The sequence below is a fragment of the Pipistrellus kuhlii genome, unplaced genomic scaffold (genome assembly GCF_014108245.1).
Source record: "Pipistrellus kuhlii isolate mPipKuh1 unplaced genomic scaffold, mPipKuh1.p scaffold_m20_p_7, whole genome shotgun sequence".
NCBI lineage: Eukaryota > Metazoa > Chordata > Mammalia > Chiroptera > Vespertilionidae > Pipistrellus > Pipistrellus kuhlii.
Genome location: NW_023425573.1, coordinates 61,481,607 through 61,553,695, shown reverse-complemented (window position 1 = coordinate 61,553,695; position 72,089 = coordinate 61,481,607).

The window sequence follows — 72,089 nt, the reverse complement described above, 5'->3', positions numbered from 1 at the left end:
AAGGAGGGTAACATTCACTTCTGTCGGTAGGGTAGCAGGTTCTTTTGGAGGGTCAGTGTTTTAGAACAGAAAGTAAATATATATTGCAATTTAACTTAATGCTTTTTCAAGTACTACCTGAAGGTTCAGTCCAAATTTAGAGGTGCAAATTCAAAGAGGCTTTGTGGTAAAGCAGTGGGAATAAAGAGGTAATTTCAAAATAGACACAGAAAAATGTGTATATTTTTGTAAAAAAATGAACCTGGACAATATGATAGGCAATTTAAAATTGGGACGGATAAAAAGGGTCTGTGGTTCCTTGGAAAATCTTCACTTGATCCATAGGAAGCAATGACACTTTGAAACAAAAAAGCAACATGTAGCAACTTAAAAGTTATAGCAAAATAAACAAACAAGCCGAGCAGAAATAGACTCATAGATACAGAGAACAGTTTGACTTGGTGGTTGCCAGAGAGAAAGCGGCTGAAGGAATGAGTCAAATGGGTACTGGATTTATCAAGGTGGTCATTTCATAAGTTGTATAACTATCTAAGGACAAATATGTACACCTGTAACTAAAACAATATTGTATATCCATTGTAATTTTCTTAAAGCTAACTTCCTACTACACTCAAATGAATTTAAATCATGTGTTGACATCTCAAGCACTGGTATTAAAGGCAAGTAGAATGACTGAGAGGTGCCCAACAAATGACAGGAATCTGCTGAAGACTATCAGGAGAGGGCTTATTATTACACAAACAATAAAGTTTCAGATAGTTGTAAGGGCTGCGGGTGTTCTTTTGTTGCAGATGTTATAAAGACTATGAAGGATGAGTTGGAGGGGAAAACAATTTTCAGAGAAAAAATTTAAAAAACACAAAGAAAATGAAGAAGAAGGGGGTGGGGGAGGGAGAGGAGGAGGAGGAGAAGAAGGAGAAGGAGGAGAAGGAGAAGGAGAAGGAGAAGGAGAAGGAGAAGGAGAAGGAGGAGGAGGAGGAGGAGGAGGAGGAGGAGGAGGAGGAGGAGGAGGAGGAGGAGGAGGAGGAGGAGGAGGAGGAGGAGGAGGAGAAGGAGAAGGAGAAGGAGAAGGAGAAGGAGAAGGAGAAGGAGAAGGAGAAGGAGAAGGAGAAGGAGAAGGAGAAGGAGAAGGAGAAGGAGAAGGAGAAGGAGAAGGAGAAGGAGAAGGAGAAGGAGAAGGAGAAGGAAGGAGAAGGAAGAGAAGGAGAAGGAGAAATGTTCAAGAAACTGTTCTTATGTGTCAGGAAAAAAATAGCTTAGCAAAATAATTGCACTTTATTTTTCACAGTGCAGCCCAAATAAGAAATTAGGAAAACAAAACTAGAATTATAGATTTCCAGGTATACAAATATAAAATGTATTGATACTTAGGGGATTAGAGCTCAAATCTGGAATCAAACCCCTGACCTTTAGGTATATGGGATATCAGCTCAACCAACTGAGCCACACAGGCCAAGGGGAGGTACATGAGTAATTTTAAGCTTTATGTAAGCTTATTTTTTGGATAAGATTCAAAGAAAAAAGAGAGAAGTAATAATGTGGTAGTGTACTACTGTCCCATGGAGAAAAGGGTATTGGTGTGTGTGTGTTTTTGTTTGTTTGGTGTTTTTTTTTTTGTTATTTTAGCTTTTTGTTTGTTTTTCTAATATAATTTACAGAATTAGTTCAGTATAATAGTGGTGGTTCACAACAAAGAGATGTAAAGAATGTTTTAGTTCTCTAAATACAAATTTCTATGAAGCCTTAAATTGCCTGGAATTTGCCTGCTGACTAAAATTTAACCCACAAATTGACACTCATGACACCCCCCCAGTTATTTGAAGATATGTATATGTACAAAGAGGTGAGAAATATGACTCCTCAACATGCATTTTCCCAGATAAGATAAACAAGGAGACATTTAGCTATCTTGTTTCAGCTTTCAGACTATAAATAAGTGTACTTCTTGTGGTGATTTGATGTTCTGTTTTTTTGCATTTTTGTGCTTTTTGTTGAGGAAGTTGTTTAAAATTGTTCCCAAATAGGGTGTTGAAGTGTTGTCTACTGTTCCTAATTACAGAAGCCGCTGATGGGCCTTACTAAAAAAAACAACAACCTAAAACGTGTTAGATAAGCTTTGTTCAGGCGTGAGCAGTAGTGCTATTGACTTTGAGTTCAATGTTAATGAATCCACAATATGGATTGAGTGTCTTTAAACAAAACACTCATAAAACAAGGTTATATGTACAGAACTGTGGCCAAGGGTTGCAGGAATCTAACCCTGTATTTCTTCAAGCTGCAATGATTCAGTGTTTGTTAATTCAGTGTTTGCAGCCACTCCATGGAACATAATCACAGTGGACAATGAGAATCAAAGGTCTATATTTTTTCTCGAGTAAGTGTTATTTCAAAGATGTATCTGTTATTCATAAAGCTGGTTAGTTTTACCTTTTCTGTTTTCAGAAAATACAGTTAATCCGAGATTAAATCACCTCAGGTTTGTAGGTATCTAATGACTGAAGTTCCTGGGGTTAATTGTAAGCTCTACTGGTTTGTTACATTCCAAATGACATGCTGTGCCTTTGCATTAACTCTAATTTGAGTGTTTGCCTCCATCTGTATAAGTAACTGAATCATGATTGGTACAGTCACTATGGAAAACAGTATGGAGCTTCCTCAAAAAATTAAAAATGGAACTTCTGTTTGACCCAGAGATCACACGTCTGGGCACATATCCTAAAAGCTCCAAAACACCAAACAAAGAATATATGCACCCCTATGTTCATAGTGGAGTTATTTACAATAGTTAACATTTGGAAACGGCCCAAGTGCCCATCAGTAGATGAATGGATACAAAAGCTGTGGGACATTTACACTATGGAATACTATGTAGCTATAAAAAAAAAAAAATAGATCCCTCTTGGGACAACATGGATGGACCTGAAAAACATTATGCTAATTTAAATAAGTCAATCTGAGAAAGCCATATACACATGATCTCATTTGTTTGGGGAGTCTAAGGAACAAAATGAATTGACCAACAAAATAAGCCAAAGCAGGGAGGCATGGAACAGACGGACATACCTCGATGTGGGGTAGGGGGACAAGAAGAGATAAAACCAAATGACTTACATACTTATATCCATTGTCCATGGACATGGGCAATAGGGTAGTGAAGTCCTGGGGGTGAGGGGAATAAGGTCTGGGAGAAGGTTAAAGATGGGAGATATCTGTTATACTATCAGCAATAAAAATATATTTAAAAAAAACAAAAGAGCTAATGTGAAAAAAAAAATTTCTTAAACTAAAATGCTGAACAAATAATTATCATTTGATTACATCAATTTTATCTTTTGAGGCAAATTGAACTTACTTAAATAATTACAACTAATATGAACATTTTAGATATTGTTAAAAAAAATTGACTCACAACTACTAGATATTTAGGAAGTCATCATATTTAGCAGTGTGAGCATGGAAAATGTAAAAACTATACTCAAAAAAGTTTACAGTTTAGGTAAATAAATTTGGCATTCATATTAAAAAATAGTATAAGGTATTAAATAATAAAGACACAAATTTCTATTAGGGCACTAAGAAGGGTTAAATCATAAACAAAACTTCTCTTGAAGAGATAACATGATACACAGTTCCCTCACATGAAAACAGGAAGAAGAGAAAAACTTTATGTTTTTGTCATTTTATTTTCCTTGATTTAAAACAATTATATAAAATACAGAAAAAATATTCCTTTGTGCAATAGTTATTTTAATTATAGCTATGAAGTACAATATGTTTGCTGTCACATTTGTTCTTAAATGTGATTTTGGAATTCATCTAATGCATTTTTTTCTATAAAAAAATATTTTTCTAGACTTGTTATGTACTTTATGTTTGTTAGTTGTGACATGATCTCTATTTACACTAATTAATAAGTGCTGCAGCTATATAAATCATGCTTACCCACACTAATTTAGTGGAGATATATATATATATATATATATATATATATATATATATATACATACATACATATATATTTTATTTTTTTTTTTTTGCCTGCAACAGGAGAGAGGATGAGGTGCTGAAATTTATTGCATAAAGAGGATAAAACAACAACAACAACACAGTGACATCTTGAGTTTTGACAGCGAGGTGGGGCATGGGAGGTGAGGCAGGTATTGTTTACTTATGCTGAGTGGATCTCCTGCCTCTAAAGAGCTTTCTTATGTTTTAATCACAAGTGTGAAACCCACACAAATTGGGGATCTAAGAAGGAATTATCTTCCTGGGTAATGGAGCAATCCATTCCAGATACAATTTCTTTGTAACAAGATTCTATGTACCTGTTGCATCCTCTACTTGTCTAAAACAGCATTTTCAGTATTGCTAAGCATATTAATAAATCAGCAGCTAATGGTTATAAGAAGCACCTGAAAACACCCAGTCTGAAAGGCAAGTTCTTTTTTTTTTTTTTATGAGAACTGATTAATGTTTGATTAAATATGTTTTTCTTTGAAGCTTACTTGTTCTAGACTGTAGTTCCCCTTGGGATCTGGGTCTCTGTCTCTTAGTGCTCCACAGTGTTCTTCCCCATTGCTATTCACATTTCCCTATTTCCTGGTTAGTGCTGGATAGAGTTAAGGACAGAATATTTCTCCTCTTGATAACATCTTCTCAATATTGGTATTAAAGGCAAAACATTTAAATGTTCTAGGGCTGACCAGTAGACCCTGAGCAATGGATGAATAATTACTCTGATACATTTGCTGTGAAAGAGAGGACTAAGGGACTGCCTGGATAAAGGAACCAGACAGCATTGATTGCTTGCCTTTTTATGCTTTTATTGTAGCAGCAGTTTGAGATAAAGATATCTTTTAGATTCAATCAGTAGGGTAAGTAATCTTGGGAGGACACAGGTGTTTGTAGTGTCCTTGAAGCAAGAACACCCAAAGATTAAGCATGAGGATTCCCAGTAAGCACCCAGGGGTCTGCTTTTGCCAAAACTTGTTTGGAAAGGTCTGAAATAATTAAGGGCGCCACCTTTGGCACTCCCCTAAGTCAGACTTCTGATAAACAGGGTGGGTAGCCTTCTGCACACGTCCCTTTTCTCAGAATGTCCTCCTTACAAACTTTCCAGCCAAGAATCATGCTCCACCACATAAGTGTACTAGTAATTCTAAATATTAAAAAGTTCTAGAAGCCAAAGAGGGTTCCACAGCTTGATTTGATGGTTGATTTCAAGAAAGCAGAAAAGTGTTTTTTAAAGAAACGGGTTAGAAACTACAGAATAAGTGGGAAGACATGGAGAATTGTGGAATAGGGGGTAAGTGACCCATTAGGGGTTTTTAAAAATCAACTTCTCTTATTCTATCTCTTTTTATATAAAGCCTATACTTATATTTTAAGAATCAATTCGAGTTATTTTTCCACCAAAAGGTTTTTCTGACCTCCCCAACTTTATGCTCACTTCCCTCTAACTGTTTACTGTTTTCTTGGCATCTTTACATAAATCATATAGTAAAGATATTAAGGATAAAGACCTCACCTTTTAAATTCTGTATTCCTGACACAAAACACATCTTTTGTTGTTTTTTTGCTTAATAAATGTGTCCCTGGAACAAAAAGATAGTGCAGTGGTCGGCAAACTGCAGCTCGCAAGCCACATGCGGCTCTTTGGCCCCTTGAGTCTGGCTCTTCCACAAAATACCATGTGTGGGCAAGTCTCTTTTTGAAGAAGTGGCATTAAAAGAAGTTTAAGTTTAAAAAATTTGGCTCTCAAAAGAAATTTCAATTGTTCTACTGTTGATATTTGGCTTTGTTGACTAATGAGTTTGTCGATCACTGAGATAGTGTATTATCAGCTAATATTGTTGTATATATTTTAGGTTATATACTATATTCTAAATTATTTTTGGTAATTATTTATTTGTGAAGTTATAGGATATGCCTGGGTATCATTGCAATGCTGTAAGCAAATTGAGACTTACATTTGTAACTATTGGTCAACGCAACACTGAAGAAATCTTTTGGTGCAAATGCATGTCTCTTCTTTGTATAAAATAGTCTCTGAACACTGACTTTAAGGTCAGAATGGTGGTTTTCTCCTCACATCTTTATATTTACTCTAGTTAAATTATTAGAAATAAGTGATGTTTATCTGTGCATAAATTAAGGATAAAAATCAAATTCCAAGGGGAATGGATTCATTGATAAAAACAGGAGTCAAAAAGAGAGCAGAATAACTTGGTTTATTGTTTTAGACTGCTTAGGTTTTACATGAGTGTAGGTCAAGATAATTTTCAGGAATATAGTCTTATTAATATTATTGAGTTTTAAATCACAGCTTAAGCAATATAGATCTTTTAAAAATCAATCACTCTATAAATTATCTGTCATATGAGGAATATAACTAAAAATAATGTAGGAAACCAATTCAATGTGCAGTTGTTAGGATACAATAATACAAAAAAAAGAGAAATTAATTTTGTGTGTTTTTCTTACCATGTAGGAAGGGGAGCCAATAACACCAACTTAAGGAAGTAATTATAGTGTATCTAAGACTTTTGCTCCAAGAAATCCAATATGTCGGTATTTAGTCTTCAAAGTAGAGCAGGATTAAGTAATTTTCCTTTTTAATTATTATCTGTGTTTGTTTTAATCATACCAAGCATTTTAAAATGTGTATTTTTTTCATAGTAACTGTGAGATGGAGATATTTATTTCATATTGTGAACACTACTTTGTGGAAAACAAACATTTCAAGATAGTTAAACAGGCATCTCAAATACAACATGATCACACAATCAAAAATTCTAAACTGTTTGAGAAAAACCAACCATATGAAAGAAAGGCAGACAATTTTTAAGAATAGAACTAACATCTGAGGAAATAGAATAATAGGGCAAGCAGAATAATATTTTAGATTGTCATTACTGCCAGAGATATATCAGCAGTAGTGATTATAGAAATAATTCTATCATGAAAAACAAAACTCTCAAAATTTATGCTTAATAGTATAATTGACTATAGTAGTAAGAAAAATTCTTTAACAGCGAAACAATTCCACAAGATAATACAAAAAGAAAGAAAGAAAACACAAAGAAGAGACTAACCAGTCATGTATTTTTAAACTATCTTACAGAAGATTTGAAGAGATACTAGTAAAATAAAGGGCCAAATATTTGTTTTTTAAATAAGATTACCTAGAATTGAATAATGATAGTACTACTAAATAAGTAAATAAACATCTTGCCAAGTATCGAGTGGCAGAAATTTAACACACACATACACACACACACACACACACACACACACACACACATCCCTAGACACATCTTTTTGGTAAATTTTGGAACCTCTAAAATTAAAAAGAAATTAACACTTAAAACAGAAGTTAAATGACATGGAAATAAGCTCCTTATTGGTACTATTTGTTGTAAAATGATTGTAGAAATATATTTTCAGAATTCTTAGCAACAAGTGATTGTGAACAAAATAATCCTACATGAATCAAATTATAATTTAAGGGAGAAGACATGTAAAAATCTATCTTTTGTTTTTAAAAGTACCCAACTTACAAGAATTAGAATATACTCAAAAGTGTAAACACAAAGAAACAATTCAGCACAAAGAAATCAATCAAGTTTACATTAAATACAAAGAGTGTGGTATGTTTTATTAATAAGCCTATTAATGAAATTTCAGGATTACTTACTAAATAGAAAGTTATGGTTCAGGGAAGGACAAGGGACAGTGTTAAAAATTAGTATTTTTTAATTTTTATTTTACTTTATTATCTACATTAAAAATCTAAGGCTAATACTTTTAAAATATATATGCAAATATCTCACAAGTCATTATATGACCAATAATGAAACAAAGAAAACTAAATAATCTAAACAAAGTCAGAAAAGGAGAGTGATGAAAAACCTGGAAAATTCCAAAGAAAGCTGAATAAAGGACAGCGATAATTGCAAATATGTTATTATTAAAAATGGGTCTCAATTCACATTTAAAAGACATAGCCTCATTTTTTAATGAAATCTGTTTTCAGAAGCATAATGAAAAATACAAAGCTACTATGAATAAAGGCATAGTAATATATAAACCCTAAAATAATACTAAAAAGAGAAAATAGTATAGAAATCTTAATATCAGCCTTAATATAATTATTGATGCAAAAAGAAGCAAAAACCATTTATATTGATAAATATATAAAACTAGAGGCCCAGTGTGTGTCCCTCAGCTCAGCCTGCACCCTCTCCAATCTGACATCCTTCTCACAATCCAGGATTGCTGGCTCCCAACTGCTTGCCTGCCTGCCTTCCTGATTGCCCCTGACCTCTTCTGCCTGACAGCCCAATCACCTCCTAACCACTCCCCTGCCAGCCTGATAGACTTCAACTTCCCTCCTCTGTCAGCCTGGTCACCCCTAATTGCCTTCCCTTGCAGGCTTGATCACCCCCAACTGCCCTTCTCTGCAGGCCCAGTCGCCCCCAACTTCCCTCCTCTTCTGGCCATCTTATGGTGGTTATCTTGTATCCACATGGCGACAGCAATCTTTGACCACTTGGGGGCAGCAGTCTTGTGTGTTGGAGTGACAGTCAATTTGCATATTACTCTTTTATTAGATAGATTGGTTATATTAGTCAAAGTAGGTATACTGCAATACATGTTTTCAGTCAGGTAGGAAAACTGATACTATATAATAAAAGCCTAATATGCTAAGTGTCTGATGACTGGTTGACTGTTCAGCCAATCAAAGCGTAATATGCTAATAATATGCCAAGGACTGCTCAATCATTCCCTAGGATGTGCACTGACCACAAGGGGGCAGACAGTTGACCAGTCAAGCAGTTGCTATGACATGCACTGACCACCAGGGTTGAGACACTTTAACTGGTAGGTTAGCTTGCTCCTGGGGTCTGGTCTATGAGGACTGAGTGAGATGAGCCAGACAGGACCTGGAGTCCTTCTGCAGTCCCTCCCCAAATGGCCAACCTACCTCATCCCTCCCTGGCCAGCTGGCACTGATAGGCCCTGATTAGGACTGGGTGAAATGGGGCTGGACACACCCTGGAACCCTCCCACAGTCCCTCCCTGACCCGTATTGTGTGCCAGTGGGGTGCCTTGGCCTGGTCTGCACACTCTCACATCCCAAGACCTCTCAGGGATGTCAGAGAGCCGGTTTTGTCCCCATCCCACAGGTGATCTCTGCCTTCTTGTTGTGACTCTTAAACATGGTCTTTCTGCAGTCTATTCAGTGCCATATATATATATTTTTTTTTTTTTTCTGGTTGTTTTGCTGTTTATAATGCCCCCTAGCCAAAACAGGTTTAGCTCAGTGGATAGAGCATCGGTCTGCATACTGAAAGGTCCCAGGTTTGATTCTGGTCAAGGGCATGTACATTGGTTGCGGGTATATCCCCAGTAGGGGGAGTACAGGAGGCAGTTGGTCAATGTTTCTCTCTCATCGATGTTTCTGGCTTTCTATCTCTCTCCCTTCCTCTCTGTAGAAAATCAATAAAATATATTTAAAAAATGACCCCTATAATTAGTCATTAAATTCACCTAGCCATTTGCCTTGCTTAGATTCCATGAGTAATTAAGAACCTTAATAACTTGTTTTCCAAGGCAGATCCTACTATGCAGAAAAAAACACCGTGACCAGCTGACTAAAGCATCCCAGGCCTCTACTTGTTATTAATTCAACATCCTGGATCTATTAACTTCATATAAGTTTGTTTAGCATGAGTCTGTCCTTGAGGATCAGCTACACTCTGATATCTTTGGACAATTGCAAGCTTAAAGTATGGCCTCATCTTTAACTGACTAAAAAATATTTATAGTCTTTAGAAGAAGTAGCTTAATAAGTTGTCAAATGTTTCCCAACTATTGTTAGAAATAAACAACAAAATCTTTCAGGTTTAATTTGACTGTATTTTTATTCAGGTGAGGGAAGTTGAATGAATGAAATATTTTACCATTAAGTCTTCTGGCAAGCATTCTCACTCAAGGCAAAGGAAATGAGATGTTATTACCTAATATTTCACCTCTGCATTGTGGTAGAGAAAGCTCAGACAGACATTGTACTTATCAAACACAACTCTCATAGTTCATGTGTCCTCATGCATGAGTTCTTTGATGAAAGGACAAAAGTTGAATATCTTTGCATTTCTAGAACTTGGCATAGTACCTAAACATAGTGGATTTGGGATTAGTTTGTTTGTGGAATTTTATAGGAGGAGAGGTGGCAAGGCCAAGAACAGGGTAAATTTTTACAAAACAAGAAAAATGATCTGTTCACTTCACCTTTCCCTCTAAACACACTCATTCTTGCTAGAACACCTGACACTTGACTTTTAAATTATAGTGGCCATATATCATCTCACATTAGTTAAATCTTTATTTCTACACATGGGAATATCATTGTCCATGTCAACCATGGAAGTGTGTCAATTTGTATGTTAATTGCTAGTGCAGAGACCAAGAACTGCTGATTAAAAAAATAATAAAAGGTGTATTTGAAAGCATTATTCTTATCTTTTTTATTACAAATCTCTGTGCATATATTTCCTAATAAAATGATGAACTTCCTGACAGAGAGATGACATTTTCTAGTCTACCTTTAGCTTCCTCCCATATGTAGTAAAATATTAAAGAATCTAAGTATTCACATTGGTGATTCAGTAAGCTGACCTCTAGCAAAATGTGGATTGCTGGAGTTTAGTCAGCATCCTGTGCAGGCTTGCCCATGATTTATATGTTCTACAGTGAAATCTGCTTTCCAATCTTCTTGTCACCAATTTTACTTTCTCTGATCAGTCTTTTCTGTCACTCTCTCTGGAGTCTCATTTCAATCTGTCTCATAAAAAATATATTAGTTATTATCCTAAAAGACTCCACTTCTGTTTCTGTGCTCATGTACATGCAGACTGCTCTAGTAGGCATCACCATTTCTGTTTTCTAGTTTACTAGGGTCCGGGATTATTATTCAAGGTAACTTCTCTGAGCCTCAGTGATCCCTTGACCTTTTTCTAATGGCTTTTTCTCCTAAAGTTGTAAGTAATGGCTGCCCAAATTCCTGTTTTAATTGCTTCAAAATGAGGTAATCTGGTATTCTTGCAGAGCCATAAATAATTCTTTGAGTGAAACCACTTACAGAACTGCCCTATGGAGACCTTTTTGGGAGCTTGATGGTGAAAATTGTGTGATGCCAAGTAAACCAGATCACAGTTATAGGAGGGGGTTTGCTGAAGGAAGTCTCTCCCCAGTTCTTCCCTTTTACTATAGATATGGAAGCCACCTTCATTCATTCATAGTATTTAAGCAGTGATGTTAGGACTCCACACACTATGTGCAGAGACAGTGTAAAGTTAGGGCTTTATGAAAACGGAAATGGAGCTTCTTCTATGCTGAGGTCAGAGTCATCTTGCTGATTTCCTTAGCCATATTGATAAAGCTGCATTCTGTCAATACTTCAATTTATTTTTCAAAATGACCCAAGACTGTACCTCAATAATCTATACTTGCAATTAGGAGAGTAAATAGGATATAACAGAATGACAAAGAGTTCTTGACTAAAAATTCAATTTTAGTATCATATACTAAATATGATGTAGTTGACCCCTTATGAGAAATTGAATCCGAGGAACAAGGAGGTTAATGTTAGCCAAACCTCAATATTTATAATTAGCCTGTATATTTATTATTATGTGCTCATATATATAGTCTATGAAGCACAATAAATACTCAAAATATTTATTGAACACATGAATTAATAAATATTATTTTTAGTATCATCTCTAGTTCCTATGATTAAAAACAACAATATTGCATATCGTTTTATAGCTCATGCACCTAGAAATAATTTGACTTTCATGCAGAAATCAAATTTCTGCAATCTTTGACATCTGGAAAGACGTAAAAAATCCTACAAGTTCACATAAGAGTATTGTACAGCTCTTGATGTTCACAAATGGGTAACTCTTAGGAAAGTGAGAAAATATGCAAATTACAACTGCTTAAAAGTTTAGAGCATGAATAAAAGGATATGTTTCAATCTTTTGGAATATTTATTTTTACTAAAATTTTATATCATTATATACCTAAATGATTTTTTTTTCAAGAGAACCTTGATGAGCAGGAGATTCTGTAGCAGACAAAGAGTATGTAAAATATGTCATGATTCATCATTCTTAAAATGTAGATGATGACTGGATTACTCAAAAGGCCAGGCACACTAAGGGCTAATCAGTGAAAATAGAAAGTAGCTGATTCGGCATTTTTAGAGGAGTGAGAAGCACATTATTACAAAAACACAGAGCTTGGAAAAACTCTGTAATCCTGTTCAGCCTTATTCTCCCAGAGAACTTATTTAAAAATTTATAGAATAAAAATCCCCCCCCCATATTAAAAGATTTCTAGAGGGGGGGGGGGGAACAGCATTGTCAGAATTTACTAACTTACATTATTTCTTAACAATCTCTAGTCTCAGAAAACTCTTCTTAATATCTGATCCAAAAGTTTTCTAGGTAATAAGTTGATAAAATGATACATGCAATTATTTAAATATTTAACAACCAGTTTTTAACTTTGTACTTCTTTTCATGGTTCTCTATTCAAAGTTTACAAAGTTTTCTGAGGCAAATTTTTCTACATTCTCTGTATCAACTAATAAGAATTTCAGAGCTTCCTGGAAACATTATCTTAATCTAGAGTCTGCTGAATATGAAAAGGTAATTATTATTTTTCACTTCACATATAGATGAAACAAAATTATGTATGCTCTGCCTCATACAACAGGAAAAATTAATGAAACATTAGGAACAATATATTTTTCTGATATTGGGCAACAGGAAGCACAGGATGGGAATGCCTACATGAAGAGGAGCAGTGAGGTAAGCCCTCTGATTGCTTTGTCCTGCAGAGAGGCAGTTTGGGGACTGCAGTGCAGGAAGAGAAAACATGAAGAGAACATACTGATCACTAATGGAAGACAGAGATGGCCGAAACCAGTTTGGCTCAGTGGATAGAGCATTGGCCTGCAGACTGAAAGGTCCCCAGTTCAATTCCGGTCAAGGGCATGTACCTTGATTGTGGGCATATCCCCAGTAGGGAGTGTGCAGGAGGCAGCTGATTGATGTTTCTCTCTCATAGATGTTTCTAGCTCTCTATCTCTCTCCCTTCCTCTTTGTAAAAAATTGATAAAAAAAAAAAGAAATAGGAAGGTTGAAGAAGAAGAAGAAGAAGAAGAAGAAGAAGAAGAAGAAGAAGAAGAAGAAGAAGAAGAAGAAGAAGACAGAGATGAAAGCTTAAGGAAGCCAAGGTGGCTGTAATTTTGGCACCATAATGGCAAAAGGTAGTGGTACAGAGAGAAGGGTAGAGATCTGCAGAGGGCCCCTCACCTCTTCATCTGGGTACTAATTGATGCCCTTGTCAAAGCAAGCTACACAAAGCTGGGGAACGACTTGCTAATAACCTCCAAGCCTCACGCATATTTGGGAATACTTCAGATTACTGATAGCCAAAATGGAAAATGTTCATAAGTTAGGCATCAGGCAAGTTCCCAGAAAATATCACCTTAGTAACAGAGCTGAACGATCCCTAGATTAAAGACTGTTCTACATGGACCTAACAAAACTCAAAAACAAACCACAAAAGTATTTAAAAAATTCCAAGCAACATAGTGCATGCCAAAAAAAATGTCCAATATTATCTAAATAAATGCAATAATACCAAGAACCCCAAATGTAAGATCCATGCTATCCAGCATCCAAATTGCCAGACATGGTAAGAAGCAGAAAAATATGACCTATAACCAAAATAAAATTAAATTAATGCAGACCCAAAAATTATATCAATGAAGTAATTTTAAAAATGTAACTTTTAATTAAAATTTTATTGTTAAACAAATATCCAGAAAACAAAACCTGAAAAGAGTAATGATACCAAAAAACACACAACTGTAAATTCTAGGGAAATAACATTTAATACTGGAGGTGAAAAAATATATAATATTGACAATTATATATTGAAGAAGAAATCAATAGACTTACAGACCTAGCTTTAGAAATGATCCAAAATGAAGCACAGCGAAGAAGATAAAGCAACAACAAGGATCAGTGGCCTGACGAACAATCTCATGAGTGTTATGATGTTCATAATTTAATTCTTAGGAGAAGAGAGAATAGTAAACATAGGGGAAAATATATTTGAAAAAAAATAAAAGGCTGAATTTTTTCAAAATTTGATAAAACTCATGAGCTTGGAGATACCACAAACTCTACGTACCCAAAGCAGAATAAATATAAAGAAAACCACACCGAGGCATATTAAAATGAAACTGCTAAAGCCAGTAATAAATAGAGAATCTAAAAGGAGTCAGAAAAAATAGATCAATACAGACAAAGATTAAAATTATGGAGTGACATGTTTCAAGTACTGAAAGAAATAACCGCCTACCCAGGATTCCATATCCAAATATTTTTATTTCAGAAAATGAAAGCAGAATAAAGACTGCTCAGATAAATGAAAGGTGAGACAATATCACCAGCAGACCTGCACCACAAGATATGTTTAAAAACCTATTGTGCAGAAGCAAAATTTTGAACACCAAAAAAATGGTAATTATGTGGTTAACAGCAAAAAACAAAATTCTTACTTAAAAAATTTTAAAAAAATGTTTAACTGCCTCTCTATAGCAAAAATAATAACAATGTACTGCAATCTTTAAAGCATGTACTAATGAAATATATGACACTAATAATACATAGGAAGGGAAGAGGAACATAGAAGTGGACTAAAATAAACCCCATCCATAATTACATCAAATGCTGTTTTTAAAGCTGTTCATTAGAAATATAATGCAAATCACATGTGTAATTTTAAATTTTGTAGTAGCCATATTTAAAAACAAAAGACAGGCAAACAAATTTTAATAATAATTTTATGTAACCCAATTATGCAAAATATGATTTCAACATGTAACAAATCCAAAAGTTATTCATGAGTATGTTACATTCTTCTTTTTTTTATTTGTCTACGAATACTATTGAGGGATTCATTTTTTCTATTGACAAACATCTGGAATGGTTTGAGTCTTTGGCTACTGTAAAGAAAGTCATTAAGACATTCTTGTTTACAACTTTTTGTGGACATATAAAAGTATTTGTCTTATTCACTAGCAGTGAAATTGCTATGTCAGAGATATTGTATGTCATATGCATGTTAATGTTTATAAGAAAATGCCAAATAGTCTTACAAAATGGTTTTACTTTATACGTCACCAAGCAATGCATGGGAATTGCATTTGCTCCCCTTTCTTGTCAATATTTAGTATGATTTTTAGTTATTCCAAGTAAGTTTATAGTGGTATCTCTTTGTGATTTTAATGTTCATTTTCTGGATGAAAGATGATATTGAACACCTTTTCATATGTGTACTGACCAAGCAAGTATTTTTTTTAGTAAAATGCCTGTTTAGTTTTTTTGCCCATTTTAATTTGGGAATATCTATATTTTTATTTTCAATTTATAGAAGTCCTCTCTGATCACAGAAATGCCTGTATCCTAATATTTATCTTTATGGTAGAACATCTTAGGTTTGTTTTCACATTACTTGTCTAATTTTTAGAGTTTAGATTTCTGCTTTTCTAATTATAATGCAGATATTAATTCTCCATTATTTTTTTCTCTTGAAAGAAATTTAATTTATCCAGCTCACTTTCCCTCAGTCATTATTATTGTTGAGGGAAAGTGAGCTGGATAAATTAAATTTTACATTAATTTTATCACCTCACCTTTTATCTCTTATTTGATAAAATAGATCATTAATAGAATATATTGTATTTAAAAGGGATAAAACAGACAATTTCTGACTTTTAATGTTTCCCTTAGCAAAATATTGTTCAAAATGATGCTTTTTTTTCATCTTGAGCCCAAACAAATTAATTAAGCAGGTTATTTTTATGATGCTGTGTATTTTTCCCCATTTTAGGCTGACGGGTGCCTCTCAAAGCCTTGGTGGCTAATAGTTATTGGTTTCGCTCAACCTCTTGCATTTTGGACACATTGAGGGAAGCAACAGAATGTAATGTCTCTTGACATAATGAAACTCTGCTCCCGTCTCTAAGCAACGCTGATCTGATCATGGAAAGGAGAATTTTTTTTTTCTGGTCCCCCTTTGCTAATACTGTGCTTGAAATGATGCCACAGAGAATATAGTATTCTCTTGATTTTCATCTGTGTTTGCACTTTTTTTTTTTTTTTTTTTTTTTTACTGACTTCACTTCCCAATCTACAATTTTCCTCTTTTATTCTGCACCTGATATTTTTTTCATTATTAGGATATGTGGGCACCAATTTGATAAAAAGCTCAAGATGAGAGGTTATTCATCTGGCTATTTCAGAAAGCAGCTCATGGTCAAAAGGTAAAGTGGCTGCTGACTGCTTATTACCTCGAATGGCTCCTATAATACTTATCACATCATATTATATTTAGCTTTTTTTTTTTTTAACTGACTGCTGGCTGAACTCAGAGCTTATTCATTGGCTGTAATAACTATCAGAGCACTTTTTGCCAAGGCTTGTATTAAGCATTTCACAAGCAATATATATATATATATATATATATTTTTTAATTCTAAGGTAACTTTTGAGATAAATACTATTATTACCTCCATTTTACAGATGAGAAAACTGCTGATTAAAGGTGTTAAGTACTTTGCTCAAAGTCACACAACAAAGTGCAAATAAATAAAAGGAAAAGTCTCAGTAGGGCTGTTGGGGAGTATGAAGAGGATATTGGCACAATCTCTCCATTTACATCGTGCTCTTGCAAGCTCTACTCAATATTCATATTGTTCAAGAAGGTTGCCTGAATAACACTTTCTTATGGTGATTAATTTTTATTCCATACTCCCCCCGGCACTGAGATTCTGAGAGTAACAATAAATTATCATGGACAGAGAGGAGCACACAGATGGTGAGACAGAACTCAGATCTTCCCTGTTCTTCCACAACTCTAATTTCCACTTTTAAAATTGGTGAAACTATGTAATCGTATTACTTGTGATGCCCTTTAAAATTCCAAAATAATAATGTAAATTCACATATAATTAACTTTTCCTACAATACAAAAGAAACTAATAAAAATATCTACTCTGTGAAGTGAATTTTCTCCCACCTTTAAAACTACTTGCAATGCAATGATATCTATAATAATAAAAGGGTAATGTGCTAATTAGACCAGATGTCTTCCAGACGTCATTTTGGATGTCCTTCCTGACCATGTTGGAGCCCGAGGGAAGCCAGCTCTGGTCCTGGGTGTCTCCGAGCAGCTGGAGGAGGGAAGCCTAAGTCCCAGGTGCAGGAGGGAAGCTGGTGCTGGCAGCCAGGGGAAGGAAGGCCTACTCTTGCAATAATTTTCATGCATAGGGCCTCTAGTAAGTATATAAAATTAATTTTTTGTTTAAGATATATGGGAAAATTAGAATAATCATAAGCCTTTCTATCTCAGAACATTTATACAAGTAAAATTCAATTGCACTTATTAAGCTGAGCAGATACCGCATTTTCTGGTGTATAAGACGACTTTTGAAACAAAAAAAGTTAACCGAAAATTGGGTGTCGTCTTATACACCTCGTATATCCCGAAAAAATGTCTCGATATGCCGCTAAACGAATTTTCCAACTCGATTCCGCACCAATCACTGCAAGGCTGCTCGGACCGCCTCTCTAACTCAGCCAGTCCAAGCAGGCTTTTTATGTATGCAAATTATACATGTTCTGTACCCGAAGCTACACTGTGTTCTAGTAAAAAAGCCTACTCAGATTGGCCAGAGTCAGAGAGGCGGTCTATTAAAAAAAGAATTGGTGTTGCCTCGGAAGTGGGGGGTAGTCTTATACAGCGAATATAGGCCTAAACCTATGTTTTAACTGTAAAATTAGGGGGTCGTCTTAGACGCCGGAAAATACGGTATAACAAAAATATAAGTTTGAAAAGGTATCCTGAAATCTCAGAACCATGCAATTCTATCTTACTATTATTTATTTATTTATTTATTTATTTATTTATTTATTTATTTATGTAAAGACATGACAGAAAGGGCAAAAACAAAATATGTCCAAATATTTTGGTTGTGGTGTGTGGGTGGGAAGAGAAAGGCAATTCATTCAACTACTAAATAGATTCCAATGTGTTTTAATGAAACATTACAATGTACTCTAATGTTAGAAGTTTTATGGCATCAAACACCTTTAACTTTCAGTAAGTGCTTATTTATATTCAAGCTGGTCTTTCTTGGCAGTTCACAAAAAGTTTAGAATCCTGCTCCGGTTGGTGTGGCTCAGTTGATTGAAGCATTGTCAAGTACATTGCAAGTTTGTGCGTTTAATTTCAGTCAGGGCACATGTCCAGGTTGCAGGTTTGATCCACTGACGGGGTTTGTAAGGAAGGCAACCAATAGATGTTTTTTTCTTACTTTAATGTTTCTCACATTGATGTTTTGCTGTCTCTCTCTCTCTCTCTCTCTCTCTCTCTCTCTCTCTCTCTCTCTCTCTCTCTCTCTCTCTCTCTCCCTTACTCTCTCTTTCTCAAATCAATAAAAAAACATATTCTTGGTGAGGATTTTAAAGAAGAAAAGTTTACGCCGAAACCAGTTTGGCTCAGTGGTAGACCGTCAGTCTGCGGACTGAAAGGTCCTGGGTTCGATTCAGGTCAAGGGCATGTACATTGGTTGCGGGTACATCCCCGGTAGGGGGTGTACAAGAGGCAGCTGGTCAATGTTTCTCTCTCATCGACATTTCTAGCTCTCTATCTCTCTCCCTTCCTCTCTGTAAAAAATCAATAAAATATATTAAAAAAATAAATAAACAAAAGAAGAAAATTTTAGGATCCTGTCAGATGATAGACCCTGGTAAATGTGAATATTTCAGAGTATATAAGGACCCTACTAATACCATTGCTCAGGGGTTGACAAACATTTTCTGTGATCAGCCTGATAGTAAATAACCTAGGCTCTGCTCTGTGGATCATACAGTCTCTGCCACAACTCCAGGAAGTTGGTGCTTTGCACAGTAGGTAGAAAACGATCAACACCTTTGTATGTTAAAAGCATGCAAAGCAATCTTTATTAATGGGTAAAATTATGATTTTTTCATAGCCTTTAATTTTTTGTCAAAACATTAAATGGTCACAGTCAATGTACAGGTAAATGAAGGAAATAGTAAAACTAATACTTCTTTAGTATGCCATGACTTCAAACATTAAAATCATTGGAAATGAAAATGATTTATTTCTTTGTATAAGATTAGTTTGGAAAGATACTATCATTGCGTAAAGGGCATGTGAGATCTCTCTGCATTATTTCTTAACAAGGCCTGTGGATTTACACTTATCTGAAAAGAAGAAAAAAGATTGGTGAAAAAAATAGGAGTAGTTTTAACAATGCTGGCTTCCTTCTAGATGTTGTACAATTAAATATATGGAGTGGGCATCTTTTCTGTACCTTGGGGAGTTGCCATGTTTCTTTTAATTTTGTATCATTTTCCAATGTTTTATTCTTTGCTCTTTCAATGTCATGAAATTTCTCCAAGAGTTTCCGATTGGGGAGTTTTTGCCAGCATCACTTCCTCTGAGACATATTTATCTTTTTCATCACAACCACTTTACTTACAATATCAATAGGTTCTCCTTCATCATATTCCTCTGGCTGTACATTCAGAGTTTCTTTACCAGTAGCAGTGTGAACATTTTCACAGTCAGCTATGGCTTCTCTAACTCTACTTATGTTATACTCAAATTTCACTTCTAGCATTATTACTTTTTATTTATTGGGTGCACCTTCACCTTTTTTGATCAAGTCTTTTGTTGTTGTTGACTATCCATTTTTAAAATACCCCATGAATTTGTCACCAGAAAACAGGGAGGCAACACAATAACATACATGTCTGCCCCTGTGTGACCTGAATAGTTAATGCTCAGCTATCAGCTATCAGTTCACACACACAGGTGGTGATCTGTCACTGATCATAAAACGCATAGTGATTTGGGTACTGAAGAGCTAGCAGCAAAGTTTATACTTGTTCTAATTATTGCTAAAAATCCATGATAACTAAAACTTGAACCATGTGCTTGGTTTTATATAACTAATTCTTGCTGTGAGAAAATCAGCTACCATGTTGGAATCTGGATACCCCAAGGATACCAAGTTTGAAAGTCAGCATGCACTGCTGCAGAGGACAGCCTCATCCAAGCTCTTAGCCAAGAGCCAGCATTAGCTGCTCTCCAGATGAGTGAGCCATCTCGGATAGCTATCTAATTCAACTAAGAATTCAGATTACTGCAGCCTCAGCCAACATTTGGCCGCACCAGCATGAGAAGTCCTAAACCCAGAATCCCTGACCCACAAAACATGAGAAAAATAAAATGTTTGTTTTAAGCCACTAAACTTTTGGATAATTGTTCCATACAGTAGTGACCAGAACAGAGAGAGGATTATACTAACAAGTGAAATATGTATCTTGATTATATATGTTTGGGGACTTGGGAAATTACAACTGGAGCCAGAGTGGTACGAACCTGGGCCAGGTTCATTTATTATTCGTTCATTTTCTCCACTTATTATCTTACTGCCACATTCTCCCAGGGCACAATTACTGCGTAAATATTCATAGATTCTTCAGAGCAGCAATTTTCAACCTTTTTCATCTCACAGCACAAAGAAACGAATGTCTAAAATTCTGTGACACACCAAAAAATATTTCTTTGCCGACCTGAGAAAAAATAGGCATAATTTTGACTCATTCACAAGGAGAATCTATTGTTGGGTTGGCTGTTGTCATGTTTTTATTTGACAATCAAAGGGAAAAGAGGTCAATGCCCTGGACTAAGCAGTCAGATATTGCATGTTTAAATATATTGCCGTACACTGGTTGAAAATCGCTGCTTTAGGGGAAAACCTGGAGGAGTTATTGCTTTACATATTCACTATGATGTTACAGGGTGCTGGAGACCTAGTCTCCCATTCGGTCTGTGTTTACTTAGTCTATAAACGCTCTCGAATATGGAAACTGGGTTTTTATTGGGGTTGCTTCTCTAGATTTCCTGATCAACCACTATGGAGTCTCTGTTACATTTTATTTTACTTTATTATTTTTTGTTTTGTTTTATAAATCAAGCAGCATCATTGTTGGCTGCCCATATAGCTTTTCCTCCGAAGCATTGTGTTCTACTCAATCACCATGGTGATGGTTGGTCTGGTATCTGGCTTCCACTCTGACTTTGACACTTATTTTAATAATTCCACTCATATTTCTCCTGACAATTAAGCCCTGCCACCTGGCCTCTATTAATTTGACACTCCATCACCTTCCTTTCAATAAAATAGCATCATCTTTTAAAATCATTCCTAGCCTTACAGAGTTTGGCTATGACCGGTATTTACCATGCTGGTGTGCCCCTCATTAACACATTCCTGGCCAAATGAATTGTATTCAGGGTTGCTACAGGAGTAAAAGAATTATGTGCTATTTTCATTCTTTCTGCCCATGATTGTGAGCATTTTGTCTGCCTCCTGTTGTTTGCCAGCAATCTCTGCATTTCTCTTTATTTAGGGAAGGCAAACCTCCACTAGTACATTGGTCCCATCTTCCAATGTCTTCATAAAATTATTAAATTCTATGTCATGGGGCATATTCCCATATTAAGAAACTCTCTTTTATATCACATTATAGTCTGCCCTCCTTGATCCAGCACCCTCAGATCCAATGTCATATAGACTTCCCAAGGTATCTGCCTATAAAATCTTTGCCAGGTCCTACAGTTTCTTTGGCACACTAGCAGTCCCAGAGTTCTCACAGCCAAATTATCCTTTAATTTGACTTTAGTTAATAGAGTCTCCGGGGAAAGAGCAAAAGTGGGAGTATAGCCTAAGAAAAACTTGTGTTGTCTTGCAAGCAGAAGTGCCTACATCATCAGTAAGCCTGGATAAAATCGTAGTCCTTAAAAAGGAAGTAGCGGGAGACTTATGAAAGCCCAGAGAATTTTAGGTGATCTCAGATGTCAAGGTTCCTAAGATTGTTGGCCCAGATATCAACATCCTTAATATCTTTTCCTACCAAAGCCAAGACCACAGCATAAATGAGTTGTTGGGTCTCATCTCCTCTTCTAATTCAGTCCTAAGCCTGATTTTCACATTTGTCTGCACAGTTGCATCAGAAAATAAGAATCTCTATATGTGCCAACGAGACATTGTGATTTTCATACACTGCCTTAAAACAATGATCAATCATACTCTTTTTTTTGTCTTTTTCCATTGCATTGATGGTATCCAAAAAGAGTCCTCTGATCCCATACATTATAATGACTACTTTCCTTTCATTTCTGAAAAGCCTGCACTGTTGTACCACCCAAGGCATTCCTTTCCATTTGTTCACTACTGATAAAAGTTCAATAATTTCATTCGTCTAGCATGCCAGAGCTTATCAATATTCCTCCTCCTATCAATAAGATTCACAATAGAGGCCCGTCAACAGTTGATCCATTTCCAATATCCCATTTTATAGTTTGCTTTTGCTTTTTAGGATCACTATTTGCACCAATTGACTTAGACTGGGGTCTTCAGAAACACCTTCTAAGATTGAAATTCGCATGCAGGATCTGTACCCATATAGACATATACCAAAACCACCCATAAGAAAATTAAGTAAGCAGGGCTGGACAGAGGGAGAAGTTACACTGTGATTCAGATGCAACAGATGAGGCCTCAGCCAGCCCCACAGCATTCATAGGAAAGGTTGGCTCCTCAGAATTTTCCCAAATCAAAGTAACAGAGCCAGGCCTTCAGAGACTTACATGCACCAGTCATTGCAGGTGAGCTGACCCCAGCAGTGAGCATGACCTTGGGAGGGGCAGCTTCCGTAGGCTGAGGGTAATGTCTTAGCGGATACTCATAATTCCTGGAAAATGGATGTCTCTATCCTGAAAGATGGATCTGAAAGGCACACAGCAAGATGCACTACAATTGCTAATATGTAAAGAAGGGTGTTTAATGGCAATACACATGTTCATTAGTAATACATGTTTTCAGCAAGGAACTCTAAGTTGCAAATGACTGTGTCATAGAGCTATTCACCAGAGAATATCTTCTGGTAACTGTGTCAGGATGAAAGTGTGTAGTAAATAGAGTAAATAGATAATATGTTAAAATCACAGAGAGGGAACATTCTGACAGCTATTCTTAATAACAAGTAAAGTGAACAACTAAGATTTTGAAGTTTATGTTATAAAACAGAAGTTCTGTACTTAAAGGATGTGATGTGGAGCAAATGCAAATGTAAAAACCAAAGTTGTCCTCCAGTAGCAATAAGGCTCCTATGTGACATAATAGAGCTGGAGCATTTCTGAGAGAAAAGGTTGTCTAACCAAAGCTTCACAGAATGTGAGATCGCTCATATAATTTGTGAAACAGAAATCAGCACCTCAGTGAAGGGCATATCCCAAGGGAAATGTTTACAGTTTTCTCCTACCCTTAGAATTTGGGCAGATGTAATTATGAAAACATATAGTCCATACTGAATAATCTGCAAGTTAGCCAGTGCCTGTAGAATTCTTATGTTTAGCAACTTAGGGTAGGCCAACTCTGCCCCACTGTGATAGACAGTGTTCTGTGGTCCAGAACAGACAAAATCAAGTAGCCTCCACAGGTAGCTGTAGCTTTCTAAGGGAGCCTTAGGCTTGATGCTGTCTAGATTAAATATCTATAAAAACCATTGCCATGATAACAAGAATTTTGATATATTTAAACCGTTCAAAAGATTTAAAAGTGAATGTGCAATTAAATTATATAATACTCACCTGAAGATATGCTTATATTGATTTGAGAGAGACAGAGAGAGAGAGAGAGAGAGAGAGAGAGAGAGAGAGAGAGAGAGAAACATCAATCGATTGGTTGCCTTCCGTATGCCAACAACCTTTTGATGTACTGGGTGATGCTCCAACCAACTGAGCCACTTGGTCAGGGCTCCAATGAAATGGTTTATTAATAAATTAAACTACACTGAGAGAATCAGGATTACTTTAGTAATATAAACATTTATAAAACAATTTTATTGGCAATAAGCAGGAAAGCAGGAACACCAAAATATTTCTGTGTCTCAAGATGATAAGCAACCCGGGGACAGGATTTGCCTGTGCCACATTACATCTTGCTTCAGTGTTCGCCTCTGTCCTCAGTTCAGCTAAGGCTTTTCACCATACTGCATTGATCTTCAAACCCATGCAGCTGAGTCCTTTTCCTTCTCTACTGACTGAAGGCAGAAGGGCAAAAATTCCACCCTGTCAGCTCTTCACTATCATTCATAGATTTCAATTGCTTATAACTTTAGATGTCTAAATTTGAAGTCATCCTCTCAACTCTGAAATTCAAAACATGTAAGTGAATGCCCAGAGCCATTTAACCAGTGTAGATAATTCATTAAGGAATTTCAACTTGATAACATCTTAGGATTTTCAATAAATGTATAGTCATTTGTCAGTAATTAGAAGGTTTTTATTCCAGTATTTTATATGCTTTCCAGTATTTTTAATATCACACGAAACTAGATTCAAACATTTTTTTAAAAAATTCTTTATTATTTAAAGTATTACATAAGTCCCCCTCATTGACCTCTCTCTAGGCTTTTTCTCCTTTTGATCATCCCAGGTAAATTCTGTTGTGGCTTAGTATTTTGAAGGAGGAGCAGGGAGAGAGAAGATCTGACAGGATCACTACGTACACACACTCCTTTTTCTGTGCTGGTTATTCTGGTTGGATGGAGGAATAGAGAAGGGGAATGAGAATGTTTTTTGACAGAGAGAGACTTCAGTCTGGTTAAGGTGATTGTTAAGTGTGGGTTTTTGTTAGTGTGACTGTTTTTTGTGGAAAACTGAAAACTGGCTTCTCTCTCTCTCTCTCTCTCTCTCTCTCTCTCTCTCTCTCTCTCTATTTATTTTATTATTATTATTTTTTATGTAGCAATAACCTAAATGCTGGCTTTTTGTGATAGCATACCTATTGGATATTAAGAATTCCTTCCAAATGGTAGCTAATGGCACAATTTCCTAATGTCAGAGATGACTAGAACTGCTCCTCCTATCTTCCTAGCATTAACCTTTCCCAGGGCCTCTTATTGATAAAAAACAAACAAACAAACAAACAAACAAACAAACAAAAAAACCACCTTTCTGTCTGCCCAGCAGACATTGCCCAATGGTGAAGAGACAAGAGCTCTACTCAGCTCTCTCTTAGTTCTCCCATTTCCTTCTCATTCTCTCTGTCTGCCTGGGTGGTGCAGGAGTGCAATGTCAGGTTTGCTGCACAAGAGAAAGCCATCGTAGAACCTAATTCTCTCTCCGTTGCTTTTGGGCACTCTTAAGAAGTGATCCTCTTATTGGAAAAGGGGGACACTTTTCTCTAATAACACTCACAACCTTCCCCAGAGCTTGTCTCATTTATAATTTTTTAAATTATTATTATATTGTTACCTCTGCTTGGGTCACACTTTTGGGAAAATGGAAAAAATCCTATTCAGTCTCACTTGATATTAGTAAGAAGTACACCAACACTATGAGTGTCTGCACCTTCTGTCGAGGGAAACATGGTGGAGAAGACCCAACAGGGAAGGACCAGAAGGATTTGACCTGTGCTAGACTGATAAGTCTTTTCAAGTCAATCAAATCAGGAAGACTGGCTGAGAGCTATAGAAGTCTGGCCAGAGGGCAGTCAAAGCAAGAAGAGATAGATAGTGGGAGACAATTATTAAAATTTGGACCAGGGTAAGCTGATTCCTATGAAATGTCAAAAGGAAATTCGTTGCTTAGGAATACCATATATAGAGCAATTTAAAAAGAAATAAAAACTCATCAATTTATGTTTGAGTAAATCCAGATGTTCATATATAAAAAATATTTCTTAGACCACAACAAATTAAATCTGATACATTTGAGGTATGGAAGGCAGAAAAACAAGAAACCTAAGAGCATGAAACAAGGGAAACTTTTTGACATGCCCTAACAACTGGAATTTCCACACACAGGCTATTCTAAATATTTTACATGTGAAGATGCAGCTTTTTGGGAATTCTTGCATGAGATGATATGGACCACAGGCCTGGATTTGTACCACTTGCAGTTAAGTGTACATGTCATGTTTTGGTACAGCCCCTTGTGCTACAAACCTTTCCCACCATATTCAGTGGTAAGAATACTGTGCTGCTCTGCCATGATTTCTGGGGACATTTTTCCACCATGGATATGAATATATATATATATATATATATATATATATATATATATATATATATGAATGATATCTACCCAGCAAGAATGTAATAATTCCAGAGGGTTGGGGGAAGAGAGAGAGAGAGAGAGAGAGAGAGAGAGAGAGAGAGAGAGAGAGAGAGAGAGAATCTCTACCTAGGAGTTCCTATTATCAAGAGGTATTAAACCTTAGGTGGGGTGAGAAGGGTGGAATGAGGAAGATTTTCATGGTGTGGGGCTATTCATCTCAAGTACTAGTAGTTGGAGCAAAAGTGAAGAGAAACGTGTACTCACATGAGCTGGGAAACTGTATCCTACTTGCAAGGTGTTGGAGCTCAAGTGGAGTAAGAAAAGCGCCTGTGAATGAAGAAGATGGTGACAATCTTGGAGATCAGCTACACAGAGGAGTATTGGTCACATAAATAAATATGTCAGGTAGAAATAACTGGATCTGGATTTCCTCAATGGAGGAAATTATAAGTATGGGAAAAATACTAGTATGAAATTCTATGGTATTGTACTGAAATTAAAGGTATTGGTGCCTGGCTAGCGTGGCTCAATGGTTGACCATCAACCTGTGAACCAGGATATCACTGTTTGATTCCCTGCATAAGCACATGCCTAGGTTGTGGACTCAATCCCTAGTAGGGGGTGTGCAGAAAGCAGCTGATCAATGATTCTCATAATTGATTCTTTTTCTCTCTACTTTTCCCTTCCTCTCTGAAATCAATAAAAATATATTTTAAAAAGGGTATTGGTGAATTTGTGGCTTTCAATAAAATATAAATATATGACTAAATAAAGATGTAAATGTGTATTTATATACGTTTTGTAGCTTTTCCCAATGAGAAAGCCAGAAAGTAGGAACATCCTAATAGTAATAAAGCATAACTTGAACCCAGATCTTGGTTTTTAAAAATTCTATTCTCATCTAAAATAAGTAGGGCTTCTTGGAGAAAAGTCTAATTCCAGACATAGTCCAGGCAAGAACAGCATGAGCCCCAAACAATAAAAGTCTCAAACAGTGAAAGTCATGGCAAAAGAATATAGAAGACAGCTTTAACACATTAAGTGCCCAGTCAGTCACCAGTGATTGACACTATACTTTCCGTCCGGAATACAAAACAGGCTGGGCAGTTAATGTATTAAGGACTTTGACTGGTCAAATCTGGGACAATTAGGTATCAAAATAAATAATGATGTTAATGGATTTCAGCCCACTGAATATAAGAAGAAACCTTGATTTATAATGATATATAAAAATAAGTCTGCATACTGGAAAAGTATGATAGACCCCACTTTAACCAGAGATCAATGTTAATATTCTTAGTAATAGGACAAATTAAAATCTTAGGCAATCAAATGCTATATAATAAAGAGGTAATAGACAAATTAACCCTCATGCCATCACAAGATGGCTGTGCCCCCAGCAGAGGTAGGGTTATCACAATACAAGATTGCTGTATCCACAATGCAGGTGGGGTTCCCATAACAAGCGATTAGCAGGGACCAGAGGCTTTGTGGTGCTGGGCTGGGGTGGGAGACCTGAGTTTACACCCCCTGCCCAGTGGGGCTTGACTGGGAACCTCAGGCTAAACCCCCTGCCCTGATTCTGGGCCAGGAGACCTCAGGCCATGCCCTTCACCCCGGGCTGGGGGATTTGAGCCTATGCCCCCCGCCCAGCATGACTTGAAGGGGTGGGGGGCTGGCCTGGTCTAGATCTCTCCCAATGGGGTTGGGGTTGGCCAGGTTTGGATCTCGCATGATTTCGAAGTGCGTTCGGGTGGGCAGGGATTTGAATCTGGGTCCCACAGTGCGTCCCAGATTCTGACAGGAGGAAGGTTTTCATATACATTTTATTAATTTTCTTTCATCTCTGATACTTCTGTTATAGATAAAGGGCCAATAGCAATATTAAAATACTTTCTCTAATTAATTCCCTTTCAATATGCATGAATTTTGAGAATGGGGCCACTAGTAAAATATATATAAAGAACATAATATCTACTAGGGACCCAGTGCACAAAATTCATGCATGGGGGATGTGCCCCTCAGCCCAGCCTGCACCCTCTTCAGTCGGGACCCTTCAAGGGATATCTGACTGCCCTTTCACAATCCAGGACTGCTGGCTCCCAATTGCTCATCTGTCTGCCTGCCTGATTGCCCTTAACTTCTGCCTGCCAGACTGATCAACCCCTAACCACTCACCTGCCAGCCTGATTGATACCTAACTGCTCGCTTGCCAGCCTGTTTCCCCCTAACTGCTGTCCCCTGCAGGCCTGGTCCCCCCCAACTGCTCTCCCCTGCAGGCCTGGGTCCCACCCCCCAACTGCCCTTTTTGCAGGCCCGGTTGCACCCACCTTCCCTCCTCTGCTGGCCTGGTCACCCCTAACTGCCCTCTTCTGCAGGCTTGATTGCCCCAACTGCCCTGCCTTACAGGCCTGGTCCCTCACAATTGCCCTCCCTTGCAGGCCATCTTATGACAGCCATCTTGTGTCTACACGGGGGCAGTCATCTTTGACCACAAAAGGGCAGCCATCGTGTGTGTTGAAGTGATGGTCAATCTGCATATTACTCTTTTATTAAATAGGATTATTAGACGGGATTAGATAGAATAGAGGCCTGTTGCACAGGTGGGGACTGGTTGTTTTGCTCTGAAGGGTGTTCCGGATCATTCTACTTTGTTGTGTTAAAGGTAGTAATATGTCAATGTTAATTGTTCAATTTTGATGATTGCATTGTTGCTCTATAGTAAACTGACATTTTTTTTTAACAACTACACATTAAAGTATTTGAAGTTTGTAGAACACAATGTAAACAACTCAAAATGGTAAAGGAAAAAATGTGCTTGTTTATACTTAGAATTTGTCTGTAACTTTAATATTGTTTCAAAAAATTAAAGAATCAAGTTTCATTTTTTAAAATAAAAACAAGACATTATGAACATATGCTGAGGTAACTGAAAAAAGAGAAATTTTGTATTATTTCCATTCTTCATATATTTGACAGTGTAATAGAAAGAAGGCTACACAATAGAAAAATTACTAAATTTCAGGCCAATAGCTTCAGAAACTACTGTTCCTCTAATTCTTACATGTGAATTGGAAAAATTTACTTTAGGTCTCAGTATTCTTCATGTAGCATGTAACACCAAAGCTTGCATTTTTTTTTTTTACATCGGTTCTTATATTTGAGCTAGGAGGCTCAAAGGGGTTGTTTGTGAAAACATTTTGTGAACTCTAAAATGTCATAGAAAAGTCAGCTATTAGGTGGTAACATGATCAAGACAGGCTCAACCCATACTATCTGAGTTTATTGCAAAATTCCTGGTGTGTTTGTTCCAAGTCAATTCTGATTTGATTGCCCCTTCTGTTGGTCTGACATAGATCAAAGTCCAGAGCTGTGTGATAAAGGCTCAAAGGAGTGTGTAAGTTTGAATCTATGGTATTCCTTCCAGCTCCATTCAACAAACTTCTCTGAAGCTGCCTAACTCTTACTCTCAGACATTTTTGCACACACTCAGCCTTGCAGAGCTATTTTCTACAACTCTCTTTGCTTCAAGATTGGTGAGCTGGCTAAGGTCAAAACTTTTTCCTGGCAAATCCATCTTAACTTTGATGTTAAGAACACTCATATTTGATTTTAATAAAGGTCAGGCAATATACCTTTTTTTTTTCTTGTTATTTCTCAGTTCAGTTACCTTTTGACGTAAATACAGTAGAATTCTTGTTTGGATTTTTTATTTGTTTGCAGTGTACTATTTTTAATCATTTAAAATGATTAGAAAATTAAGATCCAGAAAGACCATTGGTTTATTTTAAGAACATCTTAGTCAGACAAGAATCTATAACCTTTCTAATGATTGTATGAACTATATATACAACAGTCTTACTGTGAACATTGACTCTGATGTGAAATTTGTTTCTACCTTGATACCACAAAGGAAGTTTTGCCAAAAGGATGTGATAACTCTCCTAACTGAGCAACAAATATGCATTTAAAATGGGGCTTTCACCTGAAGTCTGTTGGTACAGTTCATTATATATGTGTGTATGAGTCAAACTGTAACTCTCAACCAGATTCAGCCACAGCATCATCCTGATTCATATCAGGAATGGAGGAAAAATAAGTATTACTGATGGTGTTTTTACTTAAACTTATGATATATGGCCCATCATAGATCTTTGCATTACTTTTTATTTTTTATAAATATTGCATTAAAATATATTTATCTTGATTACTGAAATTTTGGGTGCCTTTGCAACTCTTGAGCTGAGGCCTTCCTTGCTTTACCCTAGCTCTGGCTCAGACCCCTAGACTAGGGTTGGTTACATAATAAATAGTGATTGTTGCTATTGGTAGTATTACATGAAGTCTAGATATGTAAAACTATAATATTGGTGAGACATGGATGCCCTCTGATACCATGGCCTCTGTGGCTGCTGAAGCCAGTGTGTACATGAGCATGTACTTCTGTGTAGATTCCTCTGCAGAAACTGAAGGAATGTAAGGAAATGTTTCTAGTCTCACCTGAGCATCCATCATAGAAATTAAACTGCATGCAAGATGCCTGAAAAATTACTTCCCTTAAGAAATCATCTTTTTCTGTCAAACTAGAATAGTCCTCCACTGGTCCTAAGTTTCCCATTCCTCAAGGCAATTCCAAAGAGAAGGAGTTTGTAGCAAGGTACCGGTTTAGATTTATAATCTAGTATTTTCTCAATTATATTTTTCTCCTTGCTTTGAGGCTTAAAGAACTTCATTTATCCATCCATCTTTTCATCCATTCATTCATCCATTTTTTTTTTCTCATTCAACCAGCATTTTCTGAACACCCACAGAGCTCATAGAAGGAGCTCAGGAAAAACTTTTAAGAAGACATTTGAACAGAATATTTAGAAAACAAATAGGTGGCCCTGGAAAAAGTAAAAACAGGAACATAATTCAACGCAGAAAAAGAAGGCATGTGAGACCATAAAGTTTACTGGAAAATTCTAGTTGCACAAAAAAGTTAGACAGTAGTTTGTGTTGTTGTGACAAAATGTGAGTCTAGAGAGGAAATCAAAAGTCAGTTTATGAGTAAATGTAGAGAAAACAATAAAAAAATTAACAGCATTTTTTTTTGTCACATGGACTGTAGACTATTTAAACCATTTGATTACGATACATCTTGGAGTGATTTTCTTTACATTCTTTACTTGTACTTTGATAATTTTTTAAAATGCCTATTATTCTACTATTTTTTTTCTCTCTCTCTTCCTACCCCATTTAATTCTCTTTTTTAATACTCTGTCTTGCAATTTCACCTGCCTTGGCCTCCTTGAAATCTAAAATGTATCTTTCATCTCATGTTTTTAAAAATGCTCTTTACATAGTATCCTGGAGCTGTTAAAAAGCTCACTTATTTTGTTTTTTGTCTCTCAAAGGTTGTCATCCTGCTATTCATGTGGTCCAGTGTCCATAATTATATAATTGTTCGAAGTGAAAGAGTAAATCTGGTCTATGTTATTCTGTTATGGAAATTACTTGATATATAAACATAATTTTTTTTTCTTTCATTCATACTAATGTAAAGAAAGATCTTAGATAAGATTAATCACTGATACTTTTTTGTTTACACTTTCTTTCAATCAATTTGATGTCTATTTCTTGCTTCAGACACCTAAAAGATAAATATTTCCATTATGGGTGTGTGTGTGTGTGTGTGTGTGTGTGTGTGTGTGTTTCCAACTAGGATTCTAAGTTGGAAATAGGAATGTGCAGATTTTGCCATGGAGGAGAAGAGTAGAAAGATAGGTACCTTGTTTGTTTTAGGTGATTCTCAATCTTCTTCATGCATCACTATCTCTATCCATATTCCTAAAAATATTGGGTTGAAAATAACTGATTTTATATCTATTATATGAACTCTGCTTGTATAGGTGAATTAGAAAACAGCACACTTTACCCTTTGAGTTTAACACTGAAATTCCCTTTGTTAATTTATAGTAATGGATGTGAATATATGCTGCTAAATTATAATTATGGTTTTTTTGACACATGAAGAAGGTGGTTGAAATTATTTTGCATGAATCTGCACTATATGTAATCTGATTATATTTTCTGATGCATTTGGAATAGACTCAATAATCAAATTAATATATATGATGTTAGGTAATAGTAAGGCTCAAATTATTTTTGATAAACAATAAACAATTCACATTTAAAGATAAAATAGAAAAATAACTTCTATACATAAAGTGATTCTAGAAAAAATATAATTACTTTGAGAAAATCAATTGTATTTTTTTGTTTTACAATATTTTCTAGTTTGCAGGGTTTTTCAGTTTGTTTATTTGTTGTTGTTGTTGTTGTTGTGTGTGTGTGTGTGTGTGTGTGTAAAATAAGCCTAATATTGCCTTCTAATTTTATTGACTAACTTCTAAGGCAGCTTTAATTTTTGTCAATAATTATAAAGATGCATTTCTCTTTGTCTCAAAATTGTTTGTCATCTAAAAGGTAAAAAAGAGGATACTGTAGGAAGCTAACTATGTAAACTTTAATGGATTATTAATTAGTCTGCCAAGTTTAATTTTGGTCAAGAAAGAAAGGTAATTCTTGAGCACATTTTAATGAACCAATTTTAAATTTCTCTGCCACTGCCAGTGAAGATCTTCAAGAAGAGATTCCACAAGTGATGATTCCCCCCCCCCCACATCTTTCCAAAGACAAAATCATCTGGATGATTGTGGTGATGTCATTAGATAAGGAAAAGCTCTTCACTCCCCATTTTTTACTCGCTTGAGTCCATATTAAGAACTGCACACTGCATCTCACTCACCCGAAAATCTGCACTGTCACTTGCAATATTTCAGAAAGTTTCATGCTTCTGCTATGCCATCCAACAACATTTTACAAAACAACATGCTTTCACTCACAGTGTTTTCCAAAATTTATCTTACAAGTGCCAGCAACTGAGCACAACCTGAAACATCTGTGGAGTTGTCCGTTTATGGGGCAAAGTAATCACTTCCCAAACTCCTTAAAACCAGCTGTTCGCAGGCGTTAATTGGCATGTCACTTACACACTTTAGAAGAGCAGCATTTGATAATGGTGCACATGTTAATTTATTTACCACATCTGTTTGTTTCAGAGAATATCATCTTCATGGCAGATGGTAGTGGAGAGCTGTTGCGATTATATACTTTAAAAGGGCTCTGAATTGTGTTGGATGCTGCCTACATTTAAGTGACTAAATTTTTAAGTTAAAATCCATATGTAAATTTCTTTAAGTAGCTGGCTAAAGAGTTTCATTATCTAGGTTTTATTTAATTTTAGGAATATATTATACATGTTGAGTCTACCATGAGAAAATAATTTTAAACACTACTTTCATATATCAGATCTTCAAATTATATGTCAGTCTCAAAAGAGCTGAACAGCCAAAACCGGTTTGGCTCAATGGATAGAGCATTGGCTTGGGGACTGAAGGGACCCAGGTTTGATTCCAGTCAAGTGCATGTACCTTGGTTGCGGGCATATCCCCAGTAGGGGGTGTGCAAGAAGCAGCTGATCGATGACTCTCTCTCTCATCAATGTTTCTATCTCTCTATCTCTCTCCCTTCCTCTCTGTACAAAATCAATAAAATATATTAAAAAAAAAAAAAAAAAGAGCTGAACATGTTGGTGTCTTTTCTTCCTTAAGTGATCCAAAAGCATCAAAGCTCACTGGTAGAAAGAGTGATTAAACATCGCCAGTTTCTAGCACCCAGGGCTCTTTGAACTGTCACTTTTATAGGATTTATTTAGAAACAGTGGAAGGCCAAGGTAGTCTGAGGAGAAAAACTCTACATGGTTCTTTTTTCTGATTCTTATTGTTTTCTCTTGAGTTTGCTTACACGCGCGCGTGCACACACAGACACACACACACTTACCATGACAATCCAATTAGACTGAGGGAAAAGATTGACACAAAAATTATATCAAATATTTAGGAAATTCATCTGGAATTCATTCTCCAGTAGCTTTTGTCCCTTGTTCTTACCTTGACTTCTTAAAACGATTTTACATTCTGGATGCTTGATTTTTGAAGTCTCATATGTCTTACTCTATGTAGTTGATGATGAATTCTCAGACTTTGTTAATTTTTCTTCTTATTCTACCCTTTAAATGTTAAGGCTCCCAGAAACAACATTAACATATAAATACTGAGAATAACATTTTCAAAATTTATGGTGAAGGACTAATTTATATATATATATATATATATATATATATATATATATATATATATATTCATGAACTATATAAAATGCCATAACCTCTGTCACATGAAAAAAAAAGAAAAAGAAAATTCTCTTTCATGATTTCACATCCCCGTGCTACTGTCATGGCATTTCTCTTCAGAGAAAATGTATAGTTGCTTATTTTGCCATTTCCATTTTTTCTTAATATTTCTCCTGAGCTCCCATAATACTCTACCAATTTGTCAGCTCTCTTCAAAGCGGCCAATGTCACTTAACTTGCTAAATCTGACGGTGGCTTTGAGTTCTCACTTTTCATAAGTTATAGATAGCATTTGACATATTAATTCACTTTTCTTTTTTCAGATTCCCTCCCTCCCCCCTTTCCTCCTAAGATACCACTGTCTGTAGATTCTCTTCTCCCACACAACCCTCCTTATTCCTTTTTCAGGTCTGTCTTCAACTCCAGGATTTCTCCTCTTTGGAGTGTCTGAGAGCTCAGTCCTCTCTACTTTTCTACTTTTCTGTGGACCCTCACTTCCTAGATCATCTCATCCTGGCTCACATGACAGCGTACTATCTATATACTGTTGACTTCACAAGTTGTATCTGCGGTCAACAGTTTTCACTTTGTATATAAACAAAAGTTTTCACACTTATATATAAAACTGCTTATTGGAAATCTTCATTTCTATTTGGAATTCCAAAAGTGAATGGATGCTTCAATAAAGAGTTCAATTATGAAACCTAAAGAAGATGTTTTAAATGTAACATAAAACCCCATCCTATCTTCAAACTTGCAGCTCCTATAGTGCTTCTCATTTCAGGAATTTTGTTATTTTATTTGCTTTGGTCAAGAAAGTTGCAAATACTCTCATCTCCTCTCTTGATCTGATGTTTCACAAACAACCCAGCAGCAAATTAGGTCATCTCTGCCTTCAAAATACATTCAGAAGCTCACTCACTTCTATTTTTTACTTTCTCCATCATCTCAGGCTTGTACATGGCAATGACCTCTTAACTGGTTTTCCTGTCCCCTCCCACCACAGGCTATTTGAAACACAGCAGACAGATCCTTTGAAAGTAGAAATCAGATCATATAACTTCTTTTTGCAAAACCCTTTAGTAACTTCCCAGCCCTCTCAAAGTAAAAGCCAAAGTCTCTTGATAGTATGCAATACTTTCTTTTTATCTGCGGACCTCAACTCTGGCTGTGTACTAAATTTTTGGACAAGCTTCCAAGTGATGTGATATTTTTGGTCCTTACCCCATAGATTCTGATTTAATTGGTATAGAATGAAACCTAGCTACTGGTATGTTTAAAAAATATGTTTGTTATTGATTTTACAGAGAAAAGAAAGGAGAAGGAGAGAGAGATGAAACACTGATGAGAGAAAAACATCAACATTGATTGGCTGCCTCCTGCACACCCCCTGCTGGGGATTGAGCCCACAACCCAGGCATGTGCCCTGACCCAGAATTGAACCAGCAACCTTTTGGTGCATGGAGCAATGCTCAACCACTGATCTACACTGGCCTGGCTTTATTGATATTTTTTAAAGCTTATGCAGCCAAAGTTGAGAACAATTGTCCCATGGTCCAGCCCATTACTACTGCTTTGGCCATCTTTTCAGCCACTTTTCATGTTGCATGCGCCACTAAAGCATGTTGGCCTCTTGCTGTTGCCGACATATGACATACTGCCTCTAAGCTATTTCACTTGTTGTGATGCTCTCCCTGTAATCACCTTCTCCCAGTTACCTCTATGCCTCTTCCTTACTTCCTTCAAGTCTGTGCTCAAATGCTGTCTAATTGGTGCAGGTATACAGTTTCACCGAAAATAAGACAGTGTCTTATATTAATTTTTGCTCCCAAATATGCGCTAGCTCTTATTTTCAGGGGATGTCTTATTTTTCCATGAAGAAGAATATGGTACACATTTATTGTTAAATGAAAATAAAAGAAATTTATTACCTGTATAAGGTACAGTAGTACGGTAGTTGTCAACACAAACCAGACAAACTGTGAATCCTACAGTATCAAGAATTTACTCATTTATTCAATGACAATCATGTCATCATCTTCTGGAACATCATCATAATAATCTAATTCCTGAATTTCCTGGTGAATTTCTTGTGACTCCATTTCTTTCAGAATCAGTGGACCAAATCTCTCATGTTTAGCCTAGGGGGGGGGGGGGCTTGTTTTGGGGGGATGCCTTATATTTCATTCAGAAGGAAACCTGTAAGTAGGTCTTATTTTTGGAGGATGTCTTATTTTTGGGGAAACACAATAGCTAACCACGCTTTATAAAACAGCAGCTCCATCAACTCTGGCCATTCTTTATCCTCCTCTTGTATTTATTTATTTTTCTTTCTGCCCTTCTTTCTCATTAAACATAAGCTCAAATGGTCTAGATTTACAGAGGCAATAGACACCAGAATAAATCCTGACCCCAGCAAGTGCTGAATAAATATTAGTATAAGTGAATAAATATAGAAAATAGTTATTTAAAAAGTTTATATCTGAAGTTTTATATTTTCAAGGAATACACATGAACAAGTGTGTTAGTCAAGGTCAATTAAAATAATCAAAGTATGACAATACAAAAGATTTCTTTATGAGGTGTACTGTACCAATAGGTATTGGGAAACCGTATGGCATAGGGGCAGAAGCCCAGGTTTAGTGAAATTTCAGTTAGTGCAATTTCTAGGCCCCAAGGGACTGAAACTGAAATGATTGCCAGAACCTGGATGTGAGGGCTTGGTTGCCCTGAGGGGAGCTGTGACCTTCAGTCTAGCTCTGACCCAACACTTTTCTGCTCCTAGTCCTTCTTGCTCTCCCTTCCCTGGCTCCCAGATGTACATGACGGGATCCATTTGTGAGAGACACTCTTGACAGAGATGATCCCTCTGTTTGCGTTCACGTGACCCTTTTCCTGGTGTCATTCTGCAGGGGGAAAATGGAACATTAGGGAAGCCAGCACTTCTTTCTGGCCTCAGGCTTATATTATCTCAGCAAGTGACTAAAGATTTGGCTGTTGTTTTCAGTTTGGCTGATTGTCCTAATTGACCAGCTGGCAGCTCTTTTTCCGACAATCCCTTTGATGTAATCTATATATGTTAGCATCTCTGGACAGATAGCAAGGTAGAAAAAAATAAGACATGGATCTGGAGGATAAAACAAAAGATATTCAGTACATTTTAGATCTTTTGCCTCTCAGTCTTCTCTCCTGTCTTACACTGTAACTTTGTCCTTCATCCAAGTAAACTTTGAGTCCCTGATATGGGGAATGTATGAAATTCCATTAATTACAGTATCTTTGCAAAATGTTGCCAATTTAATCATATTCTAAAAGCTAAACGAAACATAGAGAAAATAAACTAATTCTATTAAACACAGTTGCTGAGGCAACTGCCTCATATTTAATTAGAAGGTTTGCATTAAATAACATAACTTATTCCTGGTCCTCTTACCTTCTGCCCTCAGCTTATCTAAATGAATTCTTTACCTGTTGGATGACACAAATCTTTTTTCTTATAAGAATTTAATCCTTGATGATCTTGTCTTTATCAGGTTGCTGCTGTTTTTATCGACCAAAACTATTTGGCAAGGGATTATTGAAATATACTTTAAATCAATCCCTTGAGTTTCAAACATAGTCCTCTTGTAAAAATGTAATGTCAGGAACTCATTTCCTTTAGCGATCAGGATCAACAGTCCTAGCCAGTAGGATACTTCTATCCCCAGTGGTTCAAATTCATGAAAGGTTATTCTTTCTGGAGACAACAGCAACTTGCTCTTTATGGAAAGCATGGCCATGGCACCTTGTGAAAACATTACTTCCTTGGGTATAAGCACTCCCAAATCCAATGAACCAAAAGTCATGAGGAAGGGGAACAAAGTAAGCTATTCTCATCTCTACCATTTGCTTCCTGGTCTTTACATCTTGGTTAGAGAATATGGTAAAAAAAAAAAAAAAAAATGTTGATCAATAGTTTGGGAGATGCACTCTATTTAGTAGAACTACACTCCAAAGTTGCTGGGTGGGGTCTTTTGCTGGCATAGCTAGCCTTCAGCAGGCCAGTTAACCATTCTACCAGGCAAGTTGCTTGTGGATGGGGTATACACGGTAAGACCAGTGTATACCATAGATCTGAGCCACTACCACATGTCCTTTGCTAAACATCAAATATCCTTTGGTTGGGTGCAATGTTGTGTAGGGAAACTTGGTGAGGCCTACAATTAACAGAAGCTTTTGAGAAGGGAGACAAATATATTTTATATTATGAAGACAAAGTATTGTGTTTTTGTTAGTAGGTAGGGCCCAATATAATTAAGTTTCCAGCAGCTAAAAGGTTGTTACCCACCACCCACTTACGTTATCAGGAGATGATGCCATATTGTGGCTCAGCTGAGCTGAAACCAAATGGAAGTTGGGGCTAATTGATGTAATCTATCCACACTAATAGAGAAGAAATCAGGTTGATCAAAGAAGCAAACAGAAGGGTTCCAACATAGAAATAAAAAAATGATGAATAAACACCTGAAAGATGATCAACTTAATTCATAGCAATACCAAGACTGTTATTTAAAACCAGTGACAATCTATATTTCATCTTTCAGATTAGCAAAGTTATTTTACAAAATTGAAAATAGTACTGGTGGATAGAGGATGTGATGAAAGAGGAACTCCTACATGCTGCTGGAGAAAATAAAAATTAACATTCCCTTGTGAACTAGATTTTCATAAAAATAAGAATGTGCTGAACCAGAGTCTACTTCAAGGAGCATAGGAATGAAATATTTATAAAGAGCACAGAAATATTGTTCAAGTTGTTTATAGTTTTGCTGTGCAATAAACAAAGTATGGAAATAATTCCAAAGTCCATAAATATGGGATAAGAAATAACTGCGGCACAGTGAAGTAAAGTGCCATTTGATTCAGCTGTTCACAAAAGGATTAAAGGATTAAAAAACATGTAGAATTAATTTTGTGCCAAATGGCAAAAATTAAGTTGCAGAACAATTTTTAGATTGTGTTTCCATAAGGTTTTAAAAGTATATATAAATTATCCAGATATTATAGGAAAAATTAGAAAATGCAGCTATTACACAATGTATATAGGACACTATATATCTTCTACACATTTTCTATTTTTCTATCTCTGTCCAAACATGAAGATGAATTTAAAGCATGTACCTGCACTTGCGTGGGCGTGCCCATATGCACAGACACGCTGAAGTTTTTTTGTTTTGTTTTGTTTTGTTTTTTCCCCCTTAGGCACTCTTCTAAAATTTGGGGGAGATAGAGGAGAATTGCAAGTCCATGGTCTGCAAAGTTTCAGTCATCTTTTTTGTTCCCATCTCATTTTTAAGTATTTATCTCCTCAGAGATAAAGGCAAATTATTCCTCTTTAAAACACACACACACACACACACACACACACACACACACAAAATGCTTCCTTATTGTGCACATACTTCCATTCTTTCAGTTTCTTACCAGGTCTGGCCTTCTGCTTTAATTTATCTGGTGAAATATTTATTTTCCCATAACAAACACCATGATCTACCTCAGGACAATTCTGTTAAATACCATTTTCTCCATCTGCTTATGTAACTTATGCTTGTGTATTGTTATATGTATACAGAGATATTTACCAAATGGTTAACAGTGACTACCTATGCAAGTGTTTGGGAAAATACATAGTAGAACCTTTATTGATTCATTTTTCCAAAAATTAAAAAAACATGCATCACATTTACAAATTTAAAAAAAAAAAGTTCATTTTATTTTTAAAGAAATAAACATTGGCATCTCCCAGGATTTGATCCTACTCCATCTCTCCTTCCATTTTTCTCCTATAGTCATCACACACTCTCTGAGAGTTTTAGTTACTCTGTTAGTAGCAATAATTACAAATCCATATTATTTTGGATATATTTCAAGCTGAAGATTTCTGTATTTCCTATTGGAGATTCATTCTTTCATAGGTTACATGCCTAAGCCTGACACAGCTCTCTCTCCACTTTCCAAGACACAGCACTTTCCCAGCTCAGACTTCCCCATCTATTGAACTTTAGTGGAACTTTAATTATTTTTTATTAGCAATGTATGTATTTTTAATGGGTGGCCAGGAAGTCCTTTCAAAGGGGATGATGTTTAAGATGCAGAAGAATTGGCTAACATATGAAGAGTAACATCCAGGCGGAAGTTCAGTAGATGGGGAAATCTGAGCTGGGAAAGTGCTTGCTGTGTCTTGGAAAATGGAGAGAGAGCTATGTCAGGCTTAGGCATGTAAACTGAGAAGGGATGTGACAAAAATAATCTCAGAGACATGAGCACAGGAATTTGTTCATGGAAATCTTAGATCATATAGAGACTCTCAACTTTATCTTAAAAGTAATGGGACTGCGTTGAAGAAAATTAAATAAATTATGATTGTGTTTTGGTTTATATTTTAACACATCTTTGTTTGATTATGTATACTGTGAAGGGAGGTAAAAAAGCAGATCATTAAGAACCTGCAAGGCGTTTTAATTTTCTCTATAGCATTCTCTACTTTATATTCCAGAAATCTGGGTCTATCCTCAGCTGCTCTGTTCCCTTCACTTGCTTTACCAATCTATGATACATTTTTAATAATTTTGATTATTCATATCTCTCATAGGTATAATTTCTTCTTTTCTTCTTTTACTTTTACTGCTTTAAATGAGGGCTTCTTAGTCGTCTATCTAAACAATTACAATAAAATGGGCTTCTTAACACAATTCAATAACTACTAGCATATAAACCTTGATAATGCAAACTGATGCTTATTATTTTAATAAAACCAACATTTAAACATTGTACTCCACTATTTATATCATCACCAAATGTCCACAAACATGCATATATGATTTATATAGGGGGAAAATGCTATTAATTAGCACTTTTTGGGCATGGTTAATATATCAAATCTTTATAATAATCCGCATAGACTAGGTTTTCTCATTGTTCCTGCTTTATACATGAAGAAAATGAGGCTGTGGGAGAGTAAATAAGAATAAAAATGAGTTATATGGTCCATTGTAAGGTAAATCCACTCTTAGAAACTACTCCATTCACTGATTATTTTTGGAGTTCTCCAGCTAGAATTTATATGCAAAATGTATTCTATTTAAAGTCTTTCTTTAAGTTCTTTAACGTGGATCATCTTGCCAACAATCTGGTAGGCTGTCATTGGATACTTCAAGAACACTTCAGAAAGTCACAATAGTTTTATTTTATTTTATTTTATTTTATTTTATTTTATTTTATTTTATTTATTGATTAAGTTATTACATATGTGTCCTTATTTCCCCCTTGCCACCTTCCCCCCACCCCCCAATCCTGCTCATGTCCTCACGGCCTCTCCCCCTCTGGTGTCTGTGTCCATTGGTTAGGCTGATATGTATGCATACAAGTCCTTTGGTTGATCTTTCCCCCCCTTCCCTCCCTTCCCCTGCCTTCCCTCCAAGGTTTGATGGTCTGATCAATGCTTCTCTGTTTCGGGATCTGTTTTTGTTTATCAGCTTATGTTGTTTATTATATTCCACAAATGAATGAGATTATGTGATGTTTATCTTTCTCTGGCTTATTTTGCTTAGCATAATGCTTTTCAGTTCCATCCATGCTTTTGAAATGGTAAGAATCACTTCCTTTTTACTGCTGCATAGTATTCCATTGTATAAATGTACCACCATTTTCTAATCCACTCATCTGCTGGTGGGCACTTAGGCTGTTTCCAAATCTTAGCTATGGTGAATTTTGCTGCTTTGAACATAGGGGTTCATATATCCTTTCTGATTGGTGTTTCTAATTTCTTGGAATATATTCCTAGAAGTGAGATCACTGGGTCAAATGGGAGTTCTATTTTTAGTTTTTTGAGGAAATGCCATACTGCTCTCCACAGTGGCTGCACCAGTCTGCATTCCCACCAGCAGTGCAAAAGAGTTCCTTTTTTCTCCGAATTCTTACCAGCACTTGTCATTTGTTGATTTGTTGATGATGGCCATTTTGACAGATGTAAGATGATACCTCATTGTCATTCTAATTTGCATCTCTCAGATGATTAGTGACTTTGAGCATGTTTTCATGTTTCTCTGCCTTCCTTATGTCCTCTTTTGAAAAATATCTATTTAGATTCATTGCCTATTTTTTGATTGGATTGTTTTTCTTCCTTTAGTTAAGTTGTATGAGTTCCTGGTAAATGTTGGAGATCAAACCCTTATCAGATATAATATTGGCAAATATGTTCTCCCATACAGTAGGCTATCTTGTTGTTTTGTGGATTGTTTCTTTTGCTGTGCACAAGCTTTTTATTTTGATGTAGTCCCATTTGTTTATTTTCTCTTTAGTTTCTATTGCCCTAGGAGCTGTATCAGTGAAGCAATTGCTTCGGCAGATGTCTGCTATTTTGTTGCCTGTGGATTCCTCTAAGATTTTTATGGTTTCCTGTCTTACATTTAAGTCCTGTATCCATTTTGAGTTTATTTTTGTGTATGGTGAAAATTGGTAGTATAGTTTCATTTCTTTTTTACATATGTCTGTCCAATTTTCCCAACACCATTTATTGAAGAGACTGTCTCGACTCCATTGTATGTGCTTGTCTCCTTTGTCAAATATTAATTGAGCATAATGGTTTGGGTTGATTTCTGGGTTCTCTATGCCATTCCATTGGTCTACATATCTGTTCTTGTGCCAGTATCAAGCTGTTTTGAGAACAGTGGCCTTATAACACAGCTTGATATCTGGTATTGAGATCCTTCCTACTTTGTTCTTTTTTCTCAGGATTGCTGCAGCTATTTGGGGTCTTTTTTTATTCCAGATGGATTTTTGGAGAGTTCATTCTAGTCTGTGAAATATGACATTGGTACTTTAATGGAGAGTGCATTGAATCTATAGATTGCTTTGGGTAGTATGGACATTTTAATTATGTTGATTCTATCAATCCATGAGCACAGTATGTTCTTGCATCTGTTTATGTTTTCCTCTATCTCTTTTTTCAGTGTCCTGTAGTTTTCCAAGTACAGGTCTTTTACCTCTTTAGTTAGTTCACAACAGTTCTGAATTAAGAAAACATTTCTATGATGATTTATCATACTTTGTTATTTTGTTTCTTTAATTGGCATTAAATTTGTTTTATATACTTGTAAGAAATTTACCAAATTTTACTATTTATATTACCTTTGCTCTTTTTTTCCCTTTTCTTAAAAATCCTCACCTAAGGTTATGTTTTTATTGATTTTAGAGAGGGAAAGGGGAAGAGAGAGAGAGAGAAAGAGAGAGAGAGAGAAAGAGAGAGAGAGAGAGAGATAAACATCAATGTGAAAAACAAACATGGATCAGTTGCCTTCTTTATGAACATGGAAGGCAGCTATGCTCACCACTATACCACCAACGCTTCTTTACGCACCATGACAAGGGATTGAACCCACAACCTAGTGTATGCCCTGACTTGGAATTGAACCTCAACCTTTTGGTATACAGGATGATGCTGACCAACTCAGTCACCTGTCCACGGCAATGTCTTTACTCTTAATAAATAGTTAAGCAAAAACAATTTTAAATGACTGATATTTAAGATAAGCAGAACTATATTTCATGTTCTTCAACATGAGATAATCTATAGAATAAGGAATATAGATTTCTGTCAAGTTTGTGAGTCATTAGAACTGAAGTCCACTCTGCCTTCCAGTCTAGGACCTGAGCCTTACCAGCTCAACATTTGTTCTTATCACTCTGATTCCTCTCCATACTCTACCATCAGCCCTTGAGAGTCAGTTTCATTACATGGAGAAGGTTACCAGCCAATCTGACCAATATTGGTCCCAGCAGACCTTAATACAGCAAGCTTTAGTAAAGGAAGATAACGTGAAGTGACAATGATAGAATTCCACAGAAAGCTAGTCCATTATCAAAACACACATCGGATTTCCTTTCATTTGCTGCTTTCCTTCTCTCTTAGTTAGGAAGAGGTAGAACTGAAGGTGCTTTATAGCTTTGGTCAAAGTTTCCTTGAGAATTTGTTTTCTACATAATTGTGAAGACAACAATTTCATAACATTTCTAAAGATTTTTGGTTGGACTGAGATTTCATACAAACCTGACTACCATGTATCAAGAAAATTAACAAACAGACAAAAATTCATAGAAAGACAAGAATATGGTTGTTACCAGAGGGAAAGGGAGGTGTAGGAGTACTAAAGGGTTAATGTATCAAATATGTGGTGACAGAAAAACATTTGATGTGGGTGATAAACATATAATGCAATACATAGATGATGTACCATAGATTTATACACTCAAAATTTATATAATTTTATTAATCAAGGTTACCCCAAATTTTAATTTTAAAATAATTAAAAATTATCTTAACAATAGATGCTAGGCACGAACATAGGAAATGAGTAAAATATTTTAAAATCACATGACTTTCCTACTAGTACGGAAGCTTACTTTTTTCTAATTATGAGATAGGATAGGAGCTTATTTAACAAACTTCAGCATATCTCTCATTTTTCTCCCAATAAATTAAAATTTTCACAAAAGGAAAACTATAATTATGTGAATATGAAAAATATATAATATACCTATCTATATACTATATGTATGAGCAAATATATCATGTAATACAGATGGGCCCCTCTCAGAGATATTTTTTAATTCATTAAGTAATATGATGCTATAGGCTGAATTGTGTCTCCCTAAAAATGTGTATGTTGAAGTCCTAATGCTGAATATTGCAGAATGTGACTGTATTTGGAGAGAAGGTATTTAAATAGATAATTAAATTAAAATGAGATCACTCATGTGGACCCTAATTTAATGATCATTTTCTAAGAAGATGAGATTAGGACACAGACACACACACAGAGGGAAGGACATGCAAAGACCTTGGGAGAAGACAGCCATCTACAGGATAAGAAAAGAAGACTCAGAAGAAAATGTCCCTGGCAATACACTGATGTCAGAATTCTGGCCTTTAGAAGTATGAGAAAGCAAAGTTCTGTTTCTTACACCACTCAGTGTGTATTTCTGTTATGGCAGCTCTAGTAAATATACATTTGCTAATACACATGAGCATTCTTATGGGTGCAACATAATATGAGCTCATATGCATTATGAGCAATGGACATTTTGCATTGCTATTATTTTTCCATAAATTAACTTTATTCCTATTGAGTCACAAAATAATCTAGCTATAGAAAGTCAATACAAAGTGTGAGCCCATGTACAGTCAGATATGCCTCAAAGGGCCTGGTTAGACAAGACTCATCACAGACTGAAAGGATACCCAGTGACCTCATCTGCCCAATTCTAAGAAGTAGACATTTTTTCATTCCAAAACCTCATTCCCTGCACAAAACTTTTATCTCATGTATGAGACTACTGACAAGACCTATTGCCTTTCCTTGCATTCAGGAAGACTCGTGAGAATATTTTCCTAGTAGTATCTATGTATATGCCATTCAGGTCAGATGATCCTCCTTGGTCCTGTGTAAGTGTCCTCTTCCACTGTCCTAGCCAGGATGTAGGTTTTTGCCTTCGGCTATCAGTTAATAATCAGAAGCTTGGTTGTACCCAGTTACAACACAAGGTCATCATTCTTCGTGTGCACAAACATCAGATTCTCACAAAAATAATAAAAATGCTCATGCACACAAATAAAATGGATGAAGCCATTTTTATACATACAAATCTGTTTTGAATATTGTGACTTCTTTGAAAGAATTAAATTCAGATTTTTTTGTTGTTGATAACATTGATTCTTTCCAGTAAGCCAAAGTACCCTGATGATGGAAAAGTGGGGGTGGTGGATAAATATAAACAGATTTTAGAAAAAGGAGGTGTAAGACAGTAATGAAACTCACCTGCTATAAAGGATTGAAGTGACCACTCCTGCTCTTAAGCCATATTCATCTAGCTTTACTCATTCATGACCTGGTTTATTTTGAACATCACATTACAGTATTTTAAATTTTTTTTCAAGATCCCCTTGGTAATCAGTCTAAGGTTGAAATATCTTGCAACAAAAAATTTGAAGAGATAATTCAATCAAGGCAAACATTAATCCTCCTGACAGGTCTGTTTTTAGCATTTTGCCCTGAAGTCTAATGTTAGGAACCTTTAGGAAACTCTAAATTTTCTAATTCATCTTTCTGAAAGGCTATGCTGTAGATTTCGACCTTATTTGTTTTTCCTATTTTAAATCAAATTTTCTCAAGAAACCGGAACCTTAGTTACTCCAAATGTCCACTTTAAAAAGCAAAGGGAACTGAAAATTGGACTTAGCAGTCATGTGAGTGACAGTCGTGAGTGTCGGGGAGATAAAGAACATGAACTTTCCAGAGTGCCTTAAAATAACATGTTATTTAACGTGCTGATTACTTAGTAATTTTAAAAAATAATATGAGCTTATTGCTTTATCAAGAGAAGATTAAGCTGTGCTTTTCATTGCACTCTTTCTTCTAAAGCATTGGAATTAATGCTCTTTGTTCAGTGCATGCCCAGCTGCTGCCCTAGTAAGTCCCACAAACAGGTTCCACAGCTGTGCTGGCTGTTCCAGATTTTGGAATTGGAATTTTCTTCTTAGGAGTCTCAGTGATTTTGGCCCAGATTTTATGTGAACATTTTCATAATCCACAGTTGAAAAGAGTCTGTTTTTGTAAACATCACGTGCAAAGTGGTTTAGTTTTTTAATCAAGTGGTTTTAATTTTTTTGTGTTGTGTCTGTTTTTTAGAGTGTGGAATATTTTTTCTTTGTATTCTTGGAAATATTTAGACAAACTTACCAACTTCTTACAGAAAACTCAGAGTACATGAAAAGGTGACCAATATCACTAAACATTAGGGAAATGCAAATTAAAGCCAAAATGAAATATTATTTCACATATGTTAGAGTGGAACTATTATAAAAAATAACAAGTGTTGGCAAGATTGTGGAGAAATTGCAAACTCTGTACACTGTTGGTGGAAATGTAAGATGGTGCAGCTGCTATGGAATAATAGTATGAAAGTAAAAAACATAAAAATAGAACTATTATGTGATTCAGGAATTCCACTTCTGGTTATATGTCTAAAAGAATTGAAATCAGGATCTCAAAATGACATACTAGTAATTGCAACATTGTCTGCAACAGCCAAAATGTGAAAACAATAGGAATGTCCATCGAGGGATGATCGATAAAGAAAACGTGGTATACCCATACAATAAAACAGCCTTAAAAAAGAAGAAAATCCTGCCAAATGCAACAATATGGATGGACCTGGAGGAGGACCTGCTAAGTGAAAAAAGCCGGTCAAAGAAAGGCAAATACTGCTTGATTCCACTTACATGAAGTATTTAAAACAATCAGAGTCACAGAAGCATGGAGGGGAAGGGTGCTTGCCAGGGGCTGAAGGGAGGGAAAAAGGGACAGCTGTTTTTTCAGTGGATATAAAGGTTCAGCCTAAGATGAATAAGTTCTAAATCTCTGCTGTGGAACATAGTGGGTGTAGCTGACAATACACTATTTTACATTTAAAATTTGTTAAGAGGGTAAATCTCATGTTTAATGTTCTTACCACATATATGTATACACACACACACACACACACACACACACACACACAAAAGCAAAGGACCACAGGGAGATGTTGAACAATGATGGATTTATTTATTATGTTGATTATGGTGATGATTTAATTAGTATTTGTTCATTAAATTACATACATTAAGTGTATGCAATTTTCTGTATATTAATTATGTTTGATAAAGCTGTTAAGGGGAAAAAAAGCTCAGATGATAGGCAGCTAAATAGTCTAGTATTTCCAATAACCAGGTGAAGCTAAACACCTGAGGGTTTTAAAATAATTTTATTGCAGTCTTCTTCTATGTTCAACTAAATTTGACAGTAGCCAAGATACATTCATATAATATATTGATCTCTACATTTTGCATTTCACTCTGGAGCCCAAAGTCCATTCTGTTTTTACATCTGTTCAGGACCAGTCTCACTGACAGTTCTTCCTCACTGACCCCTTCCCTTCACTCAGCTACTTACTACTCACACAGGAGAGTGCAGTGCATTCCTTCTGTTTCCAGTTTCTTACAGTTTTTGTCCTCTTAGAACATCATATGCTCTGAATCTTTGTCCAGTCTCTCCCAGAAAGCAAAATTCAATTGTCTTTTGTTTTATTCTATTTAACTCAAGATCAAGTAATTATATATCTTCTAGTATATTATATATCTACTAGTGGCCCAGTGCATGAAATTTGTGCATGAGGGTGTGGGTGTCCCTCAGTCCGGCCTGCACCCTCTCCAATCTGGGACCCTTCAGGAGATGTCCAACTGCTAGTTTAGGCCTGATCCCTAAAACAGCAGTCAGACATCCCTTTCACAATATGGGACTGCTGGCTCCTAACTGCTTACCTGCTTACCTGCCTGATTGCCCCTAACCACTTCTTCCTGCCAGCCTGATCTCCCACAACTGCCCTCCCCTGCTGTGATCCACCTTCTCTACTGGGACCAGCTTCCTCTGCACCAGGTCTCATGGCATGGAGGGGCTGCCAGGCCTTGCCTTCACTGTGCACAAGGCCATCTTTTGTGACCATCTTGTGGTGGCCATCTTGTGATGATGTCGTGTGTGAGGGCCACCTAGACTTTTATTAGTATTGATAGTTATTGCTATATCTATTGCTATATCATCTATATCTACCTATATATCATAAACTATATGAAATGTTATCAATGTATTATATTCAAGTTCTCTGTATTAAAGTTGTTTGCACCACTTTGTCATTTACTAGGTTGTGAGATTCTTAAAGGCAACATTATGTCTTATTCATTTTATTTCACCAAAATTAAAAAAAAAACAATACTGAGAGTGTGGTGTCTGCTTTTAGTTTCTGGTTCCTGGCATATAGAACCAGAAACCCTTGGAATTTCCTAAGGGAAAGAGAGATAAGAACATTCTTTATTTAAAGGAAGCTCTCTTGCTTAACCCTTCGATAGCATCAAGATGGTAGCTGATCTCCAGAAATACCAAGATTTTCATCCTCACCTTCCAACTTTTGGGGATAGAGAAGTACTGAAGATTGATTGAGTTAATCACCACAAATCAATAATTTGGTCAATCATGCACTTGTAACGAAACCTTCATGAAAATCCCTAATTATGTGGTTTATTTTTTTATGTGTTTTATTTAATGTTTCTTTTTAGCTTAAAGAACTCCGATTTCAAATTATTTGAATTAAGTTCTAAATTGTCAAAAACCTCAACATGTGAGGAAGGGTCACAGCCCAACTCTTTTTAGGGATAGAAGCTCCTGCACTTGGGACCCTTTGAGACTGTATCCTGTACACCTCTTTATCGGGCTGTTCTTTTGTACATTTTATAATAAACTAGTAAAGATAAGGAAAGTGCCTTCTTGAGTGAATTCTGGTAGTTATTTTAGCAAGAAATCAAACCTAAGGAGCTAGTTGTGGGGACATCCAAATTATAGCCAGTCAGTCAGAAGAATGCTAGTTGGGGACTTGGGATTGGTATGTGAGGTGAGAGAAGACTTGGGTGAATTCTCCCTTGGGCGACTATCCCCTGGGCTCAGGCTTAATCTTATGGAGTCCGACACTCAACTCCAGGTAGCTGGTATCAAAACTGATTTGAATTCTAGGATATTCAAGTGCTGTTAGAATTGATGTTGGTGTCAAAGGGTAAAAACCTCTCATAAAGTAAAAAAATAAGAAAATGGAAACATTCACCACTCCTCATATAAGCAGAGGTAAGATACATAGGTACACACACGTACATTTTCTCTTTCACCACACACATTCACACCCACAGACAAATAGTTCATAATAAATTAGGATTATAACACATAGATCTTTGAACTGTCAATCTATAGTTATTAAAAATATTTTCTTTAAAGAATAGGATACAAATTTATTGACACACATACTTTATCTAATGTCAACCCTTATATTTCAAGATATCATGAATAGTCATTTTAGCATCTTGCATTTTAGAAAAAGCTGTACTAAGAAAACATAATCTCACAAAAATCATAAGGGGGGAAAAACAGTAAACTGACTATCCATAACATTTTCTATTTTCTTTCCAACTAAAGTGAGATTATACATGAGTTTATACAACCTTTGAGGATTATTTTGTAATACAGATGTTCCTCGTCTTACAATGGGGTTGTGTCCTAATAAGTCCACTGTAAATTGAAAATGTCATTGTAAGTCAAAAATGTACTAAATACACCTAACTTACTGAACAGCATAGTTTACCCTAACTTACCTGACAGTCAGAATTATCTTGAGTCTTATCTCAAGAGTAATTGTCTTTCTCCTCTCCTTTTTACCAGAAGCAGAAGACAGAAATGAGAGTTTTGTAGACATGATGTTATATGAAGACACAAAACTCAACACCACCAAAATGCTAACAACACGGTACAGAATAGAGTATCAGTTGTTTTCCCTCATGACTGTGTGGCTGACTGGGAGCAGTGGCTATTGCCCCTGCCCAGCATCATGAGAGAATAACCTACTCATATTTCTAGCCTGGGAAAAGTTCAAAAATCAAAGTGGGGAAGAAAAAAAAGTGATATGATGTAATAACCATTTGTGTGAAATAGATCTAATAATACTAAAAAGTATTTATTACCTGAATTCTGGAGGTACTGTGTTTCAAGCTAACTTTTAGAGATTCTTTTATTTATTATTAAGCCAAGCTTTATTGGAACAAAATGTTCAATTTATTTGAAATCTAATACACAGGAGAATTTTGGATGACTGAATCTTTGGAGAAGTTGAGATATTCTATTAATCAAAAGAGACAAAAGAAACAATTCAAATTCCTCACAAACTGAAATCCATAGGAATCTGTCAGGCTGAATTAAGCAATATTGTATTACTAACTTCATATATTATCTAGTGTGGCTAAATAATTTTATTTATTTCTATCTGACTTTTTTCACTTGTACATAAGAATCTAGAGTCATATAACTTTTGCACATAGAGGGATCTTAGATATTAAACAAATAATTCATAAGCTATAGTGCAAACTCCTTTGAGATAAATGCTGTATTTTCTTAATCTTTGGTTAAAACACTCTTATACATAAGTATACCTACTATTTAAAATATCATTAAATTTAAAATAAGGAAACTATGTCTGAAGAAGTTAAGTAACTTATCAAATGACTAAGAGAATTAGATGTAGCTAGACTTTAGGGTTATTATTTTTAATCCTAGACATTAGTAGTATTATGACAGACTTCCTCTATTAACATAATTATCTTTAACAATAGGGATTATTATATATGGCAGCTCTTATTTCATAGTGATGTAAATTTAATTATGTCCAAGGTTCCATACTGAAATTCCCAGACAGGTTGGGACAAGTAAAGTAACGGAGAGAATATAGGGACTGTGGTAAATTGAATAAGCCTTCTGATTCTTAGCTCCAGGAAACCTTGGGAACTTATTATTGCTGGCTGTGCAGCAAGCAACTGCTTCTGCTTTCGTCCTTAAAAGGGACATAAGGCAGAGTTTAGCTGCCATTGAAAGAAAGGGTCAAAGACCAGAAAGACAAAACCTCACCTCCAAGACCCAGGAACACAGTTCCTGTTGGGCCAGGAGAGTTGAGACTCTTTCCCTTCCACACACATGCTTATAGCAATCCTGCATAATAAAAGGCTAATAAGCAATTCTCTTCTCAGGAGTTCAACCAGAGGGCAGGGCTGGCTGGCCAACCTCCCACAGCCTCGCCCCCTTTCCCACCCCAATCAGGGGCTGGGTCAGATGGCCATCCACACCACAGCCCCTCCCCCTAACAGGCCCAGCCTGGTCAGCTCAGATGGGGCAGGTCAGCTGGACCTCACCCAAGTACAAATTCATGCACCAGGCTTCTAGTTCTATTTATAAATGCCCAAACTTGGAAGGAATCAAGATGCCCTTCAGCAGGTTGATGGACACATCAACTGTGGTATATCCAGACACTGGACTATATTATTCAACATTAACAAGAAATGAGCTATCAAGCCATGAAAATACATGGAGGAAATGTAAATGTATTTTATCAAATGTAAATTCACTTTACTAAATAAAAAAAGGCAATCTGAAAAGGCTACCTACTCTATGATCCCAATTATATAACATTTTTGAAAAGGCAAGACTGGAGAGTGTAAAAAAAAAAAAAATGAGTGGTTGCCAAGGGTTGTGTCAGGGGTCAGGGGAAGTAGGAACGAATAGACACAGCACAGCGAATTTTTCAGGCAGTGAAAATATTCTGTATGGTATCAAATCATGGATAAGTGTCACCATAAATCTGCCCAAATCTATATTATGTACAACACAACACCAAGAGTGAGTGACAAAGAAAACCTAAAGAAATCAACACCTCAAATCAACACTCCTGAAATAAAATTTAATTTTTCTCCCTAAATATGTCCTTCCCTCTACATTTTTTAATTATAATTTTCAATTATAGATAGTGGCAATGCCACCCACAGTCACAAAGAAGATCTGTTGCATGTGGCATTTTATTGACAACTTTATTCACTAACACTCTGTTTATGAATTACTAAATTCTGCCGATTTACTTCTGAAATATTCAAATTCACCCACTCCTCTTAAAAACTTTATTGAAATATAATTTAAGTGTTAATACATTGAAGAGTAGAATTAAATGTGTTTTTTTTTCATAATCTTACAGAATTGTGCAGCCTTCATCACAATTTTAGAATATTTCATCACCCATCTGAAAAAAAAGAGAAGAGTGGGGAATGATCAATTAACAATCATTTCCCACTTTCCTCTCAACCCTTCCTCTCCAAGGCAACCACTAATCTGCTTTTCAGAGATTTGCTTCTTCCAGGCAGTTCCTATAAATGGAATACAATACATAATCTCTCTCTTTTGCCTTATTTCTTTCATGTAACATAAGGTTTTTAATGTTTCTCAACATTGTAGCGCATATCTCTCTTTGCCAAATAATATTCTTTTGAATACTACATTGTGCTCACACATTCATCAATTAGTGGACAATTAGGTTGTTTATAATAGCTTTTGGATGTAATAAATGATGTTTTTCTGAACATTCATATGCAACTGGTGTGCGGACACATGTTGTCATTTCTCTTGTTAATATACCTAGGATTGGAATTGCTGGGTAATATGCTATCTCTAAGTTTAATATTTGGAAAATTGCCAAACTGTTTTCCAAAGTGACTGTAAGATTGTATATGCTCACTAGCAATATATGAGGATTCTAGCTCCGCCACATCTTTACCCAAATTTGTTATCATCTTTCTTTTCCATTATAACCATCCTAGTAGGTGTGAAGTAATATATCTTATTGTGGATTTGATTTGCATTTTTGTAATAGCTAATTATATTGATTGCATTTTCATGTGTTTACTGGTTTTTTGCAAAATTTTGGAGAAATATCGATTCAGATAATTTTCTGGTATTATAATTTTTAACTTTTTATTATTGCATTTTAATTATTCTTTTTTAAATATTTATTTTTATTAACCAGAGAGGGAGAGAGTGGGAGAGATAGAAAGATCAATGATGAGAGAATCTTTGATCGGCTGCCTCCTGCACGTCCCTTACTAGGGACCAAGCCAGCAACCTGTGCATGTTTCATTGACTGGAATCAAATATGGGACCCTTCAGACTGCAGGCGGACACTCTATCCACTGAGCCAAACAGGCTAGGGCTCTTTATATATTCTTAATACAAGTTCTGTATTGAATGCATGATTTGAAAATATTAACTCCAATTGTGTAGATTTTCTGTTTACTTTATGATGATATTGTTTGCCACGCATTTCTTTTATGCCCATAGTAACTATTTGAATCCAGGTCCTTATCATTTCTAGCTCATTTTGAAATTGTTTGGTTGATTTTCAGATGAGCACTTCTCCTTAACTTCTACCCTCTCACATCAACCCATCATGCAGCAGTCAGCTTTTCTCCAGAATAAAAAATCAAATCACCATTTTTCTCCCACAAACTTTTCTGTGCCTTCTCTTTGTACTTAGAATAATTGTTAGCTCTTAAAATGGCACCAAACACATTTAAATACTGGCCTAAATTTAGAATTGTAGCATAGCCTCAGATATCGATATACCTAATCCTCTCCAGAATGTTTGGCTCCCACTGCCCCAACCTATTTTTTTGGGTTATGCACAAAATAATTTCTACATGTCGGCACTATTGCTCATGTCGGAAACACCTTTTTCTTCTTCCATCACCACCACCGAGTCATGCCATATTTGGAAATCAAGTACTCTAGAAAGCTTTTTCTAATCACTATGTCACTGATACAAACTAAGCATTTGTTTTGTCTGTCTTAGGGAGGTGAAACAGTATAGCTAACGGTGTATCTGTCTCACTAGTTGTTAAAATGCTTGTGAGGAAAGACCATATACCATTTTATGTGTACTATGTCCAGCATGTATTAACATACACCAGGCACATGTTTACTTAGTGAATAAAAGCACATTTAAAAGAGATCATGGATAATTTATTATCAAATTATGAAAAAATTATTGACTTTTCAAAAAGTTATCTGCAAATATTTTGCAATTTGTTTACCTCTTTGTTTTTATGTCAAAATACCCTGAGGAAATTTCACGATCTTTTAGAACAAAATTTCTTCACAGTATACTTTCATGATATCTGTCTCAGCATGATAGATGTATCTATATTATCTGTATTTTCCGGCGTATAAGATGACCCCCTAATTTTACAGTTAAAACATAGGTTTAGGCCTATATTTGCTGTATAAGACTACCCCCCACTTCCGAGGCAACACCAGTTCTTTTTTTAATAGACCGCCTCTCTGACTCTGGCCAATCTGAGCAGGGTTTTTACTAGAACACAGTGTAGCTTCAGGTACAGAACATGTATAATTTGCATGCATAAAAAGCCTGCTTGGATTGGCTGAGTTAGAGAGGCGGTCCGAGCAGCCTTGCAGTGATTGGTGCGGGATCGAGTTGGAAAATTCATTTAGCAGCATATCGAGACATTTTTTGGGATATACTCGGCGTATAAAATGACCCCTGATTTTCGGTTGACTTTTTTTTCGTTTCAAAAGTTGTCTTATACACAGGAAAATACGATATTTCTTCAAGCAATCTTCTGTAATTGCCATTATATAATACATGGACATGATTCCAGAAATAGGGTGCTCTGCTTTGTTTTATTTCTTTTTTCCCTTAGCAATTTGCATCAATGAGAAATTTCACAATTTTTATCTTGTGCATTTTTAGCTTCAGATCCCGTGTCAGTAAAATAAGTCTAATAGATCAGATTATAATTTCCATTTAATTCCTAAAATATGTTAAGCATTGGATATTTGCTATTGATCTTCAGCAGCATCCACCCATTTTCTATGTTACTTTCCTCCTTTACATTGTCACCAACCTTTAAATTTTAGCTCCTTACTTAATGGAAATATTATTCAGAAGTTTCAGCTCTTCCTACATGGCAAAGTCTTTTGCTTTTGGAGACTTTGAACAGAATATACATGAAATTTCCACAATTATAAAGCTGAGCCAGTGATCCGTTCTTAGCTTTTAACTAGTTGTTGAAAGAAATTTTTGAAGATTTTGAAATGTATTCAACTCATAATTCAACTCATATTTTTTCCTTCCCCTGAATTCCCAGTGTGATCTTTCCTCACTTTCCTGCCTTTGCATGGAAAGTAAATGCTGCGAGAAAATTTTGATTTGACTTTACAAAATTATTTTCGTTTCCTCTTGCTTCATTCATTTTAACGTAATGCCTTTTCTCATTATATATTCAGGTTTTCTCATATTTCTCATCTGTATTTACATAATTAACTCTAGTTGATGTGTTAGGCTAGAATATTCCTTTTATAATACCTCAAGATTTTTAAGAACTTTTTTACTCTTCCTCCTATTTTTCTTTATAATTTTTATTATTATCACCCTTATATCAATAGCAATAATAAAAAAATAATATATCATTACGGAGTGCCTTTTCTGTGTCAGAAGTAATTCTAGGTGTTTTGCATTATTTTTCTGACTAATCACCACAATGACACAATGAAGTAAATATTATTAAATCCAGTAAGAAAAGTGAGAGTTTGAATGACTAAATCCAAGGTTTATTGTAAATAAGTGATAAATTTGGAAGTCTACTTCAAACCATACCTTATAGGCTCATACTCCCATTGAACATATCTAGTTTGAGGGGAAAAAAATCATGTTGAGAATTTCTAGGTGTATATTTTCTTATATATCTGTGGGATTTTAGAAGGCTGTGTCTAAATTCTTAAAATAAGGATGTAAAGAAAAAAAATAACACATTAAGCAATATAGATCTTCATTTGAGTCCTAGTCCATGAGTACCATTTAGCCTCACACTTCTTGTAGTTAAGTGAATCTCTCTGAGGTTTAGGTTTTTCTTCTTTCAAGGAGAAAACATTGTTTATTTGCATGTGTTTTATAAAAATTATAGCTGTTATTTTTATTTCAAAATCAATAGTGGCCAGACCACACTTTAATCCAAGAAAACAATAGAAGAAGCTAGAGAATCGTGTGAACTTAAAAAAAAATGGGTTTTGAAACAGGTTGCAGCTATAATGGTTCTTATATTGCTTCCAAAAAAATGTAACTATACTTTAAAAAAACAAGTTTTCTTAATTATTATATAATATCAGTACATGCTAAAAAGCAAATTATGAGACTTTTCCAATGATATAGATCCAAGCAAGATGGTAGCCTATAGAGTCATGTTTACCCTGCATTTTCCCATCTAAGAACAGCTACATTATATTCTCTGGAAAGGTTACAAGAAAAAGCACGGAACTTTGAAAGTAGGTAAGAGGAAGACTGCTGTTTTATGACAACAGGACTAAAGATACAGATGACAGCAGGACATCCTGTGTCCCTCCACGCAGCAGAGGAGGGCCACTAGACCTGGGATTCCCAAACCCTAACTAGCAACAGAAGGCAGGCCATTCCTCTTCCCACACAAGTCTCTCTGACAACGTCCGGGAAGTCTGGCACTGGAAAGGGGATCAGTTAATAGCCCTGCCAGGAATAAACCACCCAGAAACTCCCCTTACCCACAATGGGCACCTGAATGGCAGAGCCGGCAAAAGAAAACAAGATTCAGCCAGTGTTCTGATCTGGGAAACCTCTGGCTCCTGGCATGACTAAGTCTCTCCTACCCACAAGAGAGACAAAGTCACAGTATCGGCCTGGCCAGTCAGTATCTGTTCCTACTGTACCCAGACTCACTCTGCCCTGCATAGCAAAGAAAAAGGAGCAGGTAGAACTAGGAAAACACAGTGTTGATTGCAGCCACAGTAAACACCCTGGTTTAGAAAAGCTTTTTCTCTCAGTGAGACCCAGATGATCTCTCCCTGCCAAAGGACATTGCATTGGACAAGTGGGAAAGGGACCCAGTTATGACAAGCGGCCCAGCTATAGCAAGGAACTAGGTCAGAGAAGCATCTATGTCCCTGCAGGCCCAAGACTTCTCTCTCTCCTCTCTAAACATCACAGGGGAGAGGTACATGTAGAGAAATCCCATTATACCCGCCCCATTGAAGGTTTCTGGGAAGCCGGGCCAAGGGAAACCCCTTCCACACCCTGAGGCAACACTGTCAGGACATCTGGTGCAAAAGTAGCACCAGCCAAACCAGGCATATCAAAATAATACCATGAAAGCTCTGATAATTAAGTTGACATTGATACCACAGCGCACAAATGTACAAAAGTACGTCAAGCCCAACATGCTAAAATCTAAACAGGGTGACTGCTTAAAAAAAATAATAATAATTAGGATCAAGAGTCTCCTAACATAAGAAACAAAACAAAACAAAACAAAACAAAACAAACAAAAACCTACTATAGCATATAGTAAGAAACAAAAAAGAAAGTTGAATATGAATAACAATCAATTAGTGCCAACATCAAAATGAATCTTATGTTAGAATTAGTTAGAAAGAATGATAAAGCAGCTGTGATGAAAATATTTCAATGGGCAGTTACAAAATTTCTTGAAAGTTTTAAAAATTAAGACATTTAACACAAATATAGAATTTATTACAATGAACCAAACTAAAATTTAAAAATGAAAAAATAAAATAACAGGAAATATTTTTAGGTGGGCCTAGTTGACAGAGGATGAGAATCAGTGAACAATACAATTAATACAATCCAAACAATAGAGTCCTGTTCCCTGGAGTTGGCCCCTGCCCAGCAGATCCTCTGCTGTGATACTGGTCAGTTCTTGCGATGGAATGGACTGAAGTAAACCCCTTCCATATATGTGCCATCAGCAATAACTCTCCACTACAACAGAAGGCTGCATACAGCCCACAAGGGGGTGAACTTGGAGCATCCAGCTCAGGTGACGTGGAAGGCTTTGCCACTGGGCCTGATAGGACGCCTACTACAGAAAGCCACTCTAGGAAGACTGAGAGACATAACAGTTCTGCCTAATACATAAAAACAAACACAGGGAAGCAGCCAAAATGAGGACACAAGGAAACAGGTCTCAGATAAAAGTACAGAACAAAACACCAGAAAAAGAACTAACAAAATGGAGACAAGCAGTCTACCAGAAGCAGAGTTCAAAACACTGGTTAGAAGGACCCTCAGTGAGAACAACAATAAAGAGATAGGAAACATAAAAATGGATATAAAAGCCCAGAAAGTATGGCTCTGTGGTTGAGTGTCAACCTATGAACCAGGAAATCATTGTTTGATTCCTGGTCAGGGCATATGCCCAGGTTGCTGGCTCAATTCTCAGTGTGGACATCATTGATCTCTCTCTCTCTCTCTCTCTCTCTCTCTCTCTCTCTCTCTCTCTCTTTCTCACCTCTCTTCTGAAATCAATAAAAATGCATATTTTTATAATGGATATAGAAGCTTTGACTGGTTTGGCTCAGACATTAGAGCATCAGCTCATGGACTGAAAGGTAGGGGGTTTCATTTCCAGTCAAGGGCATATACCTCCGTTGCAAGTTTTATTTCAGCCTCTGTAGAGGTGCTTGCAGAGGCAACCAACTGATGTATCTCTCATATATTGATCTCTCTCTCTCTCTGACTTCCTCTCTCCCCTCCTCCCTCCTTCCACTCTGTCAATATATATATATATATATATATATATATATATATATATATATATATATATATATATCAGAGGAAAGAAAATCTACTGGTGAGAATGGTTATAGAAAACATAGGAGAAAATCTTTAGGCTGTAGGACTTGAAAGAGTTCTTAAACTTGACAGAAATAACATAATCCATAAAAGAAACAATTGATAAATTTCACTTCATCAAAATTAAAAATGTTTGCTCTGTTAACTCTCATATAAAGATACTGAAAAGACTACCTTCAGTATGGGGAAAACTATTTGCAAACCATATACCCGGCAAAGCACTGATGCTTGGAATATACAAAGAACTCTCAAAACTGAAGATAAAAATCCCAATTAAAGAACTGGTAAAGACATGAAGAGATTTTACAAAAGAAGATATATGGATGGCAAATAAGCACATTATAAGATGTGACATCATTAGTCATTAGGAAATTCAAATTAAAAATACAATGATAGATTACTATATACTTAGAATAATGACCAAAATTAAAATCAAAATTGTTACCACACCAAATACTGACTAGGCTGTAGAGAATTCAGTTCACTCACACATTGCTGTGAGAATGTAAAATGGTGTAACAACTCTGGAAATGAGTCTGCCAGTTTTTTAGAAACCTATATAAGCAACTATCATACATCTCAGAAATTGAACTCATGGGCCTTTTTCACATAGAAATAAAAACTTATATTCACAGAATGACCTGCACACAGTTGTTTTATAGCAGCTTTATTTTCAATAGTCAAAAAAATGAGGTCAGCCCAGATGTCTTCAATAGGTGAATGGTTAAGCAAACTGAGGTATGTGTATAACTAACTACTACTCAGTAATAAAAAAAGCATAAACTATTGATACCCAAACCAACTTGGTATAATAGGGAGTTATGCTGAGAAAAAAAAATCTCAAAATTTTACATACTATATGATTTCATTTATATAACACTAGAGGCCTGGTGCATGAAAGTTGTATACTTAGGGGTCAGGGGTTTCTCAACCCAGCCTGTGACCTCTCACAGTCCAGGAGTTCCACAATGATTATCCCAAAGAGGTAAGCCCCACCCACCCGGCTGGGGCTCCTTGATGGATCACCCTGGCATAGGGAGTTCCCACCCACCTACTGCAGCATTGCTGCAGGGTAGCCTGGCCTCCCTTTTCAGGGTGGTCATGTGATCTATCTCACCCCCCAGAGTAAGGCCTTGCCTACCTGCCATAGCCCACCGATTGGGGGTGACCATGGAGCCCCCTCAATTGATTAATTTCCCCAACAGCTGGTGGCCCAGGCGTCCCTCAGCAGGGCGATCATGGGGCAATGGCCGGGCCCCCAACCAATGGCATTGCACCTGCCTTGGCTGGCCTGTAACCAGTGAGTGTCATAGTGTGGTCGTCTGGAAGGTAGTCCAGATGGTTGTTCTGTTGATCAGTTGTTTGGTTGATTTGCATATTACCCTTTTATTATTATAGATTTTTAAAATGCCAACATTTAGAAATGAAAGAGAAATTGAACAGGGGTTGACAGGGGTTAGAGACAGGAATCAATGGAATAGGAGAATAGTAGATTTAGTTATGTTAGGGCAGTGTCAGCAGACTAATTAGTCAATAGAGCCAAATATCAACAGTAAAATGATTAAAATTGCTTTTGAGAGCCAAATTTTTTAAACTTAGACTTTTTCTAAAGCTACTTCTTCAAAATAGACTCACCCAGGCCGTGGTATTTTGTGGAAGAGCCACACTCAAGGGGTCAAAGAGCCACATGTGGCTCGCAAGCCACAGTTTGCCGACCACTGTGCTAGGGAAACATGAAAGAGCCTTGTGATACTGGAATTCTTTAGTATTTTGACTATTTTTTGTAGATGGAAGTACATAAAAAGTGAGTGACAATATTGTATAGAAGCTAATGTGCATGCATGTGCATGGAAATGGACACACAAAACTGAGAGAAGTAAAACAACTGGGGAAATAGGAATTATATTGTAGGATTGTGCCAATGTCAATACCTGGTTGGATGTTATACTACTATGACATTTTGCAAAATACTACTATTGGAAGAAACTGGGCAAAGTGTTCAAGGGATCTCTTTGTATTTTTTGTCCTAACTGCAAATCCACATTAGCTCAATAAAAAAATTAAAAATATAATAGGAAAGTCAATTAGTTTGGAAGATTTATAGCGAAAATCATTGTTCTCTTGGTACCAGGAAGTCAGAACTCCATTAGGAAAACAATGATGCTGGTCTCATCTACAATCGGTTTTTGCTCTAATGAAACATTTTAAGATTTCCTCAATCTATCTGCTTTGATAATTTTTCACTCACTCTGTTTATGATTTAGGCCTCTCAAATGTAAAAGCATTTAACTCAAATAAATTTTCTTCTATTAATGTTACTGTTATTATGGATAACTTTCTAATAGTTGGCCATTTTCTACCTCTTATTTTTTTTTCTATATATTTTTACCTTTATGTATTTTTATGATTTCTAGTCAGGTAGATCTCTTCAAATTTATCTTATAATCTTTTTTTAATATATTTTATAATTTTGTACAGAAAGGAAGGGAGAGAGATAGTTAGAAACATCGATGAGAGAGAGTCATCGATCAGCTGCCTCCTGCATACCCCCTACTAGGGATATGCCTGCAACCAAGGTACATGCCCTTGACTGGAATCGAACCCGGGACCTTTCAGTCCCCAGGCCAACGCTCTATCCATTGAGCCAAACTGGTTTTGGCTCTTATAATCTTATTAATTTTATTTTTTGTTTCCAGGAAACCACATTTATTTTGTGATTATTTCTTTTGCACTATCTTTTGTAATGGACACAATATTTTTTTATTTTTTTTTATTTTTTCAACTCTCTCTGGATATTATAATGAGGATTTTGGTTCTTTGTTATTTAATTTTTTTTCTCTACTAACTTCTGTCTCTTTCCTAGTTGCTTTTTGTTTTTCAACCTTGGTCTTTTTATTTTATTTTAGAATCTTGTGTGCAGGTCAATGGTTAATTATTCCCATTTAGATGAGCCAGAGGAAAGTTGATTTGCAGCTGCCTTCATGTATCTGAATTTTGTCACCTGGAGGTGTTTCTCCTGGGTGAGCGTCTGGCACATGGTCATTTTGCTGAAAAGCCCTAAAGTCTAAGAATGGAAACCGGGCCACTGATGCCTCCTATTTCATCCCTAACATGCTGTCTTATTCAAAGCGATGAAACCTGATTTAGATAATCCCATATGGAGGGTGGAATTGTGTATAGGCATGGCTATTGCTCCTATGACCTTGCAATCAACCTTACTTCTCACTCCTGCTCTGGTAGCCTGGCAGGCAGTTGATCCAGCTCATCAGTTATAACCCCTTCTGCTTGTCAACAACTGTGGCTTTGTCATGTCATTAGTCAACACTGTCTCTACTGGTTTCTGTCCTCTGGAAATTTACTAACATTACTCATTTGTTCATGGCCACCATTTGGTATTCTTTATTGCTGTGCTTTATATTATTAATTGCGTTTTGTTTTACCATAACTCTAATGTGTCAAGAGAAAGAGGAAATATGTATTTGGGTTGTCTGCAATTTTCAAACGTAAGTCACCATTAACGTATTCTAGAAATGAAAATATAATGTATATTTTACCAATGTAATTTAAAAATCAATAAATATTTCTCTTTCCCCCAGAAATATAATTGAACACTAAAGCCATAATTATATTTGCCAAGCTAACAAGTAATTGAAGCATGGATTTATTTTATCTTACTCATGTTTCATGTGATTTTTAACTGCTAGCCTTTCACAATCAAAAATAAGTTCCATTTTTGCCAAAGTATTTTGAAATCCTTATTAGCAATGATTTTGATTACATGTGAAGTGCTTTTCTATATTGTTTGTTACTGAATCGATGCTAGGCATGCAGTATTCAATCAATTAATATTTATTTGTAAATGAACACAAGTGTAATTTGAATGCGCCGTTTTGTGTTCTGTGAATCTCAATTGCTCTTTTAGCATCACCCTCGAATCAATCTCCCTTCCATCTTTGTCCTAAGTTTCACTGACAGTACAGTCATCCATCTCAGTGGAGCAGAAAAGTAAAGGCAGAATCATTGTTTGGAACTACTCACAGGTCACACATTTGTTTCATTTCATTCAAGAACCACAACATCCAAGTCATCTTAACCATGCCAATAATAGCAAAATCACTTAGAAGCCCTTCAAGCTCTTAACAGTTAAAAAACTTCAGTTAAATCATTTTCTTTTTCTGCCTGACTTTTTTCAGTGAGGCTATTTTATGCAACACGATATTCTTGATTAGAAGACTGAAAGAAGGCAATGATGAATATAACAGCCAAGGAAAACTACAAAGAAAAAGCAATTTTGGACATTCCTGATTTAACCACTTCCTGTGAATATTTATGTTATGGTATAATATTTATCATTTGGAGGGCTATTACAAAGATTTAATGAACAGTGAAGAAAAAGGGGAACAGGAATCTTTGGGTTAAAGCAGTTTAACATTTTTTTTAAGTTTGTTTTTCAATTACAGTTGACATTCAATGTTATTTTACATTAGTTTCAAGTGTACAAAACAGTTTGACTTTTTATAACTAGACATGGACACAATGGCTTTCTTTTGTTTCTTTATGAAGCCATACAAAAAGGAATACAGCCTTAGCTGGTTTGGTTCAGTGGCTATCAACCTGACCATTAAAGGGTCTCAGATTTGATTCCAGTCAAGGGCATATGCCTGGGTTGTGAGCTAGATCCCCAGTAGGGGGGCATGTAGGAGGTAGCTGACCAACAGATTCTCCCTCTCTCTCATACTTTATGTTTTTATCTCTCCCACTCCCTTCCTCTCTGAAATTAATAAAAAATATATATATATTTTTAAAAGTGGGGTATAGTTTATCAGGAAAAAACTCCTAAATGAAAGAAGTCAATTAATGTATTCTTGTAGCTATAAAATCTTTGTGAAGGGTTAACTTGCTCAAAGTCAGTTTGAATCAGGAAATGGCTTACTTTCCATGGTGTGAATTACCAAAAAAATTATATTTCAATTTAATTTTTATTTATCTTGCCTTTAGACCTTAGAGGTTGGAGGAGACACAATAGGGTAGGAAAAGAGTCTAGGCTCTTTTAATATGTTTAAATATTATTCTTGTTTATTATTAACTAGAACAACTGAATAAGCAATCCTTTCATTATTATTTCTAGAAATATTATTTCTTGCTCTGGTAATAATTAGTGTAGAGCCACTCACCTTAGTATAAACTATGTTTAACTCAAAGAGGCTAACTACTGTACCAAACAATCCTAAAATATTGCAGGCTAACCATAATGAAAATCAAGGGGTTTTGTTTTTCAGTGCCATTTAGGGAACCCAGTTTTGGTTTTGCTTTCTTTTTCTCTTTTTAATGAATCTTTAAAACTGGTCAAGGGAAAGCAGCTGTTTGGATCACTCACATTGTTCTTAAAAGATTTGATTAGCTTATTATTTTATCTGATGATCAGGCTAGCCAAAAATCTGGCTCTTTAAAAGAAATATATGTCATTCTAAATATGGTATTTCTTTTCTAGGCTGTATTTTCAATATTTGTATCATAAAGGAGCGATGATCGGAAAGCTTTCTCCCTTTATTAATTCAAAGAAAAGAAAATAGGTAACCTGGGATACCTAGCTTCACAGGTGTTTGACCCATGGAGTTCCAGAAAGCTCCTCCCTCAGAAGGGCACCGTGTTTGGTTCTTCTACTGGCATCTTAAAATTCTTAAACTTTTTGAACTTGGCTTTGAACTTGTTTTGTAAGCTAAGTTGAAGGGACTGTGGGGCATAGACATGAGCAGAGGCTTGGTGTCCAATATGTGTGTCTGACTCTTTCCCTTCTGCTCCATCCCATCAGCCACCTTCACAGAGCCCAGGAGCACAGAACCCCCACTGGTTTTCCCAATTTAGGGGCCCAGCGTTTCTTAGGACATTCACATCCTTGCTGGATCCTCTAGGTCCTGCAAGTTAATAAAGGAAACACAGGGGAGAATTGGGAAGTTTTAAATCTGATCTTATTTAGTCCAATTTAATTTAATCAATTGAGGTTCCATTCCTCAAAGTGACACGGATTAGCTCTGTTAATGTCCTACAGTCTCAACAGGACTGTCTACATAATTTGGGGGCCCAGTAAAAAAATGAAAAAGAGAGGCCTCTTGTTCAAACATTATTAAGAAGTTCATGACTGGGGCAAGAGCATTCCCATGTGCAGACTTTCCCATGTGCAGACTATATGTGACTGCAGAGTCCACACGCCCCTGAAAATGGCCCTATGTTTCACTTAAAGTCCAGAGAAACTGGGAAATGGGGCCCAACTATGTACCAGGCGATGGTGGTTGGTTAATGTATTGCCAAAGACTACTGTAACAAATTACCACCCACTTACTGTCTTCAGTGATATAGGCTTACTGTTTTTCAGTTCTGGGGTCAGGAGTCTGAAAGGGGCCTCACTGGCCTGCAAACAAGCCATTGGCAGAGCTGTGTTCCTTTCTGGATGTTCTAAAGCACATGTGTCAAACACAAGGCCCGCGGGCCAAATCCGTCCCGCCAGGCCTTGCAATGTGGCCCGCACCGCGCTGTCATCACTGCACTCCACTGCGTTTCCATCACAATGACAGTTTATGACTGTTCAGTAAACCATTCGGCCCGCGATTTAGGCTGGATTTTAGATTTTGGCCCCTTCTCTGATTGAGTTCGACACCCCTATAGCAATAGAATGCCACAACCCTTTAATACAGTTCCTCATGTTGTAGTGACCCACAACCATACAATTATTTTCATTGCTACTTCATAACTGTAATTTTTCTAATGTTAATGAATCATAATGTAAATATCTGTGTTTTCCCATGATCTTAGGCTCTACAGCAATGGTTCTCAATCAGTAAGTTGCGACTCACGCATTGAGAACAGCCAGCAGGGTTACCTAAGACCATCAAAAACACAGAGATTTACATTATGATTCATAACAGTAGCAAAATTACAGTTATGAAGTAGCTATGAAAATAATTTTATGGTTGCGGGTCACCACAACATTAGGAACTGTATTAAAGGGTCATGGCATTAGAAAGGTTGAGAACCACTGGTCTACAGGAACATCAATTTAGTCATCTTTTCTGGCTTCTGGAGATACTGCATCCCCTTGCTCATAGACCATTTCTCCATCTTCAAAGGAAGCATCTTTCTGATGATTCTTTCCTAGCCATATCCCTTTCTGACCATATCCGAGTGTGATTGGAAGGAACTATATAATGATATTCACCCACCTGGTAATTCAGGCTTATCTCACCTGGGCTTTGATTTAATCACATTGGCATGGTCCCTTTTGCCTTGTAAAGTAACATGTTCACAGGTCCAGGAGATCAGGGCACGAGTATTATGAGGATCCATTATTCTGCCTACCTTGGTGAGCATATGGCATTGTTTCAACTACAACTTTCTGCATTACGAGATCTAGTATAACCTATTTCTTTAATGAATTCTTCCCAATGAAATGTAGTTTCTGAATGTAATTATTCCCAATTAAAACAGTGTCACATCATAGATATCATGGGATCCAATGATGGCTCTGGTGCTGTCTTCCCATTATACATTCTGCCTACGACGTTTTCCTTTTTTAAGAGCATAAGGCTGCTGTTTTTAAAGAATGTCTATTAAATCACTTCATCCTAGATCCATTTTTCTACCTTTGTTGTGACTAATCTTATTTTTAAAAGGAACACATTTGTATTGAGTGAAGATTGAATCACTGAAATAGAATCAGGGTTGAGGGGAAAAGAGGGAAAAATACATATGTATATCTATACACACCAAGTCAGAGTTAAATCTAGTACCCACCTGTTATTTTTCTTAAAATCATCTCTTTAAAGCAGTTGCTTTGAATGCTGATAAAAGTGAGTGTAACTCACACAGAACATTTTTTTTCACAGAACATTTTTTAAGCAGTTTCATTTGGTACCCCCGAAATGAAAAGAAAAAAAATCCACTACCTCCCCCCCTTCATTTTTAAATTATTATCTGCAAAATCATTAGTTGTTCAGAGGCATGTAGTGGGTCCAATGAGAAACACACACACACATCTTTATTCTCCTCAGGCAACATTGATCTAGCTCAACTATTTCTGAATGGAAGTCCTGCTTGAAAGCCCTCTGCTTGATTTTCACTATGCTTTGTTTCTTGTTCTTTTTTAGATAGAAGAATTTGGAGAAAGGATGAGAATTTACATTGGAAAAAAGAAGAGACAATGGAAACATTTCTAGACATTTTCTTTTCCCTTGCCTCCCCTTACCTGTGTGGGGAATAAAGATGGGCTTTCTGTAAGATAAACTCACCATGTACAACCTCTGATGATGGTTACTACGTGCCTGTGTGAGGAGGAAAGACCACAATAAGTAGGATTTTGTTGGTATACTTGTATGTTAGAATAAATCACCTATGTAGTTGAGTATTAGTCAACTTTTGCTAACTCATGCAATGATGCTAAGTAACTCTAACATCTTAAAAGCATATAAATAACATTAATTTAGTGCTTGCTTGTGTTATATGTCGGTGACTATCAACACAGGCTGCAGGAAGAGCCCCGTTTGGGACATGCTATTCTTATGGCAAAGGGAAAGAGCAAGTAGTTGGTAGGAAAAGACAACAGCACATAAAGCTTCCTCTAAAGATAGGCTTTACCACTGTGGTTCCTTTTATTGACTAAAGTAAGTCACTTGGCCACACCCACCATTGGAGAGGGAATGTTTTTCACTTATGGGAAGGAAATGCTAATTACATAGCAATGTGCCAAGGAATGTAAACCTCTAATATGAAAGGAGAGAGAAATAATTAATCTGGAAGTATAATAAAATCAGCAACACTTGTTAACATACTCCTTAGTGCAAAGAAAGCTGTTATTTTTCTTTCTTAAATCACTTCATTCTTTGAATTGCATCTCCTAAGTTGTGAAAATTACATAGAGTCGAAACATTTTAATATCTTGATGTTTTGGATAACTACAAATTTAAAGAGATAGTGTAAAATGCAGTGAAAGCTGGAGTATTGCTTGGAATACTGCTAAGGGAGGAAAAACACTTTAATCATAGAATACTGTTTCAAGCTTAATCTGTGTTTCTTTCAGAAAGTATCATTATTTGATAGCACATGGCTTTATGCCCAATGAGTCCACTTCATTTATCAGGTTCCATTGCAACTAAAGTGCTCAGTGGAACATAAGAGGGAGTTATTGACAAGATGACACTTCTGAGAAACTACTCAAGAGTGAGGTAGAGGCTAACATGCATCTATTTGCCACTACTACCTTCCATTTCATTTTCCTATATAGAAATGCCAGAGGCCCGATGAATGAAAATGCATGCACTGCATGGGGGTCCCTCAGCCCCACCTGTTCTCTCTCATAATCCAGGTGCATAAGGTGACTCAACAATCAGGGGAAGGCAATGCCCCATCACACTCTGCTGCTGATATTGCTGGCAGTGCAAGCCTTGACCAGCCCTGGATGGCTGGGCAGCCAACATCTGAGGCTTGCCTGTATCTCAGGCTGGCTCTGGGGAGTTTGAGGGCTGAGGGGACTGGGGGATTTCAGAAGCAGGTGTGCTGAGGGGACTGGGTGCCACCATCTTGTGGCTGTAGGTGCCACCATCTTTGAGGGCAGGCCAGTCAATTAGCATATCCCCTTTATTGACTGTGAGTGCTGACATCTTTTGGGGAGCAGTTATTTAGCATATTCCCTCCTCATTGGCTATAGGTGCTGCCATCTTTGCAATGGCGTGAAGGTCAATTAGCATATTCCCTCTTTATTAGATAGGAAGACCCAATGAACAAAGATCTCTAGTCATTTTGGACCCTGACCTTGAGGATGAAAGCTGAGAGCTAAATTCTAGGAACTAAATATTAAAGGTGTTTGCATTTTTGCTGGCAAGATGTAGCTTCCCTATCAGTGCCCGAGTGCTTATCTCTGTACTTCTTTTACAAGAGAGTGATATAAACCTCAGTTTTGTTTCATTCACTATGACTTTCTATTTCTCTTCCTAGCAGCTGGGCAAAATTACTAGATGGTACAAGACTTGATTAAAGAATAGTGCATAAAATTGAGGCAAGCACATCGTAGCTTTTCTAACAGAGATCTGTGTGGAGGTTTAACAGAAAAATAAGATGACACAGGATAAGATGCTTAATGACCAAAACAAGATTATGATGTCCAAGACCAAGAAGAAGACTAAAGCAGTGCTTGTATTCAGCCAAATTAGTAAAACTAAAGGATGGTATTACAATAAGATATGATTTCATAACATGTAAACATTTAGCTGAAATAATAAATATGGGTATAGTATGTCTTTGAGCATAAATTCACACACATAAATAAGTAAAAAGTTCAGATTTTTGTGTATAGGTAGAGTCATATCAAAAAGACGTCTCAGTGATGCTACACTGGGACACCATGGAACCCTGAGTCATTAGTTACGTAGATTGATATAAGTTATGTTCTCTCTTATGGGACACTTGGCACTAATGTCAGCCACTTTCCTAACTTCTATAAACTTCTTAACAATAGCTATGCCTAAACAAAGAAAACTGTTCAAGTGGTTTTATTGGAAATGGGATTGGAATTTGTAAATACACAAGACTTTAGTTGTTTGTTTTTTGAATCTAGCATTTGAACATTTTCCCCTCTTGTAGTTTCTATTAAATGTATTACCAAAAATCTATATAATAAGAGCGTAAGCGACCACTATGGCAGAAGGATCAGAACCACTGGTCGCTATGATGCACACTGACCGCCAGGGGGCAGATACTCAACTCAGGAGCTGCCCCCTGGTAGTCAGTGAGCTCCCACAGGGGGAGCGCCATTCAGCCAGAAGCTGGGCTTATGGCTAGTGAGCACATTGGTGGTGGCAGGAGTCTCTTGCCTTTGCGACAATGCTAAGGAGCAGCAACTAGGCAGTTGGTAAGGAGGAAGAGGTCCCAGACTGCGAGAGGAATGCCCGACTGCTGGCTTAAGCCTGATTCCCATAGGGAAGAGGGCTAAGTTGGCAGGGAGACATCCCCCAAGGGATCCCAGACTGGGAGAGGGCACAGGCCAGGCTGAGGTACCCTGCCCCCCACAGGGCATGAATGCTGTGCACTGGGCCTCTAGTAAAATAATAATAATAATAATAATAATAATAATAATAATAATAATGGCATGACTCACTCAGTTCTGCAGAACCTCTATTCCAAGTAATGAAGGGCGAGGCGGACACACCTCCATATTTCTTAACTCTGATGATGTGCTGTCTTTGTCCATGCCTGATTTTGTCCTTCCTTATATATTCATCATCACTTGAAGACAGAAAATCAAAGATGCCTCTTAACTGCTGAAAGTTTTAACTTTTGAAGTCTGTCACGGCAGAAATCTATAATTTAATAAGGATCAGGAGAAAGAGAAAGAAAAAAAATAACCTCAAATGGTTATGCCAGAAAATGTCATTACTGCATGGGGATGAGTTAAACTAAAGCAGGTGTGATTAGTACAGATAAACTGATAGGTCCAACAGGATACGGATAACATAATTATATAATTTTAAAATATTTTTATTAGTTATAATTTCAGGCAGAGAGGATCTATGGTAAACCACTGCTTTGGTTTCCAAAGTCAGAAAAAGATTTCAAAAGTTTCAAAGATGAATGAACTATATTTGACTGGCTGAAGTATAGGAAGTTCAATTAGTGAATGGGATTTGGAATGTGAAGAAGAAGCAGCAGGAGGAAGAGAAATTGGAAAGTGAGGAGGAAGAGAAAGAAAGTGTGTGTAAAGTTGCATTCGAAGCACAGTGGGTGAAATGAACAAATGTAGGAGATGAGCAAGGGAAACTGGCTTAAGGCCATATCGTAATAAAGGAGCTAGACACTAACAGCTGCATAGAGGCATATAAACTAATATGTTTGGCTATTTTAATATCAGTTTCTGTTGACTAGACTTAGATATTCACACTTAGATACTTTAAAGGTGAAATGAATTTACATGCTGCTTATATAGCATTAATATTCTGGTTATGTAAAGATGTTTAAGTAACATTTTGGCTTGTAGTGCATTTTGCTGTTTTTATTCTAATAACTAAATACATGATATTTTTGTATAACTGCCAAACCAGGAGAGCTTAAAAATTGTAAAATAATCCTTAAATGCATATCCTGCCAATTAGTCAATAAAATGGTTTAGATAGCTTATCTAATAAAGAGAGTATATGCAAATTGACCATCACACCATAACAGTCAAGATGGCTGTGCCCACAGCCGAGGCTGAGTTCCCATAACAAGCCTTAATGAGCAATCAGCTGGGACCTGAGGCTGTGTCCCCCCTCTGGTGGGGCTTGACAGAGGACATCAGGCCATGTCCCCTGCCCCAGCACCAGGCTGGGGACCTTAGTCTGTGCCC